The 72,089-nt window shown below is 40.2% G+C and overlaps 3 protein-coding genes across 3 annotated transcripts; all 3 read left to right on the forward strand.

Moving 5' to 3' along the window:
- Positions 1–32,981: 32,981 nt before the first annotated feature.
- Positions 32,982–38,870, forward strand: LOC142532307 (uncharacterized). The gene is made up of 3 exons (XM_075638628.1): positions 32,982–33,462; positions 38,042–38,096; positions 38,666–38,870. Exons 1-3 carry the CDS (start codon positions 32,982–32,984, stop codon positions 38,868–38,870), a joined length of 741 nt encoding a protein of 246 aa, XP_075494743.1.
- Positions 38,871–38,974: 104 nt separating this feature from the next.
- LOC142532308 (uncharacterized) lies at positions 38,975–39,598 on the forward strand. The gene has a single exon (XM_075638629.1). The coding sequence runs from the start codon at positions 38,975–38,977 to the stop codon at positions 39,596–39,598; it is 624 nt and encodes a 207-aa protein (XP_075494744.1).
- A 21,732-nt stretch (positions 39,599–61,330) lies between these two features.
- LOC142532309 (uncharacterized) lies at positions 61,331–62,961 on the forward strand. Its single transcript, XM_075638630.1, has 3 exons — positions 61,331–61,904; positions 62,022–62,345; positions 62,624–62,961. Exons 1-3 carry the CDS (start codon positions 61,331–61,333, stop codon positions 62,959–62,961), a joined length of 1,236 nt encoding a protein of 411 aa, XP_075494745.1.
- Positions 62,962–72,089: the final 9,128 nt, after the last annotated feature.

Raw genomic sequence — 72,089 nt, forward strand, 5'->3', positions numbered from 1 at the left:
TCATAACTACGGACTTATCTTCTCGATGAATGATAACTACTTGGAAAGTTCGAGGGAGGGTTGTTCGGTATAATCATCATATGACTACCCATCTGCATGTTTGGACATCTCAATGCCCTTACCAAGAAACGCTGTACACAACATCACAGATGCTAGTCTCGAGCTCAAGCGGTCATTGTCCTTATTTTAGGCGGCTGAATCGACTAGGAACAAATTTAGAATATGCAGTGTTTACAAATGAGTTTCAACATCGTATTACGATTTATTTGTATTCAAGCATAATCAAGGACTTTATCTATGCTGATTGCATGGGTATACAGATAAAGTAAAACAAGACCATGAAAAGTTAAATTGTTGGAAACTAAATTCTGGAGTTTGACAAACTGATCAACCAACTGAAAATACGAACCAACTGAACTCAGCAACTTGACTTAATAACTGAAATCGAATGATTGATCAGTTGGAAACCGATCAGTTAATACATCCAGCCGAATGCCTTAAATTTAAGTATCTCTCCGCTGAAGATGTCTCGGGAAAGAACTTTCAACCGACAAAGAGACATAACAGATTACAACTGAATATGAAACGCCGCACCACAACCAAGACTACCTAGAACAACGCATTCCGGCTAAAGCAATTAAGACGCCGCAAACAAAGTCCAAAGAATAATGAAGTGGAAATCAACGGATACATAGATTCAAATTTATCTCAAGTTACCGTTGGAAAAGAAGCATATAAATATGACAGAAGAGCAGCTGAAAAACAACGAAGTGAATACTATTCAAAAAGCTTGCTGTCACTCTGTCAAAATCTCAGCTCACCTCTTACTTGATTTATTCGTAGCAGTTAAGGCTACAATTTGAGCTTACAAGCAAGTTGTAATAATTATTGAAGTTCGATAGTGCTAAGATCAGTTAAGCACTGAGAACATTGTGTTATACTAAGAGTTTAAGTTTTTGGCAGTAAGTCCAAGCTGAAGTGGGTCAGTACAATTCTTGTATTTGATCAAAGTCTTTTAGTGAATATCTTATCCTTGTGATAGAAGGGGTGACGTAGGAGTAATTGAAATCTCCGAACATCCAGAAACAACCCTTGCGCATTTTATTTTTGTATTCTATCTTTCAGTCGGTTACCTTCCGCAACTGATTCAGTTTAACTGATTGATATTGATCAACAATTTTCTGAGAATCAGTTTGTCACCAAACTGAACTCAAAATTTGAAAAGATCAATTTTTATTCTGAGTGTTTATTCAACCCCCCCTTCTAAAAACTTTTGATACGTTAACCTATCCTAACAAGTGGTATCAGAGCGGGTGAATCTTGTTCTTGAATACTTTTGATATATAAACTTGCTAGCATGACTTCATTCAACAAAATTCCTATGTTCTTCAGAGAAGAATTCGATGATTGGAAAATTAGAATGCAAGCTCATTTAGCAGCACAAGATGATGACATGTGGTATGTCATTACTGATGGACCCATGAAGATTCTAAAAGCAAATACAGCAATTGCCATCACAGAAGGGGCACCACAAAGAATAGAAAAGCCCAGAGATGATTGGACAACTGAAGACAAAAGAAAAGCAAATCTTGACAATGTGGCTAAAGATATTCTGTACAAAACACTGGAAAAGTAACTTTCAGCAAAATAAAGATGTGTAAAACAGCCAAAGAAATCTGGGAAAAGCTGATCCAGCTGTGTGAAGGAAATGATCAAACCAAAGAAAATAAACTTTCTGTTGCTGTGCAAAAGTTTGATAACATTAAAATGAAAGCAGGAGAATCGATGCACGAGTATGATGAAAGAGTAAGTAGTATCATCAATGAGCTAAATGCACTTGGAAAAGTGTATACCAACAAAGAAATTGCACTAAAGGTAATGATAGGTCTTCCCAAAGAATGAGATGTCAAGACCATGGCAATGAGGGAGTCCAAAGATCTGAACCAAATCGAACTCCATGATCTATTTGCTGATTTAAAAGCCTATGAATTTGAGCTACAAACCAGAGAAGGAGAACCATCTACTTCTGCAGCCACAACTGCTCTAGCCGCTGTCAGAACTGAACAAATCAGTTCAGTTAAAAAATCTGCTGATCAGTTGAGTAACGATGCTATGTCATTGTTTATCAAAAAATTTGGAAGGTTCATGAGAAAGAATCAAGGGAACTTCCAGAAACCATATCAAAGAAACAACGCCAAGGATGAAACAAATGCATGCTACAACTGTGGCAAATCAGGCCACTTTATTGCTTACAACTGTGGCAAATTAGGCCACTTTATTGCTGATTGTCCTAAACCTAAGAAGGATGTTCAAGGCTCAACTGATAGAAGAAAGAAATCATATGAACACAAAAGAAGACCCAAAGAAGATAAAAAGTTCTTCAGAAAGAAACATGAAGTACTCTTAGCTGAAGAAAACAAATCAAAATGGGCAGAAACTGACAGTGAAGAGTCGGAACTAGAAAGCTCATGCAGTTCTAGTGATGATGAGGAAGTAAAGTGCTTGATGGCTAATGATGCAGCAGAAGAGTCATCTAGCCAACAGGTATTTGATTTTAGTTCAACTGATTTTACACGATAAGAACTCATTTTCACATTACATGACATGGTAGATGAGCATCAGAAACTTGCATCATCATTTGAAAAGCTCAAAGGAAAGCAAACTGATCCCACAGACAATAAAACCAAAACTGATGAATCAGTTGAAGGGTTGAGTCTAAATAGGGAAATTGCTGAGCTAAAATCAGAAATAAATAAAAATCAGTCATTAATACAGAAGTTGATGCTTGAGAACACAAAATAGACTGAGCTTATTCAGTCGTGGAACAAATCATCTATCGCATTGACTGATATACAGAATTTCCAAAAATCAGTAACTGATAAAACTGGTTTGGGGTTCTGTAACCAAGATGAAATGTTAACCAATGATACTCAACCAAAACTGAATATAAGCAAAGGAAAATACATTCACTTTGTCAAATCAGTTATGGTACAAGAACAATCAGAGCCAAGTAAACTGGTTGAAAAGCCAACTGAAAGTATGAATAAGGGCAAAAGATATGGTATTGATTATAGCCCAAAAGTGGTAACTGATTCATGTAGTCAGTCACCAAAAAGCTTTTATAAAAACTATTCGAATGGCTATTCCAATTACTATAACTGCAAGCCAGTTCAGAAGAGATATAGACTGAACAACCAGTTGAATAATGCTAAAACTCATATTGTATCATCCATACACTACACAAGCACACAAAAGCCGAGAAAAACCATTTGGAATACAGCTACTGGAAAGTCTGTTAGACTAATTCAGGTATGCGTTCCTAAGGGACTAATCAGTTCAGGACCCAAATAGATATGGGTACCAAATTATATTATGTGTGTGACTGCAGGTAACAGGTAAAAACAAGAACTCAATATGGTATTTGGACAGTGGATGCTCGCGACATATGAAAGGAGATGCAAGTGTGCTATCTCAACTGATCAAATACAGTGGTCCAAATATCAGTTTCGGGGACAATTCCAAAGGTATAACTGTGGGTAAGGGTAAGCTTATCCATGGTAATTTTACTTTTAAAGATGTTCTACAAGTATAAAACCTGAAGTATAACTTGATCAGCATCAGTCAATTATGCGACAGTGGATTTTCAGTACATTTTGACAAAAACTCATGCTAAGTTAAAACTTCAACTGATGAAATCATACTAACTGGCAAACGTTGTGGAAACACATATAAAGTCAGTTGGAATTATCAAACTAATGCACCAGTATGTTTTATTGATTCCAAATCATCTAAAAACTGGTTGTGGCACGAGAGACTAAGTCACCTAAATTTTAAATCCATTGCCTATCTGAGTAAACATGAACTTGTAACTGGTTTGCCCAAAATAGAGTTTTCAAAAGAAAAACTTTGCTCAGCATGTCAGTTTGGAAAACAAGTAAAATCGTCTTTTAAAAACAAGGGCTGTAAATCTTCATCCCGATGCTTAGAACTATTACACATGGATCTCTTTGGTCCTATACCAGTCATGAGTTTAGAGGGAATGAAATACACCTTGGTGATTGTTGATGATTTTTCAAGATTTACTTGGGTTATGTTTCTCAAATCAAAAGACCAAACTGTTGCACAACTGATCAAGATTTTCAAAAGACTTTTAAATGAAAAATCAGTTGGAATTGATCGAATCAGATCAGATCGAGGAACTGAATTTATCAATCAAACTCTTTCAAATTTTCTAGAAAATGCTGGAATCAAGCATGAGCTCTCAGCAGCTAGAACTCCTCAGCAAAATGGTGTAGCTGAGAGAAGAAATCGGACCCTTAAAGAAGCTGCTAGAACAATGCTTGCTGATTCTGGTATTTCTCAAAGGTTTTGGGCAGAGGCGGTAAACACTGCGTGTTATACTCAGAACAGATCAATGATTAATTAGAATCATATGAAAACACCATATGAGATCTGGCATGGAAGAAAAAATATAATCACTTATTTCAAAATATTCGGGTGCAGATGTTTTATCCTTGATAATGGTAAAAATTATTTAAAAGCATTTGATGCTAAATCTGCAGAGGGAATATTTCTTGGATACTCTTCAGTTAGTATAGCTTACAGAGTCTTTAACAAGAAAACCCTAAATGTTGAAAAATCTGCTCATGTTAACTTCGATGAAACTGAACTAACTAATAAGCCAACTGATCAAGTTGAGCTAGTTGATCGACTGACAGATATCAGTTTGGAGGATGATTGCAAAAGCCCTGTAACTTCTTGCTTGAAAATTTGCGGAAAATTAAAAATTTTCTTTTTAAAAGAACTTAAGTGGCCTCATTCATAAAATCACTGGTGAAACAAGTTCAATATTTCAAAATATTGCAGCGGAAGAAAATAAAGTTTGCCAAAAATCACAATTAAAAAAAATATCCAACGACTGATAAAATGTTTGCGGAATAAAATAACAACTGCTGCTCTGAGGTCCTCGGGTGCCACTACTGCCGACCCAAGCTGGCTCACTGGTCCCCGCCCTCGGCCCTGGCCTCATCAGTACCTACAACAATCAAGTCTAGTGAGCCTAAAGACTCAGCATGCATATATCGCATGTAACGACTAAAAATCTGAATTAAAATATGCATGAGTTAACATATCATGTCCTGAGCCATGCTGAAAATAATCTGTACTGAGCAATTATAATACGTGCATAACTGAACTGATAATCACAGAAAAAAAATGTTTGCTCCTTGGAGCCTGTACTGAAATAACTGATAAAATTTTCTGTTGAGATTATGTTTTACGCCTGTGGCCACTGCACTAAGCTGAACTGATCGGTAACTGGCTACCGGGGAGGCTGAAACAGAACTGAGCTGGCCAGTCACTGGCGACCGGGTGGTACCATACTGAACTGATCGGTCACTGGCGACCGTATAAAATAACATTCCCACATAGTGAATGAACCACAAGCCATATCGCATAAATCTCAAAAATAATCATTTTCTATTTAATGCACGTAAAATAATTAACTGGCATAATGAAAATGTCCCGTGATTTTACCAACTGGATTGGATTGGATCGTCCCCAGGCTCGCTGCAAGCCTAACTGTGCTATGAAAAATATGCAATAGCTTAAACTTGACCAACTATGCAATTTAGTTCAAAAGATGCGACTATGACGCCTAATGACTTCGCATTTAATCATGACTCCGAGCCAACCATAACCGTCACCGAACCGACGTATAGTCATGATTAAAATACGCTGAAAAATCATAAAATAATGCTTCTAAAATGATAGGGTCGAAGTCTAGGCTGAATGGAGGCCAAAACATGAAACGCTCTTTCGAGAGTCAATTTGGCACATCGCACCGTAAATTATCGTACGACCTCAAAAATGATCCAAATGACGAACGGTCAAAAACATGACCTTCCTAACTCAATGAGGCACTGTCCAGTCCAGGCCATGGGCTAAAAGCCAACCAAGAACTCGAACGAGCCACCGAACCGACACAACAACTTGCTGTAATTTTCCAGCAGCTGCAACCTTGCTTGCATCGCGTCGTTTGCGAGACTTTTGGCCATTGGGGCTTGAACCACCGACAAAATCCTCTCCACAATGTCCCAAGGAATGATTCGAACCATGGCTAAGGGCTTTTGGCCAGCCATAGTTCGCACCATTCCAGCAACAACCGAAAACTCATACCGAGAATGCTTTTGTATGCATGTGTAGTGTGTTGCTTCGATTGATGTCTCGTATGGTTCCAATGGCCATTTGATTGACCATGGCACGATCTAGACATATAGGGGCATGGTATGTACCGTGGCTAAGGGCCATAGGCCAGCCAAGATCCACATCAAACCACAAAATTCGAAAAACATGATGCTGTCAAAAGAAGGGAAACCTAGAGGGGAGGGGCTGTTCTTGTTGTTTATTTAAAAACCGATGAGCCATGGACCAAGCCACCAAAAGGGCAACTTAGTCACGTCTTAGACATGATAGGGGAGTGATCCAACCATTGCTAAGAGCCCTTAGGGCAGCCAAGATCAGATCCAACCCCTTGACATAAAAACTGAAATTTTCGAACACATGAGAAGCAATGGGAAATTTGCTGTCATTCTGAATTTCCAGCGAGCATGGGGTTAAACCAATGGACAAACGTGGTCCTAATGCATCCTATTACATGTATATAGGTCTCCTTGGGAGCCTGAAATCGAACCAATCACCTGAAACACCAAAACTCAGAAAAACGTGAAGCTTGTCATGAAAGGGCCGAAATCTGCATACATTAATTTTCTGAAAATTCTATGATGTATTTCGGTTTTTGCATGATAAAACAGGATCATGTACTGAAAAATAATTGATAATATGACTTGATTGTGGTTTGAAAGAAATCTAGACATGCCTTGATTCGTTTGATGGAAAAACGAAAGGATGCGACGACTCGGCGCGGAGGAGACGGAGTGGCTAGCTTCTCTACCTTTCTTGTACTCGATTTCTCTGCCTTATTTTCCTACTGGATTCCCACGATTCTCAGCTTAAAAAGTTCACTCAGATTTCGAAAAAAAAGAGAGGGGAAAAATGGTTAGGAAGGTGAGGAGAAAGGGTGCAAGATATAAGGAATGAATCAAGACTAAGTCAACTCTCATTTGAAATTTGAATTGTGGTTTGCTATCAAATCTTCTTGGAAGCTTCTAGGAGGGGTGGCCGATTATTAGCTTGTTTTCTAGTCTAGGATATGTCCATTCATTAATTAAATTGTGCTCCCAAAAATCCTAGAATTATCCTACAACTTACATGCAAAGAAATGGTCAAAAGGTTGATGAGTTGGCAATTGAGTTGCCTAGCAACTATGGGGCCGAAATTATGCTAATAAAATGAGTGGGAAGTGTTGGTGATCTAGTCAACTAATAATCCTTGAAAGCCTTACTAATCCTTTAAATAATTTAGTGAGCTAACCCCTTAATTAAATAACTTAAATGAGTTCATTTCTTAATCACCTCAAATAATTAAATTAAATCCTCAAACCTCCCTTTCTAACTTAAATGAACTTAGTTGCTAGCTAAATTAACTTCTGGAAATATTTCTCGAATCTTAAATTCTATCTCAAAACTCCAACTTCGGTCCGGCCTCACTGAAATAACTTAAATGCTAAAAATCAAACTACTGAACTGAAATAATAAAATAATTAACTTCAAAGAAATGCATTTAAAATAATCATGCAATGAAGTCAATTAAATTTAAAAAAATCTAGAATTATGCATGGCTTATACGTAAACTGATTTACGGATTCTACAATCCTTCCCCCCTTAAAATAAATTTCGTCCTCAAAATTAGAACTCACCGAATAGCTTGGGGTAACGATCTCTCATCTCCGGCTCAGACTCCCACGTAGCTTCCTCCTCTGAATGGTTGAGCCATTTGACTTTGACTCTCTTAACCAGCTTGTTCCGAAGTTTCTTCTCCTGTCTGTCTAGGATCTGCACGGGTCTCTCCTCATAAGATAAGTTCGGAGTAAGCTGCAACGGCTCGAAATTCAGCACATGCGAAGGATTTGCCATATACTTCCTCAGCATGGAGACGTGAAAGACATTGTGTACTCCGGCCAGATTCGGCGGAAGAGCCACACGATACGCTAGCGTCCCAACTCTGTCGAGGATCTCAAACGGTCCAATGAATCTCGGACTGAGCTTCCCTTTCTTGCCAAATCTCATGACACCCTTCATAGGTGCCACTTTCACAAAGACATGATCGCCCACTGCAAACTCTAAGTCTCTCCTCCGATGATCGGCATAACTCTTCTGTCGGCTCTGAGCAGTCCTCACCCTATCACGGATTTTGGCTACTACCTCTGCTGCCTGCTGAACCATCTCTGGACCCAACTCTGCTCTCTCTCCTACTTCATCCCAATGAACAAGAGATCTGCACTTGCGGCCATACAGTGCTTCATACGGAGCCATACCAATAGAATACTTGCAGCTGTTGTTGTAGGTGAACTCTACCAATGGTAAGTTTGACTCCCAACTCCCTGAGAAATCAATGACGCAAGAGCGAAGAAGATCCTCCAAAATCTGAATAACTCGCTCCGACTGTCCATCTGTCTGCGGATGGAAAGCTGTGCTAAACAGCAACTTCGTACCCCAAGTCGAATGCAAGCTCTTCCAAAATGAGGAAGTGAATCTCGGATCTCTGTCGGATACGATCGAAACCGGAATACCATGGAGTCGGATTATCTCTCGGATATACAGCTCTGCATACTGAATCATGGTGAAAGTCGTCTAATAGGCAAGAAGTGCGCTGATTTGGTAAGACGATCTACAATCACCCAAATAGCATTCGATCCCCTGGCTGACTTCGGCAATCCGGTCACAAAATCCATGGTAACATTCTCCCACTTCCACTCGGGAATAGGGAGAGGCTTGAGCAAACCTGCTGGTCTCTGATGCTCGGCCTTCACTAACTGGCAAGTCAGGCACTCGGACACAAATCGCCTGATGTCCTTCTTCATCCCTGGCCACCAATACAATAGCTGCAGATCCTTGTACATCTTCGTACTCCCAGGTTGAATGGAGTACGGTGACGTATGGGCTTCTGATAAGATGTCTGCTCGGATAGAATCACTGCTAGGAACCCATATCCTATCTCGGTATCTCACAATACCGTCGCTGACTGTATACAAGACACTGCCCTTGGCTTCATCTCTCTTCTTCCACTGTGCTAACTGCTCATCTGCTGCCTGACCACTGCGAATACGGTCAATAAGAGAGGACTGGATAGTCAAGGTAGATAAACGAGAAACTCTACCTCGAGGATAAGTCTCAAGATCAAACCTCTGCATCTCAATCTGAAGAGGTTTCTAAATCGTCAAATGAGCCATCACCGCGATTTTTCTGCTCAAAGCATCCGCGACTACACATTAGCTTTGCCCGGGTGGTAGCTAATGTCACAATCGTAGTCTTTCACAAGCTCCAACCAACGCCTCTGACGCATGTTCAGCTCCTTCTGCGTAAAGAAATACTTGAGGCACTTGTGGTCGGTAAAGATCTGGCATTTCTCTCCATACAGATAGTGCCTCCAAATCTTCAAGGCAAAAACTACGGCCGCTAACTCCAAATCATGGGTAGGGTAATTCTTCTCGTGGATTTTCAGCTGTCGAGAAGCATACGCTATCACTCTAACATGCTGCATCAGAACTGCACCTAAACCAAGCTTCGAAGCATCGGTATACAGAACAAACTCACCGGACCCTGACGGCACGGCCAAAACTGGTGCTGAGATAAGAGCTTGCTTCAAGGTATCGAAGCTCTTCTGACACTCCTCGCTCCACACAAACTTCACATTTTTCTTGGTCAGTGCTGTGAGTGGAACGGCAATGGATGAGAATCCCTGAATGAACTTCCTGTAATATCCTGCCAACCCAAGAAAACTGCGGATCTCGGATGCATTTTGAGGCACAACCCAATCTCTGACTGCAGCGACTTTGGCCGGGTCTACCTCAATGCCACTGCTAGAAACAATGTGGCCCAAGAATGCCACCTTCTCAAACCAGAATTCGCACTTACTGAACTTTGCGAATAGTTTGTGCTTCTGCAATGTCTGCAACACTGTGGTCAGATGCCTGCTGTGCTCCTCCCGACTCTTGGAGTAGACGAGAATGTCATGTATGAACACTATCACAAACTGGTCGAGGTATGGCTGAAATACGCGATTCATGAGATCCATGAAGATCGATGGCGCATTCGTCAGTCCGAACGGCATCACAAGGAACTCGTAGTGGCCATAACGAGTCCTAAAAGCAGTCTTCGAGACATCAGCATCTCTCACCCTCAACTGGTGATAACCAGAACGCAGATCTATCTTGGAGAAAATCGAAACTCCCTGCAACTGGTCAAACAGATCCTCAATCCTCGGCAGTGGGTATTTATTCTTCACTGTAACCCTGTTCAACTCCCGGTAGTCAATGCAAAGCCTCATCGAGCCATCCTTCTTTTTCACAAACAAGACTGGCGCGCCCAATGGAGAAAAGCTTGGGCGAATGAACTCCTTGTCGAGAAGTTCCTGAATCTGCTTCTTAAGCTCTGCCATCTCTGTCGGTGCTAATCAGTACGGCGCTTTGGATATCGGAGCCGTACCTGGCATAAGCTCAATGGAAAACTCCACCTCTCTCTCGGGTGGTATACCAGAGACATCTTCGGGAAAAAACGTCTAAGAAATCTCTGACAATCGGAACATCTGAGGCTGACTGGCTGGGTTCCTCGGGGAAAGATAAAAAGGTCGCTAGAAATGCCCGACACCCTCTATGCATGAGTTTCCTAGCCTGAACATACTGGAATAATGCGCGGTAAAGGAAAGTACCTGTCCAGCTCATATAAGAACTGCTCCATTCCAGGCGGTCGGACAAGAACGGATCTCCGCTGGAAGTCTATCAACACTCTGTTCCTCAATAGCCAGTCCATCCCTAGGATGATGTCAAATTCCGGCACCGGTAGCACAATCAGATCCGCATAAACAAGATTACCGTGCAGCTCAAGGTCTATATCTCGGATAACATTGGTGGCTGCCATCTCCTCGCCTGACGGCAACACTACTGAAAAGGCTGTATCTAGCCCAATGGTCTGGATCTTGAGAAATGTTTGCAAAGACCTCCGAAATAAACGAGTGAGTGGCCCCTGAATCTATCAAGGCCTTGGTAGCGGAACCAGATATAAAAATTCTCCCTGAAAGAGCGGAGCTCTAAGTTGAATCCAGTAGTTACAAGAACTAAACTTATTGACATGCAAAGGTCAAGGTTCTTCTAGCTTAATTTCCCCCAAAATAAATCTGAGTAGAGCATGCAATCCTATAACAGTTCTAAGTTCAAATCTAAATCCCGATTCCCAAAACACGGAAATTCAAATAATAACTTAAAGTTTAAAGGTACCTGTCAACAACATAGTCTCCGGGTTGGTTTCCGCGGCATGGAGAGCAAAAACTCTGCCTTGGGTAAGCATATTCCTCTAAGGACATTGCAGCAACATGCTGTCTGGACTGCCACACTTAAAACACTTTCCTGAGCCAACCATACATGCTCCAGGATGGCGACGTTAGCACCTGTGACAGACTGGGTGCTCCTGAGTCCTCGGGGCTGGGCGTCCCCGCTGATGCTGCTGCTGGCCTCGGTTCCTGGGCGGTCCATGAAAAGGCCTCTTATTCTGCTGCTGATGCTGATGAGGAGGAGGGCGGTGCGGTGCCTGGACTGGGCTCTTGCCTTGATGATCCCTCTCGATATCCCGCAGATCCTGCTCTGCGGCTAAGGCCTTGGAGACGGCAATCTCATAAGTAGCAGGGTCAGATACCCTAACATCCCGGCGCAAGATCGGCCGTAAACCCACCAGGAAGTGCATCACCTTGGCTCTGGCATCATTCGCGATCAGGGGCACAAGGTGACAGCCCCTCTCGAACTTACGGATGAACTCCATAACCGTCATATCCCCCTGCCTCAGACTCATGAACTCGGTGGTCAGCCTGGTGCGAACCTCCTCAGCAAAATACTTGGAGTAGAAAACTTCCGTAAAGCGGGTCCATGAAAGTGTAGCCAAAGTCAAGGCTACCAAAGCTCCTTCCCACCATAAGCGGGCGTCTCCAGTGAACAGGTAGGTGGCACATCGGACTAGGTCTGCGTCCCCCAGCTCCATAAACTCAAAGATGACCTCGAGGGATTTGATCCATCCCTCGGCAACCATGGGGTCAGATGTCCCAGAGAATTCATTCGGGCGCATCTTCATGAATCGCTCATAAACATCCTCGGGCCCTGTCGGCCTGGCTGCGGCTGCGGCCACGGCAGCGGCATTGTCCCCCGCAAACTGTGCGAAGAACTGTGCCATCCCAGCTAACATCTGGGCACTCATGTCCGGTGGGGGCGGTGGAGGAGGTGGTAGGTCTCCCTCCGGTCTACGCTCCTCCCTGTCCTCTCGGCGAGGCTCCTCCTTTCTGTTGCGCTCTAAAATGCATCTAGGGGGCATACTATTCCTACATAACCCATACGTAACTAACATGCATAATTCCATAATTTATTTTAAATGAACACTGAAATACTGAAAATCTGGAAGCATGCTGACAAAATATTCATGCTTTAACTGAAATGCTGAGCAAAATGCTGAACTGAAAAACTTACAGACCGAAGACGTGGCTTCGTGAGCTTCTCGCGGTCAGTAGTAGTGAAACCCTATACAGAACCACCGCTCTGATACCAATTGCAAAAGCCCTGTAACTTCTTGCTTGAAAATTTGCGGAAAATTAAAAATTTTCATTTTAAAAGAACTTAAGTGGCCTCATTCATAAAATCACTGGTGAAACAAGTTCAATATTTCAAAATATTGCAGCGGAAGAAAATAAAGTTTGCCAAAAATCACAATTAAAAAAAATATCCAACGACTGATAAAATGTTTTCGGAATAAATTAACAACTACTGCTCTGAGGTCCTCGGGTGCCACTACTGCCGACCCAAGCTAGCTCATTGGTCCCCGCCCTCGGCCCTGGCCTCATCAGTACCTACAACAATCAAGTCTAGTGAGCCTAAAGACTCAGCATGCATATATCGCTGGTAACGACTAAAAATCTGAATTAAAATATGCATGAGTTAACATATCCTGTCCTGAGGCATGCTGAAAATAATCTGTACTGAGCAATTATAATACGTGCACAACTGAACTGATAATCACAGAAAATAAATGTTTGCTCCTTGGAGCCTGTACCTGAAATAACTGATAAAATTTTCTGTTGAGATTATGTTTTACGCCTGTGGCCACTGCACTAAGCTGAACTGATCGGTAACTGGCTACCGGGGAGGCTGAAACTGAACTGAGCTGGCCGGTCACTGGCGACCGGGTGGTACCATCATGAACTGATCGGTCACTGGCGACCGTATAAAATAACACTCCCACATAGTGAATGAACCACAAGCCATATCGCATAAATCTCAAAAATAATCATTTTATATTTAATGCACGTAAAATAATTAACTGGCATAATGAAAATGTCGCGTAATTTTACCAACTGGATTGGATTGGATCGTCCCCAGGCTTGCTGCAACCTAACTGTGCTATGAAAAATATGCAATAGCTTAAACTTGACCAACTATGCAATTTACGTTCAAAAGATGCGACTATGACGCCTAATGACTTCGCATTTAATCATGACTCCGAGCCAACCTGAACCGACACCGAACCGACGTATAGTCATGATTAAAATACGCTGAAAAATCATAAAATAATGCTCCTAAAATGATAGGGTCGAAGTCTAGGTGGAATGGAGGCCAAAACACGAAACGCTCTTTCGAGAGTCAATTTGGCACATCGCACCGTAAATTCTCGTACGACCTCAAAAATGATCCAAATGACAAACGGTCAAAAACATGACCTTCGTAACTCAATGAGGCACTGTCCCGTCCAAGGCCATAGGCTAAAAGCCAACCAAGAACTCGAACAAGGCACCGAACCGACACAGCAACTTGCTGTAATTTTCCAGCAGCTGCAACCTTGCTTGCATCGCGTCGTTTGCGAGACTTTTGGCCATTGGGGCTTGAACCACCGACCAAATCCTCTCCAAAACGTCCCAAGGAAAGATTCCAACCATGGCTAAGGGCTTTTGGCCAGCCATAGTTCGCACCATTCCAGCAACAACCGAAAACTCATACCGAGAATGCTTTTGTATGCGTGTGTAGTGTGTTGCTTCGATTGATGTCTCGTGTCGTTCCAGTGGCCATTTGATTGACCATGGCACAATCTAGACATCTAGGGGCATGGTATGAACCGTGGCTAAGGGCAATTTGCCAACCAAGATCCACAATAAACCACAAAATTCGAAAAACATGATGCTGTCAAAAGAAGGGAAACCGAGAGGGGAGGGGCTGTTCTTGTTGTTTATTTAAAAACCGATGAGCCATGGACCAAGCCACCAAAAGGGCGACTTAGTCACATCTTAGACATGCTAGGGGAGTGATCCATCCATGGCTAAGAGCCCTTAGGGCAGCCAAGATCAGATCCAACCCCTTGACATAAAAACTGAAATTTTCGAAAACATGAGAAGCAATGGGAAAGTTGCTGTCATTCTGAATTTCCAGTAAGCATGGGGTTAAATCAATGGACAAACGTGGTCCTAATGCATCCTATTACATGTATATAGGTCGTCTTGGGAGTGTGGAATCGAACCAATCACCTGAAACAACAAAACTCAGAAAAACGTGAAGCTTGTCATGAAAGGGCCGAAATCTGCATGCATTAATTTTCTGAAAATTCTATGATGTATTTCAGTTTTTGCATGATAAAACATGATCATGTACTGAAAAATAATTGATAATATGACTTGATTGAGGTTTGAAAGAAATCTAGACATGCCTTGATTCGTTTGATGGAAAAACGAAAGGATGCGACGACTCGGCGCGGAGGAGACGGAGTGGCTAGCTTCTCTACCATTCTTGTACTCGATTTCTCTCCCTTATTTTCCTACTGGATTCCCACGGTTCTCAGCTTAAAAATTTCACTCAGATTTCGAAAAAAAAGAGAGGGGAAAAATGGTTAGGAAGGTGAGGAGAAAAGGTGCAAGATATAAGGAATGAATCAAGACTAAGTCCACTCTCCTTTGAAATTTGAATTGTGGTTTGCTATCAAATCTTCTTGGAAGCTTCTAGGAGGGGTGGCCGATTATTAGCTTGTTTTCTAGTCTAGGATATGTCCATTAATTAATTAAATTGTGCTCCCAAATATCCTAGAATTATCCTACAACTTACATGCAAAGAAATGGTCAAAAGGTTGATGAGTTGGCAATTGAGTTGCCTAGCAACTATGGGGCCGAAATTATGCTAATAAAATGAGTGGGAAGTGTTGGTTATCTAGTCAACTAATAATCCTTGAAAGCCTTACTAATCCTTTAAATAATTTAGTGAGCTAACCCCTTAATTAAATAACTTAAATGAGTTCATTTCTTAATCACCTCAAATAATTAAATTAAATCCTCAAACCTCCCTTTCTAACTTAAATGAACTTGGTTGCTAGCTAAATTAACTTCTGGAAATATTTCTCGAATCTTAAATTCTATCTCAAAACTCCAACTCCGGTCCGGCCTCACTGAAATAACTGAAATGCTAAAAATCAAACTACTGAACTGAAATAATAAAATAATTAACTTCAAAGAAATGCATTTAAAATAATCATGCAATGAATTCAATTAAATTTAAAAAAATCTAGAATTATGCATGGCTTATACGTAAACTGATTTACGGGTTCTAGAATGATAATGAAGAAGACAATCATATTAATAAAAACACTCTTCAAACGCCCGAACCAGAAGTGTCAGATCAATCAACTGAACCAGAAGCCATTCCTAATGATCAGTTGATAGAGCAAACTAATAATATTCAGTTACTAGCTGAAGAAATTGCTGATACAACAAATACTGAATACAGATGGAGAAAATCACACCCACCTGAATTGGTAATAGGAAATCAATCTAATCCAGTAAGAACTCGCAATCAAATGCTAAATCTATTTATCTATTCAGCTTTTGTTTCACAAATAGAACCAAAGAAAACTGATGAAGCTCTTGCTGATCCTAACTGGGTAAATGCAATGCAAGAAGAGCTAAATCAGTTTACTCATAACAATGTCTGGAACTTAGTTCCAAGACCAATTTCAAAAACTGTCATAGGTACGAAATGGGTTTTCAGGAACAAACTGAAAGAAGATGGTTCGGTTGGACGCAACAAAACAAGATTAGTAGCACAAGGATACAGACAAGAAGAAGGAATTGACTATGATGAGACATATGCTCCAGTTGCAAGACTGGAAGCAATCAGAATGTTTCTTGCCTATGCATCATACAAAAATTTCAAGGTCTTTCAGATGGACGTAAAAAGTGCATTCCTAAATGGCCAATTGCAAGAGGAAGTATATGTTGAACAACCCCCAGGTTTTGTAAATCACATCTTTCCTGATCATGTATATCATTTGAACAAAGCATTATATGGTCTTAAACAAGCTCCCAGAGCTTGGTACGAAACTCTTTCAAAATTTCTAACTGATCATGATTTTTCTGTTGGATCAGTTGATAAGACCTTGTTCAAATTTACTAAGAATAATCACATTTTATTAGTTCAAATTTATGTTGATGATATCATATTTGGGTCAACTAACCCCAAATTATGCGAGAAATTTGCTAAGTTGATGCAGGAAAAGTTCGAAATGAGCATGATGGGTGAACTGACATTTTTCCTTGGACTGCAAGTGAAGCAACTGGAAACTGGCATATTCATCAGTCAGACTAAATATACAAAAGAGCTGCTGAAGAAATTTGGCATGGAAACATGTTCAGCCGCAAATACTCCCATGAGCTCATCAGTTAAATTGGACACTGATCAAGGGGGAATATCAGTTGAGGCGACACTATACCGAGGTTTAATTGGGTCATTATTATACTTAACTGCCAGTCGCTCTGATATTGTATTTGCTGTGTATGTGTGTGCTAGATTTCAAGCAAATCCTAAGCAATCACATTTCTCAGCTGCTAAAAGAATTTTGAGATATCTTAAGGGCACACAAAATGTTGGGTTATGGTATTCTAAAGACTCTATTTTCAATTTAGTTGGATATTCAGATGCAGATTATGCATGATGTAAGCTTGATCGAAAAAGTACAAGTGGATCTAGTCGGTTTCTAGGAGACAGACTGATCTCTTGGTTCAGCAAGAAGCAGACATCTATAGCTACCTCAACAACTGAAGCAGAATACCTTGCTGCTGGTAGTTGCTGTGCACAACTGATCTGGATCCAGCAACAACTGAAAGATTATGGAGTAATTATAAATAATTCGCCCATATTTTGTGACAACACGAGTACAATTGCCATCACTTATAATCCAGTTCTCCACTCAAGGACAAAGCATATAGATGTCAGACACCACTTCATCAGAGATCATGCTTTGAAGAAGGACATTAGACTGGAGTATATATCAACTGAACAACAAGCAGCCGACATTTTTACCAAACCATTACCCGAGACTAAGTTTTCTTACTTTCGCAATATTCTTGGTTTAATTGATTTGTCTTAAAATTATTACTAATGTTGCTTTCACTAATAGAATTATCTGCAGAAAAACAATAACACAACAAATTGAAAATAATAATTCATTAAGAATACCACCGTTCCCAGTTTACAGCAGAAATCATAGAACCAACTGTATCTAGCCAATCCCTAACCCAATCATTCATCTCATAAATTCGAATTCTAGAAAATGCCCTAGTTTTAGAAATCTTATCAACCACATGCCACTCCTTCCATAACATCGCCTCCAACAAACATTTGTCCTCAATCAAATCTGTAACATGCCTAACTTCAAAACGTTCAAGATAATTTCTTGCTGTTGCTTCCTGAGCAAAAGTAGGAATTGAATCACTTCCACTCACTCTCTGCAACTCATGAATCTTAAACCATGTTGACATCACCTTTTTGAAAACGTATTCCTCCATCCTTCTTTTCATCTCTTCTAAACGTGGATTCGATTGTTCAGTAACATGAACATGTGTACTGCTGCATGCATCAGAGTCACTTGAATCCGACATTTTGAACTGTTGTTGTCTCACATTCTATCATCTTATTTATAGACAGATAAAATTTGAATGATAAAGAAACTGAAGAGACTCTAGTCAACCGAAGTGTTTTTCTCATTTACCGAGGCCTTTTAACTATAAGTTGTTCATTGTCAACTAATATAAGTCTACCATTTACAACTCAATAATTAACTGATTTCAATTCTTAATCAACTTATATCAGTTAGTCTTTCATCAGTTCATTTGTTTATGATCATAATTTATTATTTGCAGGAAAAAGAAAAACAAAGATAAGCCAAAATAAATACTTCATTCAACAATAAATATTTGCCTGAATTACATTTTCATATTTTTCCTCTATATCATCTATCCACATTCTCAACCAAACAGATAGAGCTGAGGAAGATGTTTTGCAAAAGCTGTGAGAAGAAGCTATGCGATTAAGGAGCTCCAGTTCCTTTTGAAGCATCAGCTGATAGATATGACCTTCCTTGAAGACGTCCATCCACACAGCTATGTTCAAGTGCTCCCGCACTTCTCTCAACTCTGCCATCAGCTTGGGAGTAGTAGCCTCTCCAGAATTATACAGGAACTCTAGCTCTTGTAACCTTTCCCAGTAGGGAAGACTCTGATAGAAGACTTCGTCTTCTATGGCAGTCTTCCTAGCTTCCAGAGAAAATGGCGAAGCACTCGAGCTACTCGCATCTGCCATTCTTTAGTTTTGAATATTCACCAATATAACTGAAACTAACAGGGTTATGTCTATTTATAGCAGAATATCATGAAATCTGAAGAGTCGTCAACATTTCAGCAGACCGATAATCTTTCTAATCTTTGAATTTATTCGCTTTGATTATCTTATGCACTAATTAAGGGGGAATAATGGTTTTAAGAGGTTAACTGAGAAGACAAATGTTAGTAAGTTCTCAAACTGAAAGGACACAGTCTTTCAACAAATCTTTCAGTTGGGAATTTCACTAATCTTCTCATATAAGTTAACTGATTAAAACAAATTATATTCCAAATCAAGTGACGTGACTGTCTACTATCTAATGATGAATCCTATTTTGAAAACGTCGAAGCATTTGAACCATTTAAATTGTACACACGCTTATAGCACACGTACACATATTTTGTAACACCCTCTGACCGGTTTTAATAAAATAGCAGCGGAATTTAAAATTTTCTTAAAAATGGAGGAAGGATTCAAAATACATTTCATATATAATCAAAAGTATACACATGATCAATAAAATGATACAACAAAAAGCAAAATATCATTCTTGTGATCATGTCCAAAATGCCATCAAAATATCTTCTTCCTTCCATATTGGGTATGCATATGACTCCGGCCCACAATCAACGTCCCGGCCCATCGCTCTTATCTGCATCACATGAAATAACTGAAATGAGTATAAAACTCAGCAAGTGGAACTCTTACATAGCAATGGGTACATAGCATACTCTGAAAACATGGCTTTGAAATCAATAAATACCATCAACTCTTGAAGCATGAATAACATAGCATAATATAACAATAAGATGGTATTACTCTTTTCTCTGTTGGATTGATATCTATATAGTATCTCTGTCTCTGTACCTATATCCCATCGATATAAATCGATAACTCTGAGGGATATAAGCCTGTGGTCGTTGATCAACTAATTGCATGCAATCTATGACTATGTATCTATCAGTCCATAAATCATTTGAACTCTCTCTTGGGCATTTAAACAAACACTTTGCATATTTCTTTTGTAATCCCTTTTTCACAATTGAGACATTCAATTGCCTCTAATACACAACCAAGTATGTCAATACATAATATGAATCAAATGGAAGGGAATAACATGATAAAACCATTGAAACACCATACATATACTATCATGTGAGCACAATGAATGAAATTCCACTTACAACACTTGGATCACTTGATTCTATTCTCTTGGTACAATTCCTACAACAATAAACCATGTATTGAATCATCAACATCTCAATAACCAGAAACCCATACCATAAAACCCATAAAACCAACACAATCAATAATCCCATATAACCCCCAACACCAAAAACCAAGAAATAACCAAAGCCACAAGCTTACCTTAGCTTCTTGAACCCAAAATAACCTTGTTCTAACTCCGGATTGAAGATTAATTGCTTGATTGAAAGAAAGAATAAAAAGAAAATGAAGAACCATACTTGGAAACGTTGGAGGAGAGAAAAGAAGAGAAGCAAAATGATAGAAATGAGAGTTTCAATCGGTTTTTATGCCTAAATCCACCCAAAACACGCTTTATACTGTGATGGGCGCTCAGGCGGTCATAAATTACCGCTCGGGCGCCGACGATTCTGCCCAAAATCCAAAGTTCCAGAAGTAGTGGCGCTCGGGCGGTCATAAATTACCGCTCGGGCGCCGCTCTGCGCACCACGCTAAAGATCGCTTCAGAAACGCCTCTTCCTATCCGAATTAGAAAAAGTTGTAAACTACAAAGTCGTAGCCCTATGTATTTCCTTGAATCTCTCCAAATTTCAGATCATTTGGAGGTATGAGTAAAACGTTATACCAAATCTCCCAACATGTGCCACTCGAGGAACGACGAAACGAATGACACACTTCGAGGCTCTTTTGGCTTATCTTCCACAATGATTTGAACAAAACTCAAACTAAGAAAGTTACACCTCTATGTCTTATCTAATCACTCCAATTGGTTTCATACCAATTGGCTCAACATACGAATTATCATGAATTTAATCGTAATGCCGCTACAATAGCACTACACATCATCTATAACCAACCATACTATAAATCCTAAATCGAAACTCTGAACCTCCAAACTATACTTAAACTTGACCAAGTAGTCAATAAACATACGAAAACTTAAACCGTACCGTACACCAAGTTTGGCTATTACAATCTCCACTCCTTAAAGGAATTTCGTCCCCAAAATTAGCGTCACTGCGCCAACAACTCGGGATACTTCTCTTTCATCTCATCCTCTGGTTCCCACGTGGCTTCTTCGATCAAATATTCCTCCAAAGGACTTTAACAATGCCGATCTCTTTGTTTCTCAACACTTTAACTTTGCGATCCAGAATCTGGACCGGAATCTCTTGGTATGTCAAATTCGGCGTCAAATCCAATGGCTCGTGACGAAGAACATGGGAAGGATTCGCAATATACTTCCTGAGCATCAAAACACGAAAAACATTATGAACTCTGTCAAGATCTGGCGGTAGGGCTAACCTGTAAGCTCGATCACCAACTCTATCCAAGATTTCAAATGGGCCAATAAATCTCGGACTCAACTTTCCCTTCTTGCCAAACCGCATCACACCCTTGAGAGGTGCTATCTTCAAGAACACATGGTCGCCAACCTCAAACTGCAACGGTCTACGACGCACATCAGCATAACTCTTCTGTCTCGACTGCGCTGTCTTCATCCTCTCTCGAGTAACAACAACAACATCAGCTGTCTGTTGGACCAACTCTGGACCCAACATCTTCCTCTCACCAATCTCATCCCAATACAAGGGAGATCTACACTTCCTGCCATAAAGTGCTTCATACGGTGCCATCCCAATCGTCGCTTGGTAGCTATTATTGTACGTGAACTCAACCAGAGGCAATTTGGAATCCCAGCTACCTGAATAATCAATAGTACAAGCTCTGAGCATATCCTCTAGAATCTGAAGAACTCTCTCTGATTGACCGTCACTCTGGGGGTGATATGCTGTACTAAATGCTAACCGTGAACCCATAGCTCTGTGCAAACTCTTCCAAAACTCTGAAGTAAATATAGGGTCACGATCAGACACGATCGACACAGGAACACCATGAAGTCTAACAATCTCTGCTATGTACTCTTCGGCATACTGGTTCATAGAATACGTCGTCTTGACTGGAAGAAAATGCGCTGACTTGGTCAACCGATCAACAATAACCAAAATAGAGTTAAAACCTTTCTGTGTTCTGGGAAGACCAGTCACGAAGTCCATCGTAATATGCTCCCATTTCCATTGAGGAATCGGCAATGATAGCAATGTCCCAGCAGGTCTCTGGTGCTCGATCTTCACCTGCTGACAAGTTAGGCACTGAGAAATAAACATGGCAATATCTTTCTTCATACCTGGCCACCAATAGAGTCTACGAAGATCCTGATACATCTTGGTACCACCTGGATGTATCGAATATGGTGCGGTATGAGCCTCTGTCAAGACGTCTCTACGAATATCATCACCAGTAGGAACACAAATACGGCCTCTAAAAGTCACTAAACCATCTCCATTCAACCCAAACTCTGAATTACCTCTCTCCTCTGCTCTGGCTCTCAACTCTATCAACTGTAAATCATTGACCTGCTCTCTACAGATCCTGTCCGTCAATGTAGCCCGAATAACCAACGCTGACAAACGAGCAATGGTCCCTGGAATCACCAAAGCTATCTCCTCTCTCTGCAATTCTAACAACAACGGTTGCTGAATCATCGAACTCAAAGAAGAACTCGACTTATGGCTCAAAGCATCCGCTACAACATTCGCTTTTCCTGGGTGGTAACTGATCGTCACATCATAGTCTTTGACAAGCTCTAACCACCGTCTCTGTCGCATATTGAGTTCTTTCTGAGAAAACAAATACTTCAAACTCTTGTGGTCCGTGAAGATTTCACACTTTTCGCCATATAAATAATGTCTCCAAATCTTCAGGGCGAAAACCACAGCTGCCAGCTCCAAATCATGCGTAGGATAATTCTTCTCGTAGTCCTTCAACTGGCGAGAAGCATAGGCTATAACCTTTCCACGTTGCATCAGCACTGCACCAAGACCCTTCTTCGACGCGTCAGTATAAACAACAAAATCCTCTGAACCACTGGGCAATGCAAGAACAGGAGCTGTCGTCAACTTATCTTTCAGCTCTTGGAATCCACTCTGGCATTCATTGGACCACTCAAACTTCAAAGTCTTCCTCGTCAGATTGGTTAACGGCAGGGCAATCTTGAAGAAGTCTGAAATGAAACGACGATAATAACCCGCCAAACCGAGAAAATTGCGTACCTCTGATACAGTGGTAGGAATAGGCCATTTCTGAACTGCCTCTATCTTCACTGGATCAACTGCTATACCATCCTTCGAAACAACATGGCCTAAGAAAGAAATTTGCTCCAACCAGAATTCACATTTCTTCAGCTTAGCATACAACCTCTTCTCTCTCAACAACTGAAGAACAACTCTGAGGTGCTCTGCATGAAACTCTCTGGTCTTGGAATAAATCAATATGTCATCGATGAAAACAATGACAAATCTATCCAAATAAGGCTTGAACACTCGGTTCATAAGATCCATGAAGACTGAAGGAGCATTAGTCAGACCAAAAGACATCGCAAGGAACTCATAATGACCGTAGCTGGTCCGACTCCCTAACCTTCAACTGAGAATAGCCAGATCGCAGATCAATCTTCGAAAACACGGTAGCTCCTTGCAGCTGATCAAACAAGTCATCTATCCGTGGTAACGGATATTTATTCTTGATAGTCACCTTGTTGATCTCTCTATAATCAATACACAGCCGCAAAGTCCCATCTTTCTTCTTGACAAATAGAACCGGAGCTCCCCAAGGCGAAGAACTCGGCCGAATGAAACCTTTATCCAAAAGATCCTGCAACTGCGTCTTCAACTCCTTCATCTCTGTAGGGGCCATTCTGTACGGAGCCTTGGAAATAGGAACCGTACCTGGAACTAGGTCAATCACAAACTCCACATCTCTGTCCGGCGGTAAACCCGGCACATCATCCTCAAAAACATGAGAGAACTCTCTCACAACATCAATATCATCAATATTCAACTTCACAATTTTATCCACATCAACAATCGAAGCCAAAAACCCATCACAACCTCTAAACAACAACTTCTTAGCCTCAAGACACGAAATAAAAGGAAGGACCAGCGAAGTACCTGCACTGGCGAGCATACCTTCCTTATTGCCATCATCTGCAAATTTCACCATCTTAGCAACGCAATCAATCACTGCACGATAGGTTGATAGCCAATCCATGCCAAGTATAATATCAAACGCAACCATCGGGATAACAATCAAGTCGTCATAAACCACTCGCTCATCAATTTGAACAGAGCACGCATACACAATAGATGTCGGGCACAACACATCCCCCGAAGACAATACAACATTAAACTGGAGGGGAATAACAGAAGGAACTATCGGTGGTTTAGGACTCGGCTCTAACTTGCCTTTCCCCTTGAAACGATCCCTTCCTCTTTGATTCGAACCCTGGCCTCTCTGAGCAATGGCCTGCTGCCTCGCCTGTCTTTCCCTGGCAATGTCTTTCTCATCTTGTTCGGCCAACAAGGCCTTAGCTACAATCTCATTGAATGTCACAGCTTTGGACATATTGATGTCCCTTCTGATTTCTGCTCTAAGGCCTCTAATGAAATGAGCACCCTTGTCTTTGTCATTGGAGGCAATGTATGGGGCAAACAGACAGCCCTCCTCGAACTTTAGAATATACTCATCCACATTCATACCTTCTTGACGAAGTTCTAGAAACTCATTCACCTTCCGCGCTCGAAGTGCATCTGGGAAGTACTTTTCATAAAAGAGATCAGTGAACTCTGGCCACTTCAATGTCGAAACATCCACACTAACTTCGGTAGCATTCCACCAAATGCGTGCAGCCTTGACCAACATGAACACTGCACAACTGATTCTGTCTTTGTCTTCGTAGTTGAGATGATCAAAAATCGCCTCAAGTGCCTTGATCCACTCTACGGCCACTAACGGATCAGTGCTTCCTGCGAATTCAGGCGGATCCATCCTCTTGAAAGCAGTAAAGATCCCATCGGTTCCCACTGCCTGAGCCACTTGGCCTCTACCCTGTCCTCTACCTTGACCTGTACTTTGCATACGTAGCAACTGTTAAATCTGCTCACTATGGACCTTGGCTAGCTCTTTAAACAACTTGCCGAACTCATCGACAACTCTAGAGGAAGAACTATCCTCACCCTCTGCAGCCTTTCTCTTAGGAGGCATCTATTCCTACAATGTGCTCACACAATACATATCAATAGATAACAATGAATAGATGTAGAAGAAGACATACCCGGACCGTTGAAAGTAGACAAAGTCATATGCATTGGTCCGAAGAATTCCATATTGGGTATGCATATGACTCCGACCCACAATCAACGTCCCGGCCCATCGCTCTTATCTGCATCACATTAAATAACTGAAATGAGTATAAAACTCAGCAAGTGGAACTCTTACATAGCAATGGGTACATAGCATACTCTGAAAACATGGCTTTGAAATAAATAAATACCATCAACTCTTGAAGCATGAATAACATAGCATAATATAACAATAAGATGGTATTACTCTTTTCTCTGTTGGATTGATATCTATATAGTATCTCTGTCTCTGTACCTATATCCCATCGATATAAATCGATAACTCTGAGGGATATAAGCCTGTGGTCGTTGATCAACTAATTGCATGCAATCTATGACTATGTATCTATCAATCCATAAATCATTTGAACTCTCTCTTGGGCATTTAAACAAACACTTTGCATACTCTTTCTTTTGTAATCCCTTTTTCACAATTGAGACATTTAATTGCCTCTAATACTCAACCAAGTATGTCAATACATAATATGAATCAAATGGAAGGGAACAACATGATAAAACCATTGAAACACCATACATATACTATCATGTGAGCACAAGGAATGAAATTCCACTTATAACACTTGGATCACTTGATTCTATTCTCTTGGTACAATTCCTACAACAATAAACCATGTATTGAATCATCAACATCTCAATAACCACAAACCCATACCATAAAACCCATAAAACCAACACAATCAATAATCCCATATAACCCCCAACACCAAAAACCAAGAAATAACCAAAGCCACAAGCTTACCTTAGCTTCTTGAACCCAAAATAACCTTGTTCTAACTCCGAATTGAAGATTAATTGCTTGATTGAAAGAAAGGATAAAAAGAAAATGAAGAACACTACTTGGAAACGCTGGAGTAGAGAAAAGAAGAGAAGGGAAATGATAGAAATGAGAGTTTCAATCGGTTTTTATGCCTAAATCCACCCAAAACACGCTTTATACTGTGATGGGCGCTCAGGCGGTCATAAATTACCGCTCGGGCGCCGACGATTCTGCCCAAAATCCAAAGTTCCTGAAGTAGTGGCGCTTGGGCGGTCATAAATTACCGCTCGGGCGCCGCTCTGCGCACCGCCACGCTAAATATCGCTTCAGAAACGCCTCTTCCCTTCTGAATTAGAAAAATTTCTAGCCCTATGTCTTTCCTTGAATCTCTCCAAATTTCAGATCATTTGGAGGTCTGAGTAAAAAGTTATGCTAAATCTCCCAACATGTGCCACTGGAGGAATGAAGAAACGCACGACACACTTCGTGGCTCTTTTGGCTTATCTTCCACAATGATTTGAATAAAACTCAAAATAAGAAAGTTACACCTCTATGTCTTATCTAATCACTCACATTGGCCTCATACCAATTGGCTCAACATACGAATGATCATGAATTTAATCGTAACGCCGCTACAATAGCACTACACATCATCTATAACCAACCATACTATAAATCCTAAATCGAAACTCTGAACATCCAAACTATATTTAAACTTGACCAAGTAGTCAATAAACATACGAAAACTTAAACCGTACCGTACACCAAGTTTGGCTATTACAGTACTGAAGTCGGATTAAAAATCAGATAAACGGATCGAAATATAAAGGCGTAAGGGGTTTTCTTCTACTTTCCTGAAGATTTTCTCGTTCCTTTCCTTTCTTTTTTTCTGAAGAATGACATATATATGTATATATACATATCCTACTTGCATGTTCAAGAAACATTTCTTATTTTCACACCTTTCAGGCGGCGCTCGGGCGGTCAAGGATTACCGCCCGCGTGCGGAATGTTCTGCCCGATCACTTATCTTTATATGCATTGGCGCTCGTGCGGTCACAAACTACCGCTCGGGCGCCAGACTTTCTGTCTGAAACATGTTCCTGTTGAACATTGGCGCTCGGGCAGCCCTTTTCTACCGCTCGGGCGCCAATAGTTCTGTACAAAATATACATAAATCACATGCTTCACCCAATCTAGTCTCGGAATGGTCTGTCTATAATCATATCAATTCAAAATCAATAATCTCATATTAACAGAATCAAAATCTCGGGCATTACATCTCTCCCCCCCTAAGATACGATTTCGTCCCCGAAATCACAGGCAATCAAATCATATATGAAAGAAATGTAACAGAAGCTAAATAGAACTCACATCAGTGAAATAACTCTGGGAATCTCTGCCTCATATCAGACTCAGTCTCCCAGGTAGCTTCTTTGATGCCATGACGACTCCACTGAACTTTCACAAGGGAAATAGTCTTCGTTCTGAGCTGTATTTCTTTTCGATCGAGAATCTGGATCGGTTTTTCGAAATAACTCAATGTCTCGTCCAATTCGGCCTCGTCTGGCTGAATAACATGTGAGGCATCAGAAAGATATTTCCTCAATAATGATACATGAAAGACATCATGTATCCCATATAAAGAAGGCGGTAATGCGAGTCGATAGGCACGATCTCCTATCTTCTCGAGAATCTCATACGGCCCAATATAGCGTGGAGACAACTTCCCTTTCTTGCCAAATCTGACAACTCCTCTGAAAGGTGAAATCTTCAAGAGTTTTCGGGACATTTTCATTAGGCCAGTTAATTATTTTACGTGCATGAAAACAGAAAATACTTATTTTTGAGATTTATGCGATATGGATTGTGGTTCATTCACTATGTGGGAGTGTTATATTTATACGGTCGCCAGTGACCGCTCAGTTCAGTTTGGTACCACCCGGTCGCCAGTGACCGGCCATCTCAGTTCAGTTTCAGCCTCCCCGGTAGTCAGTTACCGATCAGTTCAGCTTAGTGCAGTGGCCACAGGCGTAAAACATAATCTCGACCGAAGATTTTATCAGTTATTTCAGTACAGGCTCCAAGGAGCAAACATTTTTTTTGTGATTATCAGTTCAGTTATGCACGTATTATAATTGCTCAGTACAGAGTATTTTCAGCATGCCTCATGACATGATATTTTATCCCATGCATATTTTACTTCAGATTTTACTCGTTACCTGCGATATATGCATGTTGAGTCTTTAGGCTCACTAGACTTGATTGTTGTAGGTACTGTTGAGGCCAGGGCCGAGGGCGGGGACCAGTGAGCTAGCTTGGGTCGGCAGTAGTGGCACCCGAGGACCTCAGAGCAGCAGTCGTTATTTTATTCCGCAAACATTTTATCAGTCGTTGGATATTTTTAAATTGTGATCTTTGGCAAACTTTATTTTCTTCCGCTGCAATATTTTGAAATATTGAACTTGATTCACCAGTGATTTTATGAATGAGGCCACTTAAGTTCTTTTAAAAAGAAAATTTTTAATTTTCCGCAAATTTTCAAGCAAGGAGTTTTAGGGCCTTTTGCAGTTGGTATCAAAGCGGTGGTTCTGTATAGGGTTTCACTACTACTGACCGCGAGAAGCTCACAAAGCCACGTCTTCGGTCTGTAAGTTTTTCAGTTCAGCATTTTGCTCAGCATTTTAGTTAAAGCATGAATTATTTTGTCAGCATGCTTCAAGATTTTCAGTATTTCAGTGTTCATTTAAAATAAATTATGGAATTATGCATGTTAGTTACGTATGGGTTATGTTGGAACAGTATGCCCCCTAGACGCATTTTAGAGCGCAACAGAGAGGAGGAGCCTCGCCGAGAGGACAGGGAGGAGCGTAGACCGGAGGGAGACCTACCACCTCCTCCACCGCCCCCACCGGACATGAGTACCCAGATGTTAGCTGGGATGGCACAGTTCTTCGCACTGTTTGCGGGGGGCAATGCCACAGCCATAGCCGCAGCCGCAGCCAGGCCGACAGGGCCCGAGGCTGTTTATGAGCGATTCATGAAGATGCGCCTGAAAGAATTCTCTGGGACATCTGACCCCATGGTTGCCGAGGGATGGATCAAATCCCTCGAGGTTATCTTCGATTTTATGGAGCTGGGAGACGCAGACCGAGTCCGATGTGCCACCTACCTGTTCACTGGAGACGCCCGCTTATGGTGGGAAGGAGCTTCGGTAGCCCTGACATTGGCTACACTTTCTTGGACCCGCTTTACGGAGGTTTTCTACTCCAAGTATTTTGCTGAGGAGGTTCGCACCAGGATGACCACCGAGTTCATGAGTCTGAGACAGGGGGATATGACGGTTACGGAGTTTATCCGTAAGTTCGAGAGGGGCTGTCACTTTGTGCCCCTGATAGCGAATGATGCCAGAGCCAAGCTAATGCACTTCCTGGTGGGTTTACGGCCGATCTTGCGCCGGGATGTTAGGGTATCTGACCCTGCTACTTATGAGATTGCTGTCTCCAAGGCCTTAGCCGCAGAGCAAGATCTGCGGGATATCGAGAGGGATCGCCAGAGCAAGCACCCAGTCCAGGCACCGCACCGCCCTCCTTCTCATCAGCATCAGCAGCAGAATAAGAGGCCTTTTCATGGACCGCCCAGGAACCGAGGCCAGCAGCAGCAGCAGCGGGGACGCCCAGCCCCGAGAACTCAGGAGCACCCAGTCTGTCCCAGGTGCTCACGTCGCCATCCTGGAGCATGTATGGCTGGCTCAGGAAAGTGTTTTAAGTGTGGCAGTCCAGACCACATGTTGCTGCAGTGCCCTCAGAGGAATCTGCCTACCCAAGCCAGAGTTTTTGCTCTCCATGCCGCGGAAACCAACCCGGAGACTATGTTGTTGACAGGTACCTTTAAACTTTAAGTTATTTTTCGAATTTCAGCATTTTGGGAATCGGGATTTAGATTTTTGAACTTAGAACTGTTATAGGATTGCATGCTCTACTCAGATTTATTTCGGGGGAATTAAGCTAGAGGAACCTTTACCTTTGCATGTCTATAAGTTTAGATCTTGTAGTGGGATTCAACTTAGAGTTCCGATCTTTCAGGGAGAATTTTTATATCTGGTTCCGCTACCAAGGCCTTGATAGATTCAGGGGCCACTCACTCGTTTATTTCGGAGGTCTTTGCAAACTTCCTCAAGATCCAGACCATTGGGCTAGATACAGCCTTTTCAGTAGTGTTGCCGTCAGGCGAGGAGATGGCAGCTACCAATGTTATCCGAGATATAGACCTTGAGTTGCACGGTAATCTTGTTTATGCGGATCTGATCGTGCTACCGATGCCGGAATTTGACATCATCCTAGGGATGGACTGGCTATTGAGGAACAGAGTGTTGATAGACTTCCAGCGGAGATCTGTTCTTGTCCGACCGCCTGGAATGGAGCAGTTTTTATTTGAGCCGGACAGGTACTTTCCTTTACCGCGCATTATTCCTTATATTCAGTCTAGGAAGCTCATTCATAGAGGGTGTCGGGCATTTCTAGCGACCTTTTTATCTGTCCCCGAGGAACCCAGCCAGTCAGCCTCAGATGTTCCGATTGTCAGAGATTTCCTAGACGTTTTTCCCGAAGACGTCTCTGGTATGCCACCCGAGAGAGAGGTGGATTTTTCCATCGAGCTTATGCCAGGTACGGCTCCGATATCCAAAGCGTCGTACCGACTAGCACCGACAAAGATGGCAGAGCTTAAGAAGCAGATTCAGGAACTTCTCGACAAGGAGTTCATTCGCCCGAGCTTTTCACCATGGGGCGCGCCAGTCTTATTTGTGAAAAAGAAGGATGGCACGATGAGGCTTTGCATTGACTACCGGGAGTTGAACAGGGATACAGTGAAGAATAAATACCCACTGCCGAGGATTGAGGATCTGTTTGAACAGTTGCAGGGAGCTTCGATTTTCTCCAAGATAGATCTGCGTTCTGGTTATCACCAGTTGAGGGTGAGAGATGCTGATGTTTCGAAGACAGCTTTCAGGACTCGTTATGGTCACTACGAGTTCCTTGTGATGCCGTTCGGTCTGACGAATGCCCCAGCGATCTTCATGGATCTAATGAATCGCGTATTTCAGCCGTACCTCGACCAGTTTGTGATAGTGTTCATAGATGACATTCTCGACTACTCCAAGAGTCGGGAGGAGCACAGCAGACATCTGACCACAGTGTTGCAGACATTGCAGAAGCATAAATTATTCGCAAAGTTCAGTAAGTGCGAATTCTTGTTAGAGAAGGTGGCGTTCTTGGGCCACATTGTTTCTAGCATTGGTATTGAGGTAGACCCCGCAAAAGTTGTAGCAGTCAGAGATTGGGTTGTGCCTCAGAATGCATCCGAGATCCGCAGTTTCCTTGGGCTAGCAGGATATTACACAAAATTCATCCAGGGATTCTCCTCTATCGCCGTTCCACTCACAGCACTGACAAAGAAAAATGTGAAGTTTGTGTGGAGCGAGAAATGTCAAAAGAGCTTCGATACTTTGAAGCAAGCTCTTATTTCAGCACCAGTTTTGGCCATGCCATCAGGGCCCGGCGAGTTTGTCCTTTATACCGATGCTTCGAAGCTTGGTTTAGGTGCAGTTTTGATGCAGCATGGGAGAGTGATAGCGTATGCTTCTCGACAGCTAAAAATCCATGAGAAGAATTACCCTAGCCATGATCTGGAGTTAGCGGCCGTAGTTTTTGCTTTGAAGATTTGGAGGCACTATCTGTATGGAGAGAAGTGCCAGATCTTTACCGACCACAAGAGCCTCAAGTATTTCTTTACGCAGAAGGAGCTGAACATGCGTCAGAGGCGTTGGTTGGAGCTTGTGAAAGACTACGATTGTGACATTAGCTACCACCCGGGTAAAGCTAATGTAGTTGCGGATGCTTTGAGCAGAAAATTCGCAGTGATGGCTCATTTGACGATGCAGAAACCTCTTCAGATTGAGATGCAGAGGTTTGATCTTGAGACTTACCCTCGAGGTAGATTTCCTCGTTTATCTACCTTGACTATCCAGTCCTCTCTTATTGACCGTATTCACAGTGGTCAGGTCGCAGATGAGCAATTGGCACGGTGGAAGAAGAGAGATGAAGCCAAGGGCAGTGTCTTGTATTCAGTCAGTGATGGTATTGTGAGATACCAAGACAGGATGTGGGTTCCTAGCAGTGGTTCTATCCGAGCAGATATTCTATTAGAGGCCCACATGTCCCCGTACTCCATTCACCCTGGGAGTACGAAGATGTACAAGGATCTGCAGCTATTGTATTGGTGGCCAGGGATGAAGAAGGACATCAGGCGATTTGTGTCCGAGTGTCTGACTTGCCAGTTAGTGAAGGCCAAGCATCAGAGACCAGCAGGTTTGCTCAAGCCTCTCCCTATTCCCGAGTGGAAGTGGGAGAATGTTACCATGGATTTTGTGACCGGATTGCCGAAGTCAGCTAGGGGATCGAATGCTATTTGGGTGATTGTAGATCGTCTTACCAAATCAGCGCACTTCTTGCCTATTAAGACGACTTTCACCATGATTCAGTATGCAGAGCTGTATATCCGAGAGATAATCCGACTCCATGGTATTCCGGTTTCGATCGTATCCGACAGAGATCCGAGATTCACTTCCTCATTTTGGAAGAGCTTGCATTCGACTTTGGGTACGAAGTTGCTGTTTAGCATAGCTTTCCATCCGCAGACAGATGGACAGTCGGAGCGAGTTATTCAGATTTTGGAGGATCTTCTTCGCGCTTGCTTCATTGATTTCTCAAGGAGTTGGGTGTCGAACTTGCCACTGGTTGAGTTCACCTACAACAACAGCTTCCAGTCTTCTATTGGTATGGCTCCGTATGAAGCACTGTATGGCCGCAAGTGCAGATCTCCTGTTCAGTGGGATGAAGTAGGAGAGAGAGCAGAGTTGGGTCTAGAGATTGTTCAGCAAGCAGTAGATGTAGTAGTCAAGATCCGTGATAGGATGAGGACTGCTCAGAGCCGACAGAAGAGTTATGCCGATAAGCGGAGGAGAGACTTAGAGTTTGCAGTGGGCGATCATGTCTTCGTGAAAGTGGCACCTATGAAGGGTGTCATGAGATTTGGCAAGAAAGGGAAGCTCAGTCCGAGATTCATTGGACCGTTTGAGATCCTCGACAGAGTTGGGACGCTAGCGTATCGTGTGGCTCTTCCGCCGAATCTGGCCGGAGTACACAATGTCTTTCACGTCTCCATGCTGAGGAAGTATATGGCAAATCCTTCGCATGTGCTGAATTTCGAGCCGTTGCAGCTTACTCCAAACTTATCTTATGAGGAGAGACCCGTGCAGATCCTAGACAGGCAGGAGAAGAAGCTTCGGAACAAGCTGGTTAAGCGAGTCAAGGTCAAATGGCTCAACCATTCTGAGGAGGAAGCTACGTGGGAGTCTGAGTCAGAGATGAGGGAGCGTTACCCCGAGTTATTCGGTGAGTTCTAATTTCGAGGACGAAATTTATTTCAAGGGGGGAAGAATTGTAGAACCCGTAAATCAGTAGACGTATAAGCCATGCATAATTCTAAATTTTTTGAAATTTAATTGACTTCATTGCATGATTATTTTAAATGCATTTATTCGAAGTTAATTATTTTATTATTTCAGTTCAGTAGTTTGATTTTTAGCATTTCAGTTATTTCAGTGAGGCCGGACCGGAGTTGGAGTTTTGAGATAGAATTTAAGATTCGAGAAATATTTCCAGAAGTTAATTTAGCTAGCAACCAAGTTCATTTAAGTTAGTAAGGGAGGTTTGAGGATTTAATTTAATTATTTGAGGTGATTAAGAAATGAACTCATTTAAGTTATTTAATTAAGGGGTTAGCTCACTAAATTAATTAAAGGATTAGTAGGCTTCTAAGGATTATTAGTTGACTAGATAATCAACATCTCCCCTTCTTTTTTTAGCAAATTTCGGCCACCCCATTAGTGTGTCAACTATGTTATGCCAACTCACTTTTGACCCTTTCCTTGCCATCTATTAGCATGTTAATCTTTCCATTTAATGACCACCCTTAATTAATTAATTAGTGGACATATCCTAGTCTAGAATCAAGAGAGGATTCGGCCACTACCTCCTAGAAGCATCCACCAACTCATTTGATATCAAACCATAATTCAAAATTCAAATTTGGGAAGACTTGGTCTTGATATGATCCTATTATTGTGCACCCTTCTCCTCACCTTCATAACCATCACTCCCCCTCCACCTCCACCAAAAATAAGACCCCTTTTCAGAGGTAAAAGTCGTGAGCCATAGCTAGGGAGTAAGGCAAGAAATCGAGAGCCAAGAAAGGTGGAGAAGCAAGCCACTCCCTCTCCTCCGCGCCGTCTCGTCTCTTCTTTTCGTTTTCATTTCAAACGATAACCAGGCATGTCTAGATTCTTTCTAAACCTCAATCAAGTCATATTATCATTTATTTTCAGTACATGATCATGTTTATTCAAGCAAAAATCGAGATCCATGTCCAAACATTTTGAAACAACACATGCAGAATTTCGGCTCTTCATGGCAGCTTCACGTTTTCTTTTAGTTTTGATGGTTTCAGGTTGTGGTTCGACCCCAGGCTCCCAAGGCGGCTTATATACATGTATTAGGATGCACTAGGACCATGTTGGTCCATTCAAACCAGCCCCATGCTTGCTGGAAATTCAGAATGACAGCAAGTTCCCATAGGCGCAGATTTGTGTTTCGAAATTTCAGTTTTGTGTCAAGGGGTGTGGATCTGATCTTGGCTGCCCCAAGGGCCTATAGCCATGGTTAGATCACTTCCCTAGAAAGTCTAAGACGTGACTAAGTCACCCTTTTGGTGGCTTGGTCCATGGCCCCTCGGTTTTTAATCAAAACATCAAAACAGCCCCTTCCCCATTCGGCTTCTTCATTTGTTCAGCATATGGTTTCGGTTTTTTGTTGCTTGGTATGGATCTTGGTTGGCCTATGGCCCATAGACACGGTTCATACCATGCCCCTATATGTCTAGATCGTACCATGGTCAATCAAATGGCCACTGGAACGACGCAAGACATCGATCTAAGCAAAACACTACACACGCATGCACGTTGGTTCTCGGTTGGAGTTTCGGTTCAGTTATGGTGTGACGCGGATTGTGGCTGGCCTAGGGCCCTTAGCCATGGTTCAAATCATTCCTTGGGATGTTGGTAAGAGTCTCTGGTTGGTGGTTCACGCCCGTAATGGCCGATAGTCTCGAAACCAACGCAAGTCTTGTAGTTGCGCAGCTGCTGGAAATTACAGCAAGTTGCTGTGTCGGTTCAGAGGCTCGTTCGAGTCCTCGGTCAGCTTTTAGCCCATGGCCTTAGACTAAACAGTGCTTCATTGAGTTGGGAAGGTCATTTTTTTGACCGTTTGTGATTCGGATCATTTTTGAGGTCGTACGAGAATTTACGGTGCGATGTGCCAAATTGACTTTCGAAAGAGCGTTTCGTGTTTTGGCCTCCATTTCACCTAGATTTCGACCCTATCATTTTAGGAGCATTATTTTATGATTTTTCAGCGTATTTTAATCATGACTATATGTCGGTTCGGTGTCGATTCAGGTTGTCTCGGAGTCATGATTAAATGCGAAGTCATTAGGCATCATAGTCGCATCTTTTGAACGTAAATTGCATAGTTGGTCAAGTTTAATCTATTGCATATTTTTCATGGCACAGTTAGGTTGCAGCGAGCCTGGAGACGATCCAATCCAATCCAGTTGGTAAAATTTCGGGACATTTTCATTAGGCCAGTTAATTATTTTACGTGCATGAAAACAGAAAATACTTATTTTTGAGATTTATGCGATATGGCTTGTGGTTCATTCACTATGTGGGAGTGTTATATTTATACGGTCGCCAGTGACCGTTCAGTTCAATTTGGTACCACCCGGCCGCCAGTGACCGGCCAGCTCAGTTCAGTTTCAGCCTCCCCGGTAGTCAGTTACCGATCAGTTCAGCTTAGTGCAGTGGCCACAGGCGTAAAACATAATCTCGACAGAAAATTTTATCAGTTATTTCAGTACAGGCTCCAAGGAGCAAACATTTTTTTTGTGATTATCAGTTCAGTTATGCACGTATTATAATTGCTCAGTACAGAGTATTTTTAGTATGCCTCATGACATGATATTTTATCCCATGCATATTTTACTTCAGATTTTACTCGTTACCTGCGATATATGCATGCTGAGTCTTTAGGCTCACTAGACTTGATTGTTGTAGGTACTGTTGAGGTCAGGGCCGAGGGCGGGGACCAGTGAGCTAGCTTGGGTCGGCAGTAGTGGCACCCGAGGACCTCAGAGCAGCAGTCGTTATTTTATTCCGCAAACATTTTATCAGTCGTTGGATATTTTTAAATTGTGATTTTTGGCAAACTTTATTTTCTTCCGCTGCAATATTTTGAAATATTGAATTTGATTCACCAGTGATTTTATGAATGAGGCCACTTAAGTTCTTTTAAAAAGAAAATTTTTAATTTTTCGCAAATTATCAAGCAAGGAGTTTTAGGGCCTTTTGCACATAGACTTCCGACAGATATCGATATATATGTCCTACCGCCCAGTGGTAAAACGTTTATTTTTTAGGCAGTCAGATACAAACAAATGCTGGACATCATTTCCTGCATGTGTGCGAGGAATCTCATGAAGAAGGGCTACCAGGCGTTTTTGGCCAGTGTTGTATTAGTGTCAGAGCCAGCAAGTCAGAGGCTAGAGGACATTGATGAGTCCAGACATTTCCCAGTGCTTTCCTTGACAATGTTTCTAGCATTCCACCAGACAGAGAGGTGGATTTTTCTATCGAGCTTATGCTAGGTACCATGCCTATTTCTATGGCGCCCTATATACTAGCACCTGCAGAGATGGAGTTGAAAGATCAGATACAGGATTTTCTAGATAAGAGTTTCATTCGCCCTATCTTTTCTCCATGGGGTGCCCCGGTACTTTTTGTGAAGAAGAAAGATGGCAGCATGCGGCTATGTATTGACTAAAGAGAGCTAAACAGAGTCATAATCAAGAACAAGTATCCATTGCCGAGGATCGAGGATATGTTTGATCAGCTTCAGGGAGAATCAGTATTCTCAAAGTTAGATATCCGATCCGGATACCATCAGCTGAAGGTGAGAGAGTCTGACGTGCATAAGACAGCCTTCCGGATGCGTTATGAGCACTATGACTTTATGGTGATGCCCTTCGGTTTGACGAACGCGCCAGCGATCTTCATGGATCTCATGAATCGCGTGTTTCTGTCATATTTTGATCACTTTTTTATAGTTTTTATAGTTGACATACTGATTTATTCAAGGAGCACAGTTAGCATCTGAGGACAGTACTGCAGACTCTACATGCTAGACGGCTGTATGCCAAGTTCAGTAAGTGGGAGTTCTGACTTGACAGAGTGGCAATCTTGGTCCACATTGTATCTTGGGATGGTATAGAGGTCGACCCAAGTAAATTTGAGGCAGTCAGAGATTGGCCAGTGCCTAAGAGCGTGACAGAGATCCGTAGCTTCTTGGGATTGGCTGGTATTACAAGAAGTTTATTTAGGGCTTCTCTTCTATTTCGGTGCTTATCACCGCCTTGACGAAGAAGAATGCCAAGTTTATCCGGGAATCTGAGTCCCAGGAGAGCTTTGACAGGTTGAAGTAGGCGTTGACCACTGCACCAGTTCTAACTACGCCATCAGGGCAAGGATGGTTCGTGGTTTACGCAGATGCTTCGAAGCTCAGTCTGGGCAGAGTTCTGATGCAGCACAAAAAAGTTGTAGCATATATGCCCCGATAGTTTAATATCCATGAGAAGAGTTATCTGACTCATGACCTTGAGCTAGCAGCAGTGGTTTTCGCCCTGAAGATCTGGAGACATTATCCGTATGGAGAGAGGTTCAGGATTTTCACTGACCTCAAGAGCCTGTAGTACTTCTTCACCCAGAAAGAGTTGAATATGAGACAGCGGAGGTGGCTAGAGTTAGTGAAGGATTATGACTATACATTAGCTATCATTCGTGTAAGGCTAATGTGGTTGCAGATGCCCTGAGCAGGAAGCACGCAGCGATTGCTCATTTGTCGGTACAGAGACCGCTGTAAGCGGAGATTCAGATATTCAAGTTTGCAGTTTATGCCAGGGGCGATGCCCCAAATCTAGCTACTCTGACAGTGCAGCCGACTTTGAGAGACAGAATACGGGTAGGGCAGACTTCTGACGAACAGTTGCACAAGTGGAGACAAAGGGATTAGACTAAGTGCCGGAGACTTTATACAGTTGTGGATGGCATAGTCAGATACAGGGACCGACTGTGTGTTCCTGACAAGGATTGAATGAGAGAAGATAACTTGAGCAAGGCCCACAGCACCCCGTACTCCATCCATCCAGGGAGTACGAAGATGTATAAGGATCTTCAGTCTCTTTGTTGGTGGCCGGGCATGAAGCGGGATATTTTGCGATTTGACTCCGAGTGTTTGACATGTCAGCAGGTCAAGGCAGAGCATCAGAGACCAACAGAGAAGTTGAGACCACTCCATATTTCCGAGTGAAAATTGGAGAACATCACCATGCATTTCGTGACAGAGCTTCCGAGGACGAATGGAGGGTATAATGCCATTTGGGTGATCGTTGACGGCTCACTAAATCATCACACTTTTTATCGATCAGGAATACTTACACCATGAGTCAGTATGCAGAGTTGTACATCAGAGAGATAGTCAGACTGCATGGAATTCCAGTGTCAGATAAGGTTCCAAGTTTCACGTCTGCGTTCTTGAAGAGTCTACATCATGCATTGGGTACTAAGCTGCTATTCGGTACTGCTTTCCGTACTCAGACTGACGGACAGTTAGAGAGTCTTATTCACTTTTGAAATACCTACTCAGAGCTTGCATGATCGACTTCTAGCTCAACTGGGAGCCGAAGTTACCTCTTGTGGAGTTCACGTACAACAACAGTTATCAGGCGTCAATCGGTATGGCTCCATATGAGGCATTGTGCGAGAGAAAGTGTAGGACTCCAATGTATTGGGACGAGGTAGGAGAGAGGGCAGAGATAGGGCCGGATATTGTCAGTCAGATTGCAGAGTTATTGGTCAAGATCCGAGACATGATGAAGACCGCTCAGATCCGGAATAAGAGTTACGCAGATCAGCGGCGTCGAGAACTTGATTTTTTCGTAGGAGACCATGTGTTCGTGAAAGTCGCACCGATGAAGGTTGTAATGAGGTTTGAGAAGAAGGGAAAGCTCACTCCGAGACACATAGGGCCGTTTGAGATACTGGAGAGAGTTGGGACACTCGCACACAGAGTTGCATTACCGCCGAATCTAGCGGTTGTTCATAATGTGACCCATGTCTCATGCAACGGAAGTACGTCGAATCCTTCGCATGTGCTGAACTATGAGCCACTTCAACTGACACCAAACCTGTCCTTTGAGGAGAGACCCGCTCAGATTTTGGATAGACAGGAGAGGTGGATCCGAAACAAGGTGATCCACATGGTCAAAGTCAAGTGGTTAAATCATTACGAGGAGGAGGCTACTTGGGAGATAGAGACCGAGATGAAGAGTCGCTACCCAAAGTTATTCTGTATGTTTTAAATTTCGAGGACGAAATTTTGTTTAAGGGAGGGAGAGTTGTAAGGTCTAGGAAATTTGATGTACGTAACCTGTATGCATGAAATCTAGGGTTTTATTTAAAAGATGTGTTTAACGATTTTATGCATTAATACATGGTTATTGCATGGTTATTGTTTATTTCATGTTTATTTTAAAGTTTTATGTATTAGGGTTTTAAGTTGTATTTCGTGCTCGAACGAGAAACGAAGACAAGAGATTATAAGGAAAAAATATGAAACATCTCCTCGTTTTTAAAAGTGCGGAAATTTTTTTTTAAAAGCTCGCCATTACAAAAAAAAAATTTTAATAATCGTTTTTATTTGACAATAAAAATCTCACAGTTTAAAATGACCAACATCAAAAGTAAACGTAAAAGAGTAAAAAAACAAAATATCCTCAGCGTATATAAAATGTTCATCTCCTCTCAAATCTCATAAAACATAATGCGGAAAGCCTGTGGTCCTCGGGTCTGTCACCGCACCAGGTCTGCCTACTAAGTGTTCGGCACCTCAAGTCTCCTCATCATTAAGCTCACCTGCATCAGACACGCCTAGTGATTCTAAGGACTCAACATACTTGTACCTGAAATAACAAGTACATATACATAGCACACAACAGTGAAAAATATCATACTCAACATATATTTCATGAACTTAAAATCATAACGTAAACGTGTTGTGTAAAATCATATCGTGTCAAAACATATCATCTCATATCGTCATATTCGTAAACGTGTCGTGTAAAATTATGTCGGGTCAAATCATGTCAGCTCATATCATCATATACGTGTCAAGACAGCTCATCGTGTCATCAAAACATTTTCTTTTATTTGAATCCAGTTCATTAGTTGTGACTTTCATATCAGCTCTATTCAATGGATCAATCTATAAAACCGTGGTACCCGACGGCGGGGGACATCAGCGACAGCATTACCCGCCCACTGAGCCCAGGCCTCAGCTCATCATATCTCATTTCTTCGTATACATATATATCGTCAGTCACAACCAATTCTCATCCTTAAAAATATCATCATTTTCATCACTTAATAAAACATGCATATGCGTAACTTTTCCTTTAAACCAAGCATGCAATGTATTTATCGTAATTTCATAAATATCATGAACTTGATGCATAAACATTTAAAATGTTATAAATTTGTGTTCAGGGTATCCCAGGTGCAAAATGACCATTTCTCCCCTGGAAACCCAAAAATTATCGTTTTGCTGCTAGACGTAAAATTTCATGTTTTTGATATTTTTTTTATTCCATTGACTCTAACAAGTCCCAAATAATTATATAAGTCTACATAAATTTTCTCATATTTTTATTTGGCTTAAATCGATGACTTTTCAATTAATCTGTAAATATAACTTATTAATGAGTTTTAATCCCGAATTAAACCAAACCTTAGCATAAATTCCAATTTAAAAACTTAGACTTCTAATAATTATTTGAATTTAAATATAACTTTCCATAATTTTATTAAGATTAAATATTGGCGTTTCAATTAATTCTTTAATTAACGTTTCGTGCGACAATTAAATCCCGTATAATCTAAAACTCATTATTTTGATCCGAAACTTACCAAACTCTTAAAATGTCCTAAAACATATTTTAAAGCATCCCTAGACGTAAACTTGAGGCCATTTCATAACTTAACCGAATTGTTTTAAAACTTGGACCGAGGTCTCGGTTTTAACCCGAATCGAACCGAAACTTAACCAAAACTTTCCCAACTTTTTATCATACCTTAAAAACACTGTAATGCTCCTAATATAATAACATCAGATCCTAAAACCATCGGCTGATATTCCAGGAAGAGAACATAACTCTCGGCCCCCCTTCCTATGATCATACTCCAACACATGGCCTCCAAATCTTAAATCTTTCGGTCCCCTCTAATACCACCACCTGTCCAGCCTTTAAAGCTCACCATTAGAACCTTAATGACCCTTCTAAACTAAACCAACCAACAATAAAAGCTGTTGTACAAGCACGTGCAGAAACCAGCCGAATTGTCACCTCGGGAAGCACACTAGAACAACCCCCATGTCCAACGCTCGAGCGGCTTCCCGTCTTGTCCCAGCTGTGAACCCCCCCTTGATCGTGGTTCAGACCCCTCATGATCTGTTCCAGGTCTTGAGATGCTCTTGCACAGCCGTGACTACCCCCAACAACCGATCTACTCCTCAAACTTCCGATCCCGCCTACTCTTGATCGTTCTTCGACTAAAATTTAACTAACCTCAACCTCAGCCCTTAGACATCATAACCACAACCTTAACAGCACTCAGCAACCCCTCGGCAGTCCCCTTTACATGAAAAGACAAATAAAACGTGAGCACAGCAAGAAACATGCAATAAAAATACGCCAAACTCACACCGAGACACACACATGCATAGATCGAAAGTTTTTTCATGTATTATACAATCATCAGCATATAAAACGAGTATGATGCGTAAAAAATGATACAGGGCATGCTCGATGATGTATAAACACTAGGAGGCCGAAGAACGAACGACGGAAGAATTATTCATTGCAAGAATAGAGGAGACCGAAGCTTCCTTGACGAAATACTCTGAAAATCGCGAGAATATGTTTCTGAAATGGTGGGTGTCGGCTGGTGGGGAGTGGCTAATGATTAGGTTTAGGTTAATAGTAATTTATGTATTATTTAAATAGTTAACAAATAATTTAATGGGCCTTAATTTGCTAATTAACTTTTTTAAAAAGAGTTTTAAGCTCAATACGCATAAAATTAGACCCATTAAATTCAAACACCTTCCCGTAAAATATTTCGTTTTTGAAAGTTTTTAAAAATATTATCCGAACCCTCAAAAAGTCCCCGATTCGATAAAATTTTGCGTACCGTATAAAAATAAAATCTTGCGGGTAAAAATACCCGATAAAATCTCATTTATGAAAAATACTCTTAAAAACACCTTATTTTATTTAATAAAAATTAGTCATGTAATAAAATAATTTTCTTGAAAATTCTCCGGTCTCCGTTCCTCGTTCGTGCATGAAATGCAACTTAAAAATCTTTAATGCATTAATCTTTAAAATTTCATGAAATAAATTCTATTATGCAATAATTATGCATGAACTTTAAATAAATCATGAATTAAAACACAAATTAAATAAATAAACATGCATTTAATTCTTTAAAAGAATTTAATAAAATACCAAAGAAATTTAATAATTTCAATGCATGTGGTTTACGTGAATCTTCAAATTTTCGGGACGTTACAATCTACCCCCCTTAAATCGAATTTCGTCCCCGAAATTCACTTATCCTCAATAATCAACAAGTTTAGACTCTTAATTCTAGTATCCCAAAAATCATCGCTTCCGTTGCGCTACTCTGATAAAATAAGTGTTAAGTTGTCCTTATGTCTCTTCAATCCTAATTAAATTGCCTACCATGATCTCCGATTGCTAATCACAAATTAAAACGACTTAGGGTGATTTAGTTCTATTCTACGATGGCCTCAAACTTCAACTTTTCTCAAACTTCCCAATAATAGAAATAGTAGTCCGAATTGTATTGCGTCTTACTTTTCTAATACTGTATCGGTAATGTTTATTGATCTATTAAATTTGTATTTATGCAGTTCCTCCTAAGAAACCTTATCACCAAAATTTACTGATCAATTCCTATCCTCGATAATACACTCAAAATTTAAACTTAATAAGTTATCACATGGTAGTCGTAGACTAACTCTAATAAATCAACTACGCTTATAACCCATAGAGTTCTAGAATTCTCACATCAAGTTTTAGATTTTTTACTCAGTAAAAATCTTAATACTCGCTCATTGGTAACTTATGTTGAACCCAATTTGTTTCTTTTGGTTTTTATTTCACCCAAAATTTTCGTACAAACACATATTTCATAAACTTAAAATTCAAGTTTACGCAACCCAAATAGTATTAGATAACATAATTCCAACACACATATTCACTTATTCTCTAGTTTCTTAATGACTTGCCAAAAAAAATTTCTCAAGACAAGGTGTCTACCTCAATTCTTACATGTGTTTATCGAGTAACCTAAACATCAATCATACCCAACTTTCTAGGAAAAATCAAATTCCAACAAAGGTATAGTCCTAACTGTTAAGATCATAACTAAAGCTTATGACACAACAAACTTAAATTCTCAAAAATTTTGCTAACTCAAGGTCTACTCTTATAACTTAGCTAACCTATCAACTTCACACTAAATTGTCATCACCCTAAATTCTTAATTCTTCATAGCATTGTTCCATTAACACTTAGATTTCAAGTCTAATATCAATTCATCCTACAATGCCCTTGATTACCATTTCTTATAACATTATAACCCAGATATCTCAAGGTTCCAAATATCCCTTCAAATCTAAATCATCAAAATTCCGATCATTTAAACCATTCGCTTCTCACTTACTGCTAAACAAATTATCCAAATTTCTTAAAAATTACAAAATTAGTTCTTTCTTTCCTCGAATATTATCCGATTTGTCATTAATCTCAAGAATCCAACAATTATCCATAAGTTCTTGGCCTTCCTAATCTGTAAGGCCCGAGATTTTATCATTTTAATCCAAGATTATTTAATTATGAATTGGAATGTTGAGTCATATTCCATGGTTTTACAATTCCATAGGATTGAAATTGAATTAAAAAGAGTTGTGAGGACCAAATTGCAAATAGTGAAGATTTCAGGTGCTAAAGTGCAATTAATGGGATTTGAGTGGGACACTTGTCTTGCCATGCTTTAAAGGGTGTAAATTTTTCATATTGCATTCAGCATTTCCAGAAAGAGATCGAGACCTCCATAGATTAACCCTCAAGCTTCATTAATTCTTAGAAATTTGATTGTGCAAGATCCGTACATCAGAATTTCAATCCGAGTTTAGTTATGTGATCCTCTCGACAAGAGCTACAAAATTATGTAAGTCTTATTTATTTCCAGCATGATTCGAAAATATGATGTCGAAGAAATTGTGATTTGATTGTTATTATGCGTTCTGGATATACTGGTAATCGTAAAATCGAAACCGGATTGAAGATCAGACAGTTTATGAAATTGTTATGATTTTTCAGATTATATCGATTGAGATTGAACAGATTTGAATTATGGATTAGAATTATGATGATATTTTTATCGATTATAAGTTATAGATAGTATCTCTTGTTGTTGACTGGTTGGGTATATTGAGATTGTGCCGTTATGCCGTCGATATTGATCAGATTATGTTGAACATGGATCACAACAGGTCTTGAATTGAGTGGTATATTAATATTATACTTCTCGATATATCATTTTAGATTTGATTGACATTCACAGCTTCGAATTCCAGACTTGGACTTCGCCAGATCGACAAAAGAAAGGTATAAATCAATGATTGCACAGAGAGAATGACTCGAGTGAGATATAACTTGAGTTTTCATAAATCACATACTTATTTGTTATTCATTTGATATATTTGAATTCATTGAATTTATATGCTTGTTATATTGATTTATAGAAAGCATGATTTAGATGATTGATTTGAGATTGAGAGTCTTTGGCAGATGTGCCAAGTCGTGACAGAGTTATTGGCAGAGGTGCCAGGTCACTGGACGTTTGGTTTATATCGATGTTGCTTAGAATGCAGATCAGCTTCTATTGCAGATATTCGATATAGTGTACCAAAGTCTGGGAGTAAGAACGTACCCCCATGTAGCTGAGGAGAGTATGTGAGTTGTTGCGTTCTTATTCAATCGGGATCCCTAGACTACGCCGGATTGAGTCGAGTCAAAGAATAAGAGTCAGAGCTTGATTTACAGACTTGTATCAATTATGTTTCATAGATTATGTTACATGTTTGTATCGATTTATGTTTCAGATTATGATTCATGTTTTTAATAAATGTTTATGATTTTATACATTGCATGTATACGTTGTTTATACTGAGAATTCTATTCTCACCGGAGTTATCCGGCTGTTGTTGTGTTAGTATGTGTGCATGACGACATGTGGGACATGATCATGGTCAAGAAGAGAATGAGATATGGTGATTAAAGTGGTGATTCCGGACTTAAACGTGGAACTAGTAGTTTACCACTGGTTATGTGATTGAAATGGCACTATTTGTTTATGATTGTACTACGAATAGATTTTGTACTTTAGATCATGATGTAGATATTGCACTGATCGTGTATTTACATAAAATAGAATATAACTTGTTGTATAGATTTGTACACTTGTTTATACAGGGCCCAATTAAAAAAAAAATTTAGACCTTGTTTAATTATTTGATCCAATTATTCCCAAAGAACGATTAAGAATATGATTAGCGTCCGGGTCCTCACAACAGGTGGTATCAGAGCGATAGATCCTTTAGATTGAGATAGAATAGAGTGTACGGGGTAGATTGAGTTTTCTTTCCTGCTTTTACATGCTAGCAAGGCATAATGGTTTACTGCTTTGAAAAACATGTTACTTGATTTATCTGATTTGATTGGTAATATGTATTGATTGAGAATGAATCAGAACCGATTTTTGATCTGAGGTAAGATGATCAGAAGATGACTGAGACAGATTCATCACATGTAATTGCTAACCCTTTTGATAATCAGATATGCCTCCACGAAGAATCCCAGAACAGGGCAGTACTTCTGTTAATCCGATGGATGTCACAGCAACACCGATGGAAACGTTACTGAAGAGGTTTCAGTCGTTTAAACCGCCAACCCTGAAAGGAACAGAGACTTCAGTTGACTGTGAGAGTTGGTTAGATGATATAGAAATGCTGTTTGATTCCTTGGATTATACTGATGAGCGCCGAGTCATACTGATTGGGCACCAATTGCATGATGTTGCGAAAAATTGGTGGATCACGACAAATAGGGCTTTGGAGCATCGAGGTACGACTATTACTTGGAATATTTTTAAGACCGAGTTCTATCAAAGATTCTTTCCAGTGTCGTACAAAAAGGATAAGGGTACCGAGTTTGCAAATCTGAGACAGGGTCAGCTGAATATTGAAGAGTATGTGGCCAAGTTCTCTACCTTGCTGTGATTTGCTCCACATTTTTCTGAGAATGATGAAGTCGTTGCTGATCAATTCATCAATGGGCTGAATCCTGAGATATTTACATTGGTGAACACTGGGCGACCAAATAATTTTGCTGATGCCTTGAACAGAGCAAAGAGAGTCGAAGCCGATCTGATTAGACAGAAAGGAGCTTCGTATGTCACACCAGCACCGAGACCACATCAACCACCCTCAACGCAGTTCCAACAACCCCCTCCCAGATTTGAGAGTGGCAGCAGCAGCAGTGGCAAGAGAGATCAGCTGAAAGCTAGAGGGAAATAGTTTAAGAAGTCAGGGAGCAGTTCATCTAGCTCCAATGGTTCCTGACAGAGTTATACAGGGGCCTATTGCAGAACTTGTGGTGGAAGACATCCCACAGAACAATGTCGAGGAGTTTTTGGCATTTGCAACATTTAAAAACAGCCAGGACATTTTGCCAGAGTCTGTCCACAGAGAGATTCTCAGAGATCCCAGGGTGCAGAATCATCTGGATCAGTAGCTCAGACTGGTAGACGACCATCTGCTGTTCACTCTTTCCAGCCAGCACCATCTACCCAGTCACAACTGAGGCCTGGAGGAAGCCAGACTGTTAGCCAGCCTCCTTGACAGCAGGCCAGAATTTTTGCTTTGACCGAAGAACAGTCCCAGGACGCACCTGATGATGTTGTTGCAGGTAACTGTTCTCTTTGTGGTTATCCTGCTTATGTATTGATAGATACTGGTGCATCTCATACATTCATACCTGAGCAATTTGCATTGATGCATTCCTTGCCTGTTGAGTCATTGAGACAGGTATTATATCAGTGACATCTGTTAGATCTTGTATACTGCGGTATGATGAGCATGAGATTGAGTTAGATTGTATTGTACTTGGGTTGTCTGATTTTGATTGCTTATCGGTATTGATATGCTAACCAAGTACAGAGCTACCGTTGATTGTTTCCATAAGATTTTAAGATTCAGACCTGACGACATGGCTGATGAGTGGAAATTCTACGGAAAGGGTTCTAGAGCTAGAATTCCTTTGATATCTGCGTTATCTATGACTCGATTGTTACAGAAAGGAGCAGAGGGATTCCTTGTGTATTCAGTAGACGTATTGAAATCGAGCCAAGCATTAGCAGATTTGCCAGTGGTATGTGATTTTGCTGACGTCTTCGCAGATGAGATTCCGGGCTTGCCTCTAGTCAGAGAGATAGACTTCAGCATCGAATTGGTACCAGGTACCGTTCCGATTTCTAGAGCTCCATACAGAATGGCACCGATAGAATTGAAAGAGTTGAAAGATCAGTTGGAAGATTTACTGGACAAGGGTTACATCAGACCGAGTGTTTCTCCTTGGGGTGCTCCAGTACTGTTTGTGAGAAAGAAAGACGGTTCAATGAGACTTTGCATTGACTACCGGCAACTGAACAAGGCTACGGTAAAGAACAAATATCCCTTGCCTCGCGTTGATGATTTGTTTGATCAGTTGCAGGTTTCTTCTATATATTCCAAGATCGATCTGAGATCTGGATATCATCAGCTGAGAGTCAGAGACTCTGATATCTCCAAGACAGCTTTCAAAACCAGGTATGGACACTATGAGTTTATTGTCATGCCGTTTGGTCTAACAAATGCTCCAGCTATTTTTATGTGATTGATGAACCGTGTGTTTCAGAAATATCTTGATGAGTTTGTGATTATTTTCATTGATGATATTCTGATATATTCAAAGAATATGATTGATCATGTTAAGCATTTGAGAACTGTATTGAAAACGTTGAGAGCTGAGAAACTATATGCAAAGCTGTCGAAATGCGAGTTTTGGTTGAGACAGGTCATATTTTTGGGACATATCATATCTGGAGATGGTATTTCTGTTGATCCCAGTAAATTTGAGGCTGTGATTAGTTGGCCGAGACCGACATCTGTGCCAGAGATACGCAGCTTTATGGGTTTAGCGGGCTACTATCGACGATTTATTAGAGATTTTTCTAGTATTGTAAAGCCGATTACCCAGCTAACCCAAAAGAATACACCATTTGTTTGGTCAGAGACTTGTGAATCCAGTTTTCTAGAGCTGAAGAAGATTTTCATTAGTGCTCCAGTGTTGACTATTCCTTCAGGTACTGGTGATTTCGTTGTGTATTGTGATGCTTCTCACAGAGGATTGGGTTGTCTTTTGATGCAGCGAGAGCATGTTATTGCATATGCTTTGAGACAGTTGAAGCCACATGAGACTCGATACCCAATTCATGATCTGGAATTGGCTGCTATTGTGGGGACCCGGACGCTAATTCATTCCTTAATCGTCTTTAGGAATAATTCAAACAATTATATAATAAACAGGGTCTAAATTTTTTTTTTAAAAATACAAAGCGGAAACGTAATGTAATTCAATTCAGATTACATACTAAACATAAACATATAAATCTTGTATTATCTACAAGAATTCAACTAGATTCAACTATATATCAGTGCTGAATCCTAAGTTGCTTCGAAGCCCGGATCTCCACGCTATCTAGTCCAGCCTCGTTCTCTTCTTGACCCTGATCCTATCCCACCTATTGCCATGCACACATACAAACAAGACAACAGCCGAATAACTCCGGTGAGAATTACATTCTCAGTATAAATCATGTATACAAGCAATCATAAAACAATATAAAAGCATATAACAGATATGTCTAACATGTATTCAAATCAGAATATAAATCCATATCAAGAATAAATCCTATTCTAAACATGTACCCCCATCAGGAACATAACTCATCATGTACCATATTCAGGAACATAATCAACAAAACTCAATATAAATCGTCAATTAGACTTATGATTCCACATTTAAGACTAGACTCAATCCTAGTCTAGGGATCCCGGTTTCCAGAAGTTAGCATTCCCATATCGACCAACAGTAATAGAAAAGACTCAAGTTCTATCCACGGCGATAGGGTATCGATCACCAGTAATAAAGGAAGCTCTGATTCTATCCACATCGATATAGTATCGATCACCAGTAATAGAAGAAACTCTGATTCTATCCACATCGATATGATATCGATCATCAGTAATAGAAGAGTTACGATTCTATCCACATCGATACAGTACCGATCACCAGTAATAGAAGAAGCCACATTTCTATCCATATCGATAGCCAATCATCCGGTGACAGACTTTGGCACTATCGCCAATACACGATCTTGTGACATCGTGCAATGTGCCCGTTGCGATCCCACCACTATCAGGCACTTCTGTCACAAGATTACTCGTCTAATACCTGCTGTCTATAAATCAAGAGAACAAGTACATCAATCAAATCAATACAATAAGGTAAAGTATGTGATTTAGGAAAACTCGAGCCAAACCTCACTCGAGTTGTGCAATCCCAACTCAACATTATTTATATCTTTATCTTCTTGGTCCGACGACGACGAAGTCCTGAATTCAACTCTGTCCATTCTCAATGTCCTTTAGAAGCCTGCGTCGATAGGAACACAGTACTGAAGTCGGATTCAAAATCAGACGGGCGGATTGAAATATAAAGGCGTAAGGATTTTCTTCTTAAGCGCTTCGGTCCTTTCTTCTGAATTCTCTAGGGATTGCAACAATATATCCATATATATCCCAAGTTGCATGTAAAGATACGTGTCCCATTCTCCATGATTTTTAGTCGGCGCTCGGGCGGTTATAAACTACCGCTCGAGCGTCGAACACTCTGCCCGGTACTCGGCTTGTTATCCATTGGCGCTCGGGCGGTAATTTTCTACCGCTTGGGCGCCACAGGTTCTGCCCGAATGGTATTCTTATTGAACACTGGCGCTTGGGCGGTCATTTCCCACCGCTCGGGCGCCAACAGTTCTGTCCAAACATTGTACTTTTCTTATGTTTTGCTCAGTCTGGTCTCGGAATGGCCCGGCTATAATCACCTCAGTTCATAATCAATAAATCATCTCATTTCATAATCAAATTCTCGGGCATTACAGCTATCGTGTTTGCATTGAAAACATGGTGACACATCTGTACGGTGAGAAGTTTAAGATATATTCTGATCATAAAAGCTTGAAATATCTGTTTTCACAGTCTGAATTGAATATGAGGCAACGAAGATGGCTTGATTTATTGAAAGATCTCGATTGTGAAATCAAATATTATCCGGGAAAGTCGAATGCAGCAGCTGATGCACTCAAGTCGAAAGGTATGTTCGTTATCCTTATCGACTATTGGTGTTTCAAATTTGATTGAAGATTGTTGTCTTTCTGGATTAGTATTTGAGACAGATTGTCAATCTTTGAGATTGTATGCTATTCAAGCTGAGCCAGAACTGATTGTTAGAATCAAAGAAGCACAGAAAATGGATCAAAATGTTCAGAACTCGATGTTGATGGTCAGATCAGGTCATCAATCAGAATATCAGGTTTATTGTTGTGCCAGATGTTTCAGAGTTGAGACAGCAGATATTGACAGAAGCGCACAGCAGTCGATTTAGCATTCATCCTTGTGGCAGAAAAATGTATAACGATTTGAAAAGACAGTTTTGGTGGAAACAGATGAAATCAGATGTCACAGATTTTGTATCTAGATGTTTGAATTGCCAACAGGTGAAAGCAGAGAGAAAGAAACCAGGAGGTCTACTGCATAGCTTAACGATTCCAGAATTGAAATGGGATCACATTTCCATGGATTTTGTGACATAATTACCGCAATCCTCCCGAGGTTGTGATGCGATTTGGGTCGTTATTGACAGATTGACCAAATCAGCATGTTTTATTCCGTACAGAATGACGTACAGATATGACTAGATGGCAGAGATTTATGTCAGAGAAGTGGTCAGATTGCATGGTGTGCCGAAGTCGATTGTATTAGATCGTGATCCTCGATTCACTTCCCACTTTTGGAACAGTTTGCAGTAGACTCTAGGTACTACATTGCATTTGAGTACTGCATATCATCCTCAGACAGACGGTTAGTCAGAGAGGACTATCTAGACATTGGAGGATATTCTTAGAGCTGTAGTGCTAGATTTTGGCACTAGTTGGCAAGATTCTTTGCACCTTTGTGAGTTTTCTTATAACAACAGCTATCAGACGAGTATAGAGATGGCACCGTTTGAATCGTTGTATGGCAAGAAGTGTAGATCCCCTGTCTATTGGGATGATATCTCTGACCTGAGTTTTGACCCGATATGATTAGAGATATGACTGAGAAAGTGAAGCTGATTCAGAAGAGAATGAAGACAGCTCAGGACAGACAGCCCAAATATGCAAATATTCGACGCCGACCTCTAGAGTTTGAGAAAGGAGATAGAGTATTTTTGAAGATTTCTCCTTTCAGAGGCGTTATCAGATTTGGCAAACGAGGGAAGTTGTCTCCTCGTTACATTGGTCCTTGTGAGATTCTGGAGAAGATTGGTACTCGTGCTTATCGACTTGCTCTTCCGCCTTCTCTATCTGTAATACATGATTTCTTTCATGTGTCTATGCTGCGAAAATATCTCCCTAATGATTCTCATATTATTCAGCCAGACGAGGCCGGACATGATGAAAGTCTGAGTTATGTTGAGAAACCTATTCAGATTCTTGATCATAAATAAAAGCAGCTCAGAACGAAGACTATTCTGCTTGTGAAAGTCTAGTGGAGTCGTCATGGCATTGAAGAAGCTACCTGGGAGACTGAATCAGATATGAGACAGGAATTTCCCGAGTTATTTCGCTGATGTGTCTTTATTTTAGCTTTTGTTATATCTTCTTATCTTATGTGATTTGATTGCCTGCGATTTCGAGCACGAAATCATGTCTCAAAGGGTGAGAATTGTAAGGCCCGAGATTTATCATTTTAATCCGAGATTATTTAATTTATGAATTGGAATGTTGAGTCATATTCCATGGTTTTACAATTCCATAGGATTGAAATTGAATTAAAAAGAGTTGTGAGGACCAAATTGCAAATAGTGAAGATTTCAGGGGCTAAAGTGCAATTAATGGGATTTGAGTGGGACACTTGTCTTGCCATGCTTTAAAGGGTGTAAATTCTTCATATTGCATTCAGCATTTCCAGAAAGAGATCGAGACCTTCATAGATTAACCCACAAGCTTCATTAATTCTTAGAAATTTGATTGTGCAAGATCCGTACATCAGAATTTCAATCCGAGTTTAGTTATGTGATCCTCTCAACAAGAGCTACAAAAGTATGTAAGTCTTATTTATTTCCAGCATGATTGGAAAATATGATGTCGAAGAAATTGATATTTGATTGTTATTATGCGTTCTGGATGTACTGGTAATCGTAGAATCGAAACCGGATTGAAGATCAGACAGTTTATGAAATTGTTATGATTTTTAAGATTATATCGATTGAGATTGAACAGATTTGAATTATGGATTAGAATTATGATGATATTGTTATCGATTATGAGTTACAGATAGTATCTCTTGTTGCTGACTGGTTGGGTATATCGAGATTGTGCCGTTATGCCGTCGATATTGATCAGATTATGTTGAACATGGATCAGAACAGGTCTTAAATTGAGTGGTATATTAATATTATACTTCTTGATATATCATTTCAGATTTGATTGACATTGACAGCTTCGAATTCCAGACTTGGACTTCGCCAGATCGACAAAAGAAAGGTATAAATCAATGATTGCACAGGGAGAATGACTCGAGTGAGATATAAGTTGAGTTTTTCTAAATCACATACTTATTTGTTATTCATTTGATATAATTGAATTCATTGAATTTATATGCTTGTTATATTGATTTATAGAAAGCATGATTTAGACGGTTGATTTGAGATTGAGAGTCTTTGGAAGATGTGCCAAGTCGTGACAGAGTTATTGGCAGAGGTGCCAGGTCACTGAATGTTTGGTTTATATCGATGTTGCTTAGAATGCAGATCAGCTTCTATTGCAAATATTCGATATAGTGTACCAAAGTCTGGGAGTAAGAACGTACCCCCATCTAGCTGAGGAGAGTAGGTGAGTTGTTGCGTTTTTATTCAACCGAGATCCCTAGACTATGCCTAATTGAGTCGAGTCAAAGAGTAAGAGTCAGAGCTTGATTTACAGACTTGTATCAATTATGTTTCATAGATTATGTTACATGTTTGTATCGATTTATGTTTCATATTATGATTCATGTTTTAATAAATATTTATGATTTTATACATTGCATGTATACATTGTTTATACTGAGAATTCTATTCTCACCAGAGTTATCCGGCTGTTGTTGTGTTTGTATGTGTGCATGACAACAGGTGGGACAGGATCGGGGTCAAGAAGAGAATGAGAGATGGTGATTAAAGTAGTGATTCCGGACTTAGACGTGGAACTAGTAGTTTATCACTTGTTATGTGATTGAGATGACACTAGTTTGTTTATGATTGTACTTCGAACATATTTTGTACTTTAGATCATGATGTAGATATTGCACTGATCGTGTATTTAAATAAAATGGAATATAACTTATTGTATAGATTTGTACACTTGTTTATACAGGGCCCCATTAAATAAAAATTTAAACATTGTTTAATTAATTGATCCAATTATTCCCAAAGAACGATTAAAAAAAAGATGATTAGCGTCCGGCTCCCCACATAATCCCACTTTATAGGTTTCTCGTACATAAATTTCAGAAATTTTAAGTTTATTAAACCCAAAAATCAATTCCTATAACCTCGAAAAATTATTGATTTAACCTAAGTGTTCCTCAAAGTTTGAATTAAATCTTCAAAATTCCGGAATTTGCAATTTGGCACTTAAAGTTCTCAAAAATTAAATTTTTGGCCCTATAACTATTCGAAAAATTTACATTTTTTTCCACATAAAATTTTCAACTTAGCATACTTAAACCTTAAAATTCTTGAAACTCAAAATTTAATCCCAAAGTTTGAAAAATTCGAAAATAGACCCTTAGAATTTTTTTTGCACTTAGGTCCTCAAATTATTAGTTATTACAATTAGGTCCTTAAAATTCTCAATTCATTCAATTCAATCATTAAATCCAACTAGGTAGAGCAAGCATCCTAAATAAATTCTACGTTTTTATACTTCCAAAGATTGTGGTAGTTTTCGAATCATTAATCCTTACATGGAATCCTCAAAAATTAATTAAACTAGCAACCACGAACCATCAATAATTTCTTAGAAATTTTACAAGTCCCAAAAGCATTCATAATTTTTCAAAGATTAACTTATGACCCATAAGGAGGACATCAGTACTAGTGACCTAAAAATCAAGATAGTCAAATCATTATCAACATCTCCTAAAGCGCAATATTCGAATTCTTAGACACGTTCAATTCCAAATATAACCAACATGCAATTTAAATCTGTTTTTTTTTTAAATAGTACATCATTAAATCATAAAAGCAGTTAAATATATACCGTAGATCGTCATAAAGTGTAAATCATGTTAACATGCAGGTGATAAGAGTAAATCATTTAAAACATTTAGATCATAAAAGCTTACAAACTTGAGGCTTGAAGACTGAGCGGCAGAAGCTGGTGGTGGCACAACCCTATGCAGAATCCTTGCTCTGAAACCAACTGAAACGTTTCCACGTTTTTAAAAGTGCAGAATTTTTTTTAAAAGCTCGCCATTACAAAATAACATTTAAAATAATCGTCTTTATTTGACAATAAAAATCTCACAGTTTAAAATGACCAACATCAAACGTAAACGTAAAGGAGTAAAAAAACGTAATATTCTCAGCGTATATAGAATGTTCATCTCCTCTCAAATCTCATAAAACATAATACGGAAAGCATGTGGTCCTCGGGTCTATCACCGCACCAGGTCTGCCTACTCAGAGTTCGGCACCTCCAGTCTAATCATCATTAAGCTCACCTGCATCACACACGCCTAGTGAGTCTAAGAACTCAACACACCTGCACCATGAATGACAAGTACATATACATAGCACACAGCAGTGAAAAATATCATACTCAACATATATTTCATGAACTTAAAATCATAACGTAAACGTGTTGTGTAAAATCATATCGTGTCAAAGCATTTCATCTCATATCATCATATTCGTAAACGTGTCGTGTAAAATTATGTCGTGTCAAATCATGTCAGCTCATATCATCATATACGTGTCAAGACAGCTCATCGTGTCATCAAAACATTTTCTTTTATTTGAATCCAGTTCATTAGTTGTGACTTTCATATCAGCTCTATTCAATGGATCAATCTATAAAACCGTGGTACCCGACGGCGGGGGACATCAGCGACAACATTACCCGCCCACTGAGCCCGGGCCTCAGCTCATCATATCTCATGTCATCGTATACATATACATCGTCAGTCACAACCAATTCTAATCCTTAAAAAATATCATCATTTTCATCACTTAATAAAAACATGCATATGCGTAACATTTCCTTTAAACCAAGCATGCAACGTATTTATCATAATTCCATAAAAATCATGAACATGATGCATAAACATTTAAAATGTCATAAATTTGTGTTCAGGGTGCTGCCATGACCAAAATCTCACCGCGGGTGCAAAATGACCATTTCTCCCCTGAAACCCAAAAATTATCGTTTTGCCGCTAGACGTAAAATTTCACGTTTTTGACATTTTCTTAATTCCATTGACACTAACAAGTCCCAAATAATTATTTAAATTTACATAAATTTTCTCATATTTTTATTTGGTCTAAATCGATGAATTTTAAATTAATCTTTAAATATAACTTATTAATGAGTTTTAATCTCGAATTAAACCAAACCTTAGTATAAAATTTCAAATTAAAAACATAGACTTCTAATAATTATTTGACCTTAAATATAATTTTTCACAATTTTATTAAGCTTAAATATAGGTGTTTCAATTAATTTATTAATTAACGTTTCGTGCGACGATTAAATCCCGGATAAATCTGAAACTCATCATTTTGATCCGAAACTTACCAAACTCTTAAAATGTCCTAAAATATATTTTAAAGCATCCCTAGACATACACTCAAGCTCATTTCATAACTTAACCGAATCGTTTTAAAACTTAGACCGAACTCCCGGTTTTAACCCGAATCGAACCAAAACTTAACCAAAACTTTACCAGTTTTTACCATACCTTAAAAACACTGTAATGCTCCTAATATTATAATATCAGACCCAAAAACCATCGGCTGATATTCCAGGAAGAGAACATAACACTCGGCCCCCCCCTTCTATGATCATACTCCAACACATGGCCTCCAAATCTTAAATCTTTCGGTCCCCTCTTATACCACCACCTGTCCAGCCTTTAAAGCTAACCTTAAAGATCACCATTAGGACCTTAATGACCCTTCTAAACTAAGGCAAACCAACACTAAAAGCTGCTGCACCAGCACGTGCAGAAACCAGCCGAATTGTCACCTCGCGAAGCACACTCGAACAACCACCACGTCCAACGCTCGAGCGGCTTCCCGTCTTCTGCCAGGTATGTTCTAACCCCCCTTGGACCGTGGTTCAGACCCCTCATGATCTGTTCCAGGTCTCGAGATGCTCTTGCACAGCCGTGACTACCCCAACAACCGATCTACTCCTCAAACTTCCGATCTCGCCTACTCTTGATCGTTTTTCGACTAAAATTTAACTAACCTCAACCTCAGCCCTTAGACATCATAACCACAACCTTAACAGCACTCAGCAACCCCTCGGCAGTCCCCTTTACATCAAAAGACAAAAAAAGGTGAGCACCGCAAGAAACGTGCAATAAAAATACGCCAAACTCACACCGAGACACATACATGCATAGATCGAAAGTTTTTTCATGTATTTTACATTCATCGGCATATAAAACGAGTGGGATACGTAAAAAATGATACAAGGCATGCCTGATGATGTATAAACGCGAGGAGGTCAAAGAACGAACGCCGGAAGAATTATTCTTTGCAAGAATAGAGGAGACCGAAGCTTCCTTTATGAAATACTCTGAAAATCGCGAGAATATGTTTTTGAAATGGTGGGTGTCGGCTGGTGGGGTGTGGCTAATGATTAGGTTTAGGTTAATGGTAATTTATGTATTATTTAAATTGTTAACAAATAATTTAATGAGCCTTAATTTGCTAATTAACTTTCTTAAAAAGAGTTTTAAGCCCAAAAAGCTTAAAAATAGACCCATTAAATTCAAACATCCTCCCGTAAAATATTTCGTTTTGGAAAGTTTTTTGAAAATATTAGCCGAACCCTCAAAAAGTCCACGATTCGATAAAATTTGCGTACCGTATAAAAATGAAATCTTGCGGGTAAAAATACCCGATAAAATAAAATTTTTGAAAAATACTCTTAAAAACACCCTATTTTAGTTAATAAAAATTAATCATGTAATAAAATAATTTTCCTGAAAATTCTCCGGTCTCTGTTCCTTGTTCGAGCGTGAAATGTAACTTAAAAATCTTTATTGCATGAATCTTTAAAATTTCATGAAATAAATTCTATTATGCAATAATTATGCATGAACTTTATATAAATCATGAATTAACACACAAATTAAATAAATAAACATGCATTTAATTCTTTAAAACAATTTAATAAAATACCAAAGAAATTTAATAATTTCAATGCATGTGGTTTACGTGAACCTTCAAATTTTCGGGATGTTAAAAAATATTTTAATTGAATTATTAATTTTAATTAATTAATTTGAATTGTTTTAAGTGTATTTTCCGAAAATTGCCTTGGTGGATATTTTTAATCGCTGGGTCATATTTTTAATCGGTTCGCAAATTTTATCGAATCAGATGACTTTTTGAGGGCTCGAGCAATATTTTCAAACATATATCTACCCAAATAATTTTCGGGAGTGTTATTGATGTTGTTGGGTTTGTTTTATTGCATAATGGGCTCAAAACGCATTTTATTTTTAATCGAGGCCCATTAGTGCAAATTTTAATTAATCTAAACAACACCTAAAGAAACCCTAACCCTACTTCACACCTTGTGGCTGCCCCCTCCCCTCCGTTCACCAGCCTCCTTTCGAAATAGAGCAGCAAGCTCGGCCATTGATAGTTTCTCAAGAAAGCTTCATCCCGCCTCCCCGTTTCACGTCCCACGCACGTATCTCCAAGTTTTTTATTTTTAATTGCTAAGGCACGCATGTATCTTTGTTTTCTCCTCATTCACACAATTATTATTCTGAATTACGTGTAAATGCATGACAATCCTTTGATCTACCTTGTGTTCACGTTTTTATTATGTTTGACATGAAAATTTGAATTTTTATGACTCATGCTCATGTTTTTATGGATTGTTGCAAGGGGCTGCCAATTTCTATGGTTGCTAAGGGCCATGTAGGCTGTAAAATAAGGAGACATGATGCTGGAGTCGAGAGGGTGCAAGTGTTAGGTGAAGGCCGAAGGGTGGTGAATACGCGGCTAGGGTTTTTGGCGTTTTGGTGAAAGATTAGGGAAGACTCGGCTGAAAGGAGGGATGAACCAGACCAAGGTGCGGTCCAAGAGCGTCCAACCGAGGTCCAGGGGAGGACCAAACCCAGCTGGTCTTGAGTAGAAGAGGGGTCTCTTGGTTAGGAGCCGATGCGCTTCAAAGGAGACTCGGTTGTGCACTTTTCTTTGTGGTTAGAGTTGTGCGCTTGCATGGGGCTGAGGGCTGGGCATACGTTGGTTTAGTTTGGTCCTAAGGTGGGTTAGGAGGGGCTGGTGTGAGGCTGGTCATGTCGGCTTGTAAGCTAGGATCGAAATTTTAAAGAGTTGGTGCACTAGGATTTTGAGTGTGCACTTGCAGTAATTTCCAGCAACTTTGGGTTATGGTTTCGGGGTCATAAGGGGTCTGGAATTATCATTTTAGAGGTGATAAGTGCAAGATTTGCACTTAATTTATATTGGAATCCATTTTGAATTATGCTTGTTTCGAATAGAATTATGCGTTTTTGGTTTGTTTTTGTTGTCATTACAGGAATGGAGAAAATAGCGGACACGAAGTCAAGTAGAGTCAAGGAAACAGCGCCATGAAGCACTCGGAAAGATCCTCGCGCGCGCTCGCGCGAGATCACGCGCGCGTCCGCGCGAGATCACACGCAACCGCGCGCGCGCAAGAACGAGCCAACAAGTAGAAGCCTACGCGCCATCGCGCCAGTTCTCGCGCTGCCTGCGCGCACACATGCATGGCGAGACACGGCAACTCGTGCGCCACCGCGCGCGCGCCGCGTTCCAGATTAATATATAAGATGCGAGTAGGTCAAAACTTGGTTACACGCCGTTTTGGACGAAAATACAGAGGGAAGGCTCGGAGCGAAGGAGAGACTGAGGCAAGACACGCGAAGATCGATTACAAAGACGAAGAGCGACGAATCTGGGGACAGAGATGACATTTCAGATTTGTTATCTGTCTTTGCATTTCTATTTTCTCATATGTCAATGTCTAAAACTTTGAATATGCGTCGTTTTTATTTCGATTTCGCGATGAACTAATCTCCCATTCTTGAGAATGATGTAGCTTAGTGGACACGATGATTTGACGTGGTTATTTTATAAGATTGAATTCCATTTCATGTTTACTTGTGTTTCTCTGTGTTTATTGCACTGCAATTTACTGGGCATAAATTGTTTGTTGTTTGATTAATTCTACAACTCGGGAGAGGGACTATGATTATAGATCATTAGAACACATCGTTAAATGTTTATAGCGTTCGGAAGGCGTATAACTTTAGCAAGGCTTAGTAAGAACATTGTTTGCATTTATCTATGAAACTTAGATTCTAATTAGGAATAATTGAATCGAAGTTGATAGATACAGTTATTCGTCACTTGGGAAAGGGGGAATAACATAACCTAAGTGTTCTTGGCCATTAAATAATTGGAATTCAGGAATATAAATTCAACTGTGAATATTTATCGTGGAAACTTTGTGAAATCATTTCTCTAGATATTTTCTCTCATTATTATTTCTCAATTTGGTGATTTAATTAATTTATTGTTTTCAATTAATTCGTTCAAACAACCCAACCTTTTATTTGATTCTTCTAAATAAAGTTGAGACTATTTTAATTACGAGCACTGATATACATTTTTTATACACACTCCTCGTGGGATCGATATCTGTACTCTAACCAGTACTAAAACTTGACACTGTACACTTGCGGTAGTGAAAACACGCAACAAGTTTTTGGCGCCGTTGCCGGGGAGAGTCAAATTTGAATTTATATCAGTATCGTTACCAATTAGTCTAGATTTTAATTTAGAGCTTTTATTTTTATTTTATTTTAAATTGATTGAGTTTTTCATTTTTTCTGCTTGACAGTGCATGCTAAGATTGCAAAACCCAGACTCGCTTATTTTTTATCCGGAGATCGAACGAACTGCAAGAAGATTAAGAAAAGCGAGAAGGGAAGAAATCAAAGCGATGGTTGATAACAAATAAAACGACAGACAGATGCCGCCTGAGGCTATACCAATCAGAGATCACTTCAGACCAGTGATCAACGCACAATATTCTGGCATTGCTCGAGGGACCATAAACGCCAACAATTTCGAGTTGAAGCCTGCACTGATAAACATGGTTCAACAGAACCAATTTGCTGGAACCGCCACGTCTGATCCTCATGTTCATTTAAGGACCTTCCTGGAGATCACAGACACGGTAAAAATTAATAATGTTTCTGATGATATTATTAGACTGCGTTTGTTTCCATTTTCTCTCAGGGACCAAGCAAGAGGATGGCTCCAATCGCTTCCCTTGGAAAGCATCACCATGAGCTAGCGACGAAATTTCTTGCGAAGTACTTTCCCCCTGGGAAGTCTGCACAGTTGAAGATCGAGATCTGCACTTTGAGGCAGACTGATTTGGAGCAATTATATGAAGCATGGTATAGATATAAAGAGTTATTGAGGAAGTGCCCGAATCATGGATTTGAAGACTGGGTCCAAATTGAATTATTTTACAACGGTCTAAATGGGCAAACAAGAGGAACTGTGGATGCAGCACCCGGAGGCACTATCTTTGCAAAATCTCCTGCTCAAGCCTATGACTTGCTTGAGCAGATGACCATAAACAGCTACCACTGGCCATCTGAAAGATCTGGAGTGAAGAGGGCAGTTGAGGTTTATGCTGTGGATCCGATTACATCACTCACCGCCCAAGTGTCTGCACTGACCACTCAACTAGCAGCTATGAACAAAGTGAGCATAGCTGAGACTAAGAGTCCGTTGATGGTTGCTGAAGAACCATCCCTTCCAGAAGAAGTCCAATACATCAACAACAAGAACTTTGGAGGCTATGGAGGATACCGAGGTAACCCTCCCCCTAACACTTATCACCCTGGGTTGAGAAACCATGAAAATTTTTCTTATGCAAATAATAAGAATGTGTTGAATCCTCCACCGGGGTTCAATACATCAAATTGGGAAGGGAAGCCATCATTTGAGGATTTAGTGGGGACATTTGTTGTTGAATCTGGTAATAGAACTGAGTCTAGACTTGACAACCTTGAGACACATATGGCAAGTATTGGTGCTACTTTGAAAATCCTGGAGTCGCAAGTTGGGCAAATAAAGAAGCAACTCACGTCTCAACCGTCAGGCGCAGTTCAAAAGACTGCCGAACCAAATCTGAGAGAGGTGAATGCCATTTTTATACATCATGAAGAGACTTGTGTGGTATGCAGAAAAGAGAAGGAGGTTGAACTTACACTTGTTCGGGATGAAAAGCTAAGTCCAACCAAAGGAGCCCGAGGTAAGAAATCTTAGAGGTACGGTTTAAATCAATGCATTGATATTTCTTGACTTCCCTACCCCCAAAGATTTCTACAATTACAAGATGAATTTCAAAAGAAAAAAGGTCTTGAAGATCTCAAGAACCTAAACACTAATATTGAGTTTGCAGATCAGGTGGAGGGTGAATTTACCAAAGGAACACGAAGGAATGTTCCTCAGAAGTTGCTAGATCCCGGTGAATTTATTGTACCATGTGAAATAGGGGGTCATTTAGTAAAAAAGCTATCTGTGACTCAGGGGCAAGTATAAATATAATGCCAAGATCTCTCTACGAGAAACTTGGTTTGAGCAAAATGAGATCCACCGAATTAAGCGTGCAGCTGGCAGATAAATCGGTGAAGGTCCCATTGGGTATTGTGGATGATGTTGAACTGAAGATTGACAAATTAGAAGTTCTAGCAGAATTCTTGGTACTCGATATGGAGAATAGTCAGGACGTTCACGTCATTCTAGGACGACCATTATTGGCTGCTGTTGGAGCTATGATTGACGTGAAACGAGGAAAATTGACCATGGAAGTGGAAAGTCAGCTGGTGGAAATAAGGGTATCCAAGAAATCATACGACACACCATGAACAGGAGAAAGTCGGGCTGACGACGTTAAACCAAGCGCTGTATGAGAGGCAACCCACATTTATTTATTTATTTTTTCATTCATTTTGTTTTTATTAATTTATTTCAATTTTTCATTTATTAATCCTGAATTTTTTTATTTCAAGTATTAATTTGAATCGTTTTACTTTTGCAGGTTATTTAAAAAAAAAAGGGGGCGAAAAATCGGACAGACGCATGCGCGCCACCGCGCGAATTCTCGCGCAGCAGCGCGCCCAGGACTAGTGGGCAAGACCAGAAGCATGATGGCGGCAGCGCAACATTTCGCGCTACCGCGCGCCCTCAACAAAACTGTAAAGAACAGAAACCCGCGCGCCCCAGCGCGAATTCTCGCGCAACCGCGCGCATCTCATTATCGAAGGACACCCGAGGAGCGCGCGCGACCGCGCCACATCTCGCGCGACCGCGCGAGCTCAATTATTTCTAGAAGACAGAGGAGCGCGCGCGGCCGCGCCACATCACGCGCGACCGCGCGCCTCGTAGATCCAGTTTTTTTTTAAAAAAAACAGATCTTCCTCATCTCCTCACCCATTATTTTCAAACCTTACTCCAAAATTCTCTCCCACAACAACAGCAGCCGCCTCCTCCATATGCGTCGTTTTTATTTCGATTTCGTGATGAACTAATATCCCATTCTAGAGAATGATGTAGCTTAGTGGACACGATGATTTGACGTGGTTATTTTATAAGATTGAATTCCATTTCATGTTTACGTGTGTTTCTCTGTGTTTATTGCACTGCAATTTACTGGCCATAAATTGTTTGTTGTTTGATTAATTCTACAACTCGGGAGAGGGACTAGGATTATAGATCATTAGAACACATCGTTAAATGTTTATAGCGTTCGGAAGGCGTATAACTTTAGCGAGGCTTAGTAAGAACATTGTTTGCATTTAGCTATGAAACTTAGATTCTAATTAGGAATAATTGAATCGAAGTTGATAGATACAGTTATTCGTCACTTGGGAAAGGGGAATAACATAACCTAAGTGTTCTTGGCCATTAAATAATTGGAATTCAGGAATATAAATTCAACTGTGAATATTTATCGTGGAAACTTTGTGAAATCATTTCTCTAGATATTTTCTCTCATTATTATTTCTCAATTTGGTGATTTAATTAATTTATTGTTTTCAATTAATTCGTTCAAACAACCCAACCTTTTATTTGATTCTTCTAAATAAAGTTGAGACTATTTTAATTACGAGCACTGATATACATTTTTTATACACACTCCTCGTGGGATCGATATCTGTACTCTAACCAGTACTAAAACTTGACATCGTATACTTGCGGTAGTGAAAACACGCAACAAGTTTTTGGCGCCGTTTCCGGGAAGTGTCAAATTTGAATTTATATCAGTATCGTTACCAATTAGTCTAGATTTTAATTTAGAGCTTTTATTTTTATTTTATTTTAAATTGATTGAGTTTTTCATTTTTTCTGCTTGACAATGCATGCTAAGATTGCAAAACCCAGACTCGCTTATTTTTTATCCGGAGATCGAACGAACTGCAAGAAGATTAAGAAAAGCGAGAAGGGAAGAAATCAAAGCGATGGGTGATAACAGAGAAAACGACAGACAGATGCCGCCTGAGGCTATACCAATCAGAGATCACTTCAGACCAGTGATCAACGCACAATATTCTGGCATTGCTCGAGGGACCATAAACGCCAACAATTTCGAGTTGAAGCCTGCACTGATAAACATGGTTCAACAGAACCAATTTGCTAGAACCGCCACGTCTGATCCTCATGTTCATTTAAGGACCTTCCTGGAGATCACAGACACGGTAAAAATAAATAATGTTTCTGATGATATTATTAGACTGCGTTTGTTTCAATTTTCTCTCAGGGACCAAGCAAGAGGATGGCTCCAATCGCTTCCCTTGGGAAGCATCACCACATGGCATGAGCTAGCGACGAAATTTCTTGCGAAGTACTTTCCCCCTACGAAGTTTGCACAGTTGAAGATCGAGATCAGCACTTTCAGGCAGACTGATTTGGAGCAATTATATGAAGCATGGTAAAGATATAAAGAGTTATTGAGGAAGTGCCCGAATCATGGATTTGAAGACTGGGTCCAAATTGAATTATTTTACTACGGTCTAAATGGGCAAACAAGAGGAACTGTGGATGCAGCAGCCGGAGGCACTATCTTTGCAAAATCTCCTACTCAAGCCTATGACTTGTTTGAGCAGATGACCATAAACAGCTACCAGTGGCCATCTGAAAGATCTGGAGTGAAGAGGGCAGTTGGGGTTTATGCTGTGGATCCGATTACATCACTCACCGCCCAAGTGTCTGCACTGACCACTCAACTAGCAGCTATGAACAAAGTGAGCATAGCTGAGACCGAGAGTCCGTTGATGGTTGCTGAAGAACCATCCCTTCCAGAAGAAGTCCAATACATCAACAACAAGAACTTTGGAGGCTACGGAGGATACCGAGGTAACCCTCCCCCTAACACTTATCACCCTGGGTTGAGAAATCATGAAAATTTTTCTTATGCAAACAATAAGAATGTGTTGAATCCTCCACCGGGGTTCAATACATCAAATGGGGAAGGGAAGCCATCATTTGAGGATTTAGTGGGGACATTTGTTGTTGAATCTGGTAAGAGGATGTCTAGAACTGAGTCTAGACTTGACAACCTTGAGACACATATGGCAAGTATTGGTGCTACTTTGAAAATCCTGGAGTCGCAAGTTGGGCAAATAACGAAGCAACTCACGTCTCAACCGTCAGGCGCAGTTCAAAAGACTGCCGACCCAAATCTGAGAGAGGTGAATGCCATTTTTATACATCATGAAGAGACTTGTGTGGTAGGCAGAGAAGAGAAGGAGGTTGAACTTACACATGTTCGGGATGAAAAGCTAAGTCCAACAAAAGGAGCCCGAGGTAAGAAATCTGAGAGGTACGGTTTAAATCAATGCATTGATATTTCTTTACTTCCCTACCCCCAAAGATTTCTACAATTACAAGATGAATTTCAAAAGAAAAAAGGTCTTGAAGATCTCAAGAACCTAAACACTAATATTGAGTTTGCAGATCAGGTGGAGGGTGAATTTACCAAAGGAACACGAAGGAATGTTCCTCAAAAGTTACTAGATCCCGGTGAATTTATTGTACCATGTGAAATAAGGGGTCATTTAGTAGAAAAAGTTATCTGTGACTCAGGGCAAGTATAAATATAATGCCAAGATCTCTCTACGAGAAACTTGGATTGAGCAAGATGAGATCCACCGAATTAAGCGTGCAGCTGGCAGATAAATCGGTGAAGGTGCCATTGGGTATTGTGGATGATGTTGAACTGAAGATTGACAAATTAGAAGTTCTAGCAGAATTCTTGGTACTCGGTATGGAGAATAGTCAGGACGTTCACGTCATTCTAGGACGACCATTATTGGCTGCTGTTGGAGCTATGATTGACGTGAAACGAGGAAAGATGACCATGGAAGTGAAAAGTCAGCTGGTGGAAATAAGGGTATCCAAGAAATCATACGACCCACCATGAACAGGAGAAAGTCGGGCTGACGACGTTAAACCAAGCGCTGTGTGAGAGGCAACCCACATTTATTTATTTAGTTATTGCATTCATTTTGTTTTTATTAATTTATTTCAATTTTTCATTTATTAATCCTGAATTTTTTTATTTCAAGTATTAATTTGAATCGTTTTATTTTTGCAGGTTATTTAAAAAAAAAAGGGGGCGAAAAATAGGGAAGACGCATGCGCGCCACCGCGCGAATTCTCGCGCAGCAGCGCACCCAGGACCAGTGGTCAAGACCACAAGCATGCGCGCGGCAGCGCAACATCTCGCGCTACCGCGCGCCCTCAACAAAACTGTAAAGAACAGAAACCCGCGCGCCCCAGCGCGAATTCTCGCGCAACCACGTGCCTCTCATTATCGAAGGACACCCGAGGAGCACGCGCGACCGCGCCACATCTCGCGCGATCGCGCGAGCTCAATTATTTCCAGAAGACAGAGGAGCGCGCACGGCCGCGCCACATCATGCGCGACCGCGCGCCTCGTAGATCCAGTTTTTTTAAAAAAAAACAGATCTTCCTCATCTCCTCACCCATTATTTTCAAACCTTACTCCAAAATTCTCTCCCACAACAGCAGCAGCGGCCTCCTCCATAAACTTTCCTCTCAAAATTCTTCTCTTCCCCAAATCCAACACCTAACCTTGCCTAAATTTCTCCCAAAACCCCTTCAATCCACCTCCTCCTCTCACAAACAAATAACTCATTTCCACCACATCCAGCATGGCCACCACAGTACCCACCACTAGATCTTCCACCGCCGCAGCACATGGACGAGGATGCCGAAGATACTGGAAATGATGATTCGAGCCCCGAGTTCTGACACTCGGGAGCGAGGTATGCGTTGTCATGTTCTTCATTTTTATTCATTGAGGACAATGCATGTTTTAAGTTTGGGGGGAGGTAGAAGTTTCTTGTTTTGTTTTTTTTATTATTGCTCAGTAGTTAGTTTGTTTTTTCTATTGCATGCTAGATTTGTTAGGTAAAGTCATGGATAAGTAAAATGTGTGACCGATGATGAAAACTGAATTGCGATCCTGAAATATATATGTGTTCATGATAACTTAGGAGTCACAATTATTTTGCACTGTCGTGTTTGTTGATACTATCGTTGCTTAGAGATAAGTTGCATGCCTATGATGCTAAATAGATGAGGGAGATCTGATTTTTGGTAATTCTTGCATGACATTGACTGACACTTTTGCAAACATAGATATGATCTAGGTAAATTTTTTCGTAATATCTTTGGGCCTTTGTTCTTTGTTTACAATCAATTGTAGCCCTTTGAGCTTCGAATTAATTGAGATGCTTAAAAATTTCTTGTATACCTAACTCGTATATCATTTTTCTTGATTGAGCAAATGCATGTGATTAGTGTGTATGAGTTGACTAATGGATTGACGAAAATCTAGAACTTGTTTGAACACTTTTCGAGACGAAATACGGATAATATGTGACATAGGAATGATTTAGGCGATCTTTGAAACCGTTGATCCTTCGAGCCTATCAAATGAACATGAAATATCCCTAGTGTCCCATTTTGAGCCAACTGAAAAATCAAGTGGTATGTGTCAACGACATACAAATAGCCCCCACTTGTATCTATTCTATATCCAACAATAACTACCAAATGAAGCTCATACACTTATTTTCCTACCTTTTTTTGGAGAGAAATAAATTCATTGGTGTTGTTGTAATGATTCAACTGCTCCTTGAAAAGAAAAAGAAAAATTTGAAGTGTGCAAAAAGGAGTTGGCAAAGAAAAGAGGAAGAAAAACAATGAAAAGAATCAAACAAAAGTGGAAAAAAAATGAAAAATAGAGGATATGATTGGGAAGAAAACAATAAAGAAGTGGTGAATGATAGTGAAAATGATAAAGATTTGATTATTTCTCTCAAATTTTGATTTCCATACCCTTTATTGTAGCCCTGATCCGTGGCCTAACATTACAAACTTACAAGACCTATTAACCTTGTCACATTTATCCAATATACTAGTGGAGAAAAGTTGTTCAAGTCAAGCCTATGGATACCTGAAAAACATTGTCAACGAGTATAGACTTTAATCACTTGCATGCAAGTATCTCATGGTGTGATTTCATCTTTGGTACATTTTTGTTGAATAGTTATTGAGCCAATTAATCACCGATAAATTCCTTTGTGATCTATGAATGTAAATTTGTATTTTAATGAAGTGTGAGCTGCACTAAGCTGATGATTTCTTGAGTTTGTAAGGCGAGTGGGTATGACAACTCTATTTGAGCATTCGATTGGGTAAATAAACATTGACATATCACACACGCACGTGACTCTTGGAAAATCATGAATTACATTAAATAAGATAATTCGGAGGCCAATATCACTTTTCGCATATCCATGACTGTAGTAGTTTGCGTTATTTTTTCCCTTCTTTATTAGCTTTTATTTTATTTTGCTCGGGACTAGCAAAAGTTCAAGTTTGGGGGGTTTGTTGCGTGTTTTCACTACCGCAAGTGTACGGTGTCAAGTTTTAGTACTGCTTAGAGTACAGATATCGATCCCACGAGGAGTGTGTATAAAAAATGTATATCAGTGCTCGTAATTAAAATAGTCTCAACTTTATTTAGAAGAATCAAATAAAAGGTTGGGTTGTTTGAACGAATTAATTGAAAACAATGAATTAATTAAATCACCGAATTGAGAAATAATAATGAGAGAAAATATCTAGAGAAATGATTTCACAAAGTCCACGATAAATATTCACAGTTGAACTTATATTCCTGAATTCCAATTATTTAATGGCCAAGAACACTTAGGTTATGTTATTCCCCCTTTCCCAAGTGACGAATAACTGTATCTATCAACTTCGATTCAATTATTCCTAATTAGAATCTAAGTTTCATAGATAAATTCAAACAATGTTCTTACTAAGCCTCGCTAAAGTTATACGCCTTCCGAACGCTATAAACATTTAACGATGTGTTCTAATGATCTATAATCCTAGTCCCTCTCCCGAGATGTAGAATTAATCAAACAACAAATAATTTATGGCCAGTAAATTTCGGTGCAATAAACACAGAGAAACACAAATAAACATGAAATGGAATTCAATCTTATAAAATAACCACGTCAAATCATCGTGTCCACTAAGCTACATCATTCTCTAGAATGGAGATTAGTTCATCACGAAATCGAAATAAAAACGACGCATGTTCAAAGTTTTAGACATTGACATATGAGAAAATAGAAATGCAAAGACAGATAACAAATCTGAAGTATCGTCTATGTCCCCAGATTCGTCGCTCTTCGTCTTTGTAATCGATCTTCGCGTGTCTTGCCTCCGTCTCGCCTTCGCTCCGAGTCTTCCCTCTGTATTTTCGTCCAAAACGGCGTGTAACCAAGTTTTGACCTAGTCGCACCTTATATAATAATCTGGAACGCGGCGCACGTGCGGTGGCGCATGAAATGGCGCGGTGGCGCACGAGTTGCTGTGTCTCGCCGTGCATGTGTGCGCGTGGGTAGCGCGAGAACTGGCGCGATGACGCGTAGGCGTCTGCTTGTTGGCTCGTACTTGTGCGCGCGCGGTTGCGCGTGATCTCACGCGGGCGCGCGCCTCTCTCGGGTCTTCTGCTGCTTCCTTGTGCGCGCAGCGGCGCGTGATCTCGCGCGGGCGTGCGCGAGGTTCTGTCCGAGTGCTTCATGGCGCTATGTTTCCTTGACTCTACTTGACTTCGTGTCCGCTATTTTCTCCATTCCTGTAATGACAACAAAAACAAACCAAAAACGCATAATTCTGTTCGAAATAAGCATAATTCAAAATGGATTCCAATATAAATTAAGTGCAAATCTTGCACTTATAAAACCCCCCAAACTTGAACTTTTGTTAGTCCCGAGCAAAATAAAATAAAAGCTAATAAAGAAGGGAAAAAATAACGCAAACTACTACAGTCATGGATATGCGAAAAGTGATATTGGCCTCCGACTTATCTTATTTCATGTAATTCATGATTTCCCAAGAGTCACGTGCGTGTGTGATATGTCAATGTTTATTTACCCAATCGAATGCTCAAATAGATTTATCATACCCACTCGCCTTACAAACTCAAGAAATCATCAGCTCAGTGCAGCTCACACTTCATTAAAATACAAATTTACATTCATAGATCACAAAGGACTTTATCGGTGATTAATTGGCTCAATAACTATTCAACAAAAATGTACCAAAGATGAAATCACACCATGAGATGCTTGCATGCAAGTGATTAAAGTCTATACTCGTTGACAATGTTTTTCAGGTACCCATAGGCTTGACTTGAACAACTTTTCTCCACTAGTATATTGGATAAATGTGACAAGTTTAATAGGTCTTGTAAGTTTGTAATGTTAGGCCACGGCTCAGGGCTACAATAAAGGGTATGGAAATCAAAATTTGAGAGAAATAATCAAATCTTTATCATTTTCACTATCATTTCATTCACCACTACTTTATTGTTTTCTTCCCAATCATATCCTCTATTTTCCATTTTTTTTTCACTTTTGTTTGATTCTTTTCATTGTTTTTCTTCCTCTTTTCTTTGCCAACTCCTTTTTGCACACTTCAAATTTTTCTTTTTCTTTTCACGGAGCAGTTGAATCATTACAACAACACCAATGAATTTATTTATCTCAAAATCAGTTAGGAAAATAAGTGTATGAGCTTCATTTGGTAGTTATTGTGGGATATAGAATAGATACAAGTGGGGGCTATTTGTATGTCGTTGACACACACCACTTGATTTTTCAGTAGGCTCAAAATGGGACACTAGGGATATTTCATGTTCATTTGGTAGGATCGAAGGCTCAACGGTTTCAAAGATCGCCTAAATCATTCCTATGTCACATATTATCCGTATTTCGCCTCGAAAAGTGTTCAAACAAGTTCTAGATTTCCGTCAATCCATTAGTCAACTCATACACACTAATCACATGCATTTGCTCAATCAAGAAAAATGATATACGAGTTAGGTACACAAGAAATTTTTAAGCATCTCAATTAATTCGAAGCTCAAAGGGCTACAATTGATTGTAAACAAAGAACAAAGGCCCAAAGATATTACGAAAAAATTTGCCTAGATCATATCTATGTTTGCAAAAGTGTCAGTCAATGTCATGCAAGAATTACCAAAAATCAGATCTCCCTCATCTATTTAGCATCATAGGCATGCAACTTATCTCTAAGCAACGATAGTATCAACAAACACGACAGTGCAAAATAATTGTGACTCCTAAGTTATCATGAACACATATATATTTCAGGATCGCAATTCAGTTTTCATCATCGGTCACACATTTTACTTATCCATGACTTTACCTAACAAATCTAGCATGCAATAGAAAAAACAAACTAACTACTGAGCAATAATAAAAAAAACAAAACAAGAAACTTCTACCTCCCCCCAAACTTAAAACATGCATTGTCCTCAATGAATAAAAATGAAGAACATGACAACGCATACCTCGCTCCCGAGTGTCAGAACTCGGGGCTCGAATCATCATTTCCAGTATCTTCGGCATCCTCGTCCATG

The sequence above is a fragment of the Primulina tabacum genome, chromosome 18 (genome assembly GCF_025594145.1).
Source record: "Primulina tabacum isolate GXHZ01 chromosome 18, ASM2559414v2, whole genome shotgun sequence".
NCBI classification, from domain to species: Eukaryota; Viridiplantae; Streptophyta; class Magnoliopsida; order Lamiales; family Gesneriaceae; genus Primulina; species Primulina tabacum.

Excerpts from the sequence above, each read along its gene's own strand:
- LOC142532308 (XM_075638629.1), top strand. The coding sequence starts at position 38,975 with ATGGCTCCATATGAGGCATTGTGCGAGAGAAAGTGTAGGACTCCAATG.
- LOC142532309 (XM_075638630.1), top strand. The coding sequence starts at position 61,331 with ATGGCTCCAATCGCTTCCCTTGGAAAGCATCACCATGAGCTAGCGACG. Across the intron at positions 61,905-62,021 it reads AGGCTATGGAGGATACCGAG|GGAAGCCATCATTTGAGGAT; the intron begins GTAACCCTCCCC and ends CAAATTGGGAAG. Across the intron at positions 62,346-62,623 it reads TCCAACCAAAGGAGCCCGAG|GGGCAAGTATAAATATAATG; the intron begins GTAAGAAATCTT and ends TCTGTGACTCAG.
- LOC142532307 (XM_075638628.1), top strand. The coding sequence starts at position 32,982 with ATGAGGACTGCTCAGAGCCGACAGAAGAGTTATGCCGATAAGCGGAGG. Across the intron at positions 33,463-38,041 it reads GCGTTACCCCGAGTTATTCG|ATGCCCTGAGCAGGAAGCAC; the intron begins GTGAGTTCTAAT and ends ATGTGGTTGCAG. Across the intron at positions 38,097-38,665 it reads TTGTCGGTACAGAGACCGCT|GAATACTTACACCATGAGTC; the intron begins GTAAGCGGAGAT and ends TTTATCGATCAG.